Raw genomic sequence first — 72,089 nt, 5'->3', positions numbered from 1 at the left:
CCAACCCATCATCTTCACTTCATCAGATGTGAGGTCCTTCCACTGCAGTCAGTCTCCACTCCCCAGTTGCAAGCTTTCAAGTAGTCATTTTCAGTTTTCTCCTATCTGATCCTCATATTTGGGAAAAGCTTCCAGTAATCATACAGAAATCTACATAATTTCCCTTTCCCTTCCTCCTAACAGTCTACTACTTCTGCTTCAAAGCCAGTTGAAGAACTGGAATTCCTTATCTTGCTGTGTGCTGAGGCCAATACATATCACATTAACAGGTAAGGTGTCCTTATTTATCTTCTACAGATCTTTTTATACCTTTTCCTTGACTAGAAATGCCTTTTTGCTCCGTATATGCTGTGTCTAATGTCGTAAAGTCCTGGTCCAGGACCAGAATTTCATGCAACATATAAACAGAAATAAATAAAAATGTGTGAGCATGTGTGAGAGTGAGTGAGCACATTCTCCCACATTTCTTGAGTGTAGAACAGTAAAATATATCAATAGGGCAAAAGATAGTAATTTAAATTTAGTTGTTTTATTTTTGTCTGTCAGATAAAGAAAGTGTCTGGAGTTCAAATTTGTTCAATTTGCACAGTGTCTGTCAACAACAGAATAGAGGATGAAAGATTTTATTTTTCCTCTTTCAGGTGTAACAAATTTGCTCTCCAATAAGTAAGAATCCAGAAATTTAACTTAGTTTCTTCCCAAGAAGGCAGCTCATTAAGCTTCCTGACAGGAGAAAGCAGTCTGTTCAATGTTGCTCAACAGCATGCCAGAGCTTCAGAGAGATAATACTTTCTTTCTCAGAGGAGCCTTATTCTTAAAGTATGCACTCATAAAAAATGAGGATTTAACACAATGAACTCCTGTTGTTTAAGAATTAGTTGGAGCTAAAAATGTAAATAAATTCTATCTACTAGACTTTGCTATCAGTTAGATCAGTACACTCACCATTGAGAACATGTGTTTAAAGCTTCTTTTTCTTTATCAGGCTAACAACGACCAGATATACCTTCTGTGCCGATGCTAGACAGCAATAATCTCAAAATGGACTTCCTCTCATTTATCAAGTTCAAAGGAGAAAAAAAAAATAAACTCACATTGTGAACACAAAACATAAACTCCAGGTCGACTAATGAATGCATGCTCAGGAACCCATCTGTTAACAATATCAGCTTACAAAATCAACTGGTTTAATGCATGTGAAAACATGTAGGAGGGATCACACATCAGCAGAGCTATTTACATTAGAAAAACTTGTGGTTCAAGCTGAGAAGTTTTTGACCTATGACAAAAAAAAATATATATTTGCCATAGTATGACTTATTTTGTTATCAGGCCTCAGCTCAGCTGACACAGTGAAACATCTCTTAAACCTATTAGACACGGAACAAAACCAGATCCAAGCCCTAGTCCAAACTTTGGGAAACTTACTTTAAAGATACAGGTTTTGCAATTTCACCGTTTCTAGTTATTTGGTTTGCAGGTTTGGGCTTTAGTTTCTATTAACTGTAACAAGTAGTTCTAAATTCAGCAAAGTCCCCATCCAAGTCTATTAATCCTGTCCTTGAGTAGTGATTAAGGACCACTAAGCTAATTCATTCTGTCTTCTCTTTCAGCCTTCTGCTTGATCTCGTGCTCTCATTGAATTGTTTTCTTCACTTACTTTACTTTTGTTTTCTTTCTACCATAAGAAAAGCTTTATGGATGTCTTACAGAGCTATATTTCCCTGTTCAGTATAACCTTTGTACTGGCATCCTGAAGTTTCCCTCTAGGCACTGAATTCAGGTTTGAATCATTACGAACAATCTGAGGAGTCATCTGAACTCAGCCCTTCCTTTCTCTTTTTTTTTTTTTTTTTTCTGTCTATCAACTGAACAGTACAAATGACACCTAAAGAAGTCTAATAAATAATTCTTTTTTTTTTTTCTTTTTGTTTACTCTTTGCCAAATGTCAAGGTAAAACCTCGTCTCGTGCCTACCACAACAAGGATGTCCAAGTCATTTACCATACAAGAAGAAGAGAGTATTTTGAAGCAGACCTGCCAGAATTTTGTCAAATGATAAAGAAACAAAATGTCTGTAAACTACTCATACAGTCATGGGTTTGCCAAACATCTTTCTTTGGCCATACCTGTTTTGAAAGCTGAACAAAATGACACAGGTATTCAAATACGTGACTGCAATTGCAATTGCACCTCCCTGAGACTGAAATGGCTGAAACAGCTTTGACCACTGGAACTGCCATATGTAGTCCACCAGTGGGGTTGTGGTCAGTAAGTCATTTGACTTTCAGGAACACCATCCTAAATTTTAGCCAAGGTCAAACATAGAAATTTCTGGGAACTATAAGGGATATTGAGTAAAACTTCATCTTACTAAGGGACACCATGAGATACTATAGTGAAGCCAGGAGAAAAGTTATTTGAGTCATGCCTTTCCTTTAGATTAGACCTTTTATTTATTTTTTTTTCCATAACATTTTTAAGAACTATAGTTAGATTTGTAATGGCACACATAGTTGTTATTTTCTCTGAAGTTTGGGTAAAAACTTTCAGCAGGTTTCCATCACTGTGTCTTTAACATTATATTGTCTTCCCTGAACAAAATGTCAACTTAAATACTGGATGCTGCAGAACCTGACTAATTTTTCCCCTTTGGAATAGTAAGTAGTGTGTTAGTGGCAAACAAAAGGTGATGAAAGGTCTGTCTCCAGACGGCATTGTAAAAGCTATAAGCTTTGCCTTGTCAAAGACAAGCTCAGTTTTCCAAATCCACCAGCTGCACGTAATGAAGTATTGCTGTACCAGTTTTCCTGAACTCATGTCTTCCAACGTGGGAAAGATTTATTGATTTTTTTTTACTTTTTCAGTCTGTTTAGTACCGAGCTGATGAGAGCACGTGTGCTATTTTTTGTTAAAAGTATCAGAGACACAACACTTCTCTGAACCAGGGAAGCATCATGCACCTTTCTTCAGTGATATTTTGCCACATCACTCCTTCACATTACATCCATTTTGGAGACTGGTAAGTTCAGGATCCTTGAGGAGACACTGGAATACAGATCACAGTCAACTCTTTGATCTGTGATCGACACCACCTCTTCCTTGTGCAGATCATATCCAGTTTCATTGCTTGTGGTCCAAATTTGAGTAGGTTATTTTTGCTGAATCACATACGCAGAAGTTAAAGAAAATGAAACTCCTGTCATTGTTAAAAGAACAAAGAGGTTACCTGTTTCCCTGGACTATTTCCATATTCTCTGTCAGTATATCAGACTGGGGTACATTTTTTTTCTAAACATTTTTTTCTAAACCATGAGAAAATGGTTCTTTCCGATCCAAGCTCGATTTTAAATGAAATATTCTTGTATATCTCAATAGTAGTTGTCTGGTCTGTTCAGGTGGGGAATCTGGGAATCTTTAGGACAGAAACTTCAGAAAATAAGTCAAATAAATGTACAAAATAACAGTGATAATTTTTTTCTTTTTTATTTGGCAAATACATCTACAAGGCCTTCTTTTTTAAATTTCTTCTGTGTGCTTCTGTTCAATGAGATCTATCTCAGTCTACAATAGCTTCAGCTTCCCCTAGGACAATTACTGTGAAAGCACTAATGCAAGTACAGTCATCTTTTAGTAATATATGTGTAAAACTGCTTTGAGCAGCACATACTGTCCTACTGCTTAAAGGTAAAACCATCAAGTAAGTAATCAGTTCTACTGTGTCTTGACTCTTGTAGCAGGTCGTAAAGAAGAGGAGAGAGGAGGGAGGGAGCTGGGGCTGGTGTCTCCTTGGATGGTGCTGGTGTCTCCTTGGATGGGGATCCCACTGGTTTGTTTGCCAATGCTTTGAACCTGTCAGTTACACTACACCACAGGTGCATAAAATGACAGCCAGTATCTGGAGCCATTTCAGCATTACTGGATCCATTGCTAGACCCTTGGAAATATGAAGATGTCATTAAAACACATAAATATATGTCAATGGAAAATTATCTCTAATATCCATCCAACTCTGACAACAGAATTCGAAATGCTCTTTATATTAATGGTACATAATGGGTTGAACATACTCAATACAGACAGATGGAAAATTAATGAACAACAATGTGTTCATATTTTTAAGGTGGTCTTGGAGTCTCTCAAACATAAAAAAAAAACTTCCCAGGCAGGAACTCTTACTATTTCTCATTTGTGACTACCATACCCAGGCAATAAATAACACACAAATTTCACAGTATCACAGTAAGTTTGGGATTGGAAGGGACCTCAAAAGATCATCTAGTCCAATCCCCCTGCTGGAGCAGGAACACCTAGGTGAGGTCGCACAGGAACATGTCCAGGCGGGTTTTGAATGTCTCCAGAGAAGGAGACGCCACAACTTCCCTGGGCAGCCTGTTCCAGTGCTCTGTCACCCTTACTGATAAGAAGTTTCTTCTCAAATTTAAGTGGAACCTCTTGTGTTCCAGCTTGATCCCATTACTCCTTGTTCTATCATTGTTTGCCACCGAGAAGAGCCTGGCTCCATCCTCTTGGCACTCACCCTTTATATATTTATAAACATTAATAAGGTCCCCCCTTAGTCTCCTCTTCTCCAAACTAAAGAGACCCAGCTCCCTCAGCCTTTCTTCATAAGGGAGGTGCTCCACTCCCTTAATCATCTTCGTTGCCCTACACTGGACCCTCTCCAGCAGTTCCCTGTCCTTCTTGAACTGAGGGGCCCAGAACTGGACACAATATTCCAGATGTGGTCTCACCAGGGCGGAGTAGAGTGGAAGGAGGACTTCTCTCGATCTACTAACCACCCCTCTTCTAATACACCCCAGGATGTCATTGGCCTTCTTGGCCACAAGGGCACAGTGCTGGCTCATGGTCATCCTGTTGTCCACCAGGACCCCCAGGTCCCTTTCCCCTACACTGCTCTCTAATATGTAATCTCCCAACCTATACTGGAACCTGGGGTTGTTCCTGCCCAGGTGCAGGACTCTACACTTGCCCTTGTTAAATTTCATTAGGTTATTCCCCGCCCAACTCTCCAGCCTGTCCAGGTCCCGCTGGATGGCAGCACAGCCATCTGGCGTGTCAGCCACTCCTCCCAGCTTAGTGTCATCAGCAAACTTGCTGATAGTACACTCAATTCCCTCGTCCAAATCGTTAATGAATATATTGAATAATATTGGCCCCAGCATTGACCCCTGAGGCACTCCACTAGATACTGGCCTCCAACTAGACTCTGCACCATTGACTACCACTCTCTGGCTTCTCTCCCTAAGCCAGTTTGCAACCCACCTCACTACTCTATTGTCTAGACCACACCTCCTCAACTTAGCTGTGAGGATGCTGTGGGAGACTGTGTCAAAGGCTTTACTGAAGTCAAGGTAGACCACATCCACCGCTCTGCCATCATCCATCCACCTTGTTACATTCTCATAAAAGGCTATGAGGTTGGTCAAGCATGACCTACCCTTGGTAAAGCCATGCTGACTGCCCCTAATAACCCCCTTATCCTTGATATGCCTTGAGATGGCACCAAGGACAAGCTGTTCCATTACTTTCCCAGGGACAGAGGTGAGGCTGACCGGTCTATAATTACCCGGGTCCTCCTTCTTGCCCTTTTTGAAGACTGGAGTGACATTAGCTTTCCTCCAATCCTCGGGCACCTCTCCCGTTTCCCAAGACTTGGCAAAGATGATGGAGAGCGGTCCAGCAATGACTTCAGCCAGCTCCCTCAGCACCCGCGGATGCATCCCATCTGGACCCATAGATTTATGGATGTCCAGACTATTTAATTGCTCCCTAACCCAGTCCTCATCGACTAAAGCAAACTCCTCCATTGACCTGTCTTCATCCGGGGTCTCAGGGGTACAGGGCTCCCCAGGACAGCCTCCGGCAGAGTAGACAGAGACAAAGAAGGCATTCAGTAATTCTGCCTTCTCTGTATCTTCTGCCACCAGGGCACCCACCCCATTCATCAGTGGGCCTACATTGCCTCTGGTATTAGTTTTATCTGCTATGTATTTGAAAAAGTTCTTTTTGCTGTCCTTGACCCCTCTCGCCAGCTGTAATTCTAAGGAGGCCTTGGCTATCCTAGCTGCCTTCCTACATCCTCTAACAGCAGCCTTATATTCCTCCCAAGTGGCCAGCCCCTGCTTCCATGACCTGTAAACTCTCCTCTTCTGCTTGAGCATACCCAACAGATCCCTATTCAACCACGCAGGCCTCCTGGCTCCCTTCCTTGACTTCCTACGTGTGGGGATGCTCTGATCCTGAGCGTGGAAGAAGCAATCTCTGAATGCCACCCAGCTATCTTGGGCCCCTTTTCCTTCAAACAGTCTTGCCCATGGGATTTCCCCCAGCAATTGCTTGAAAAGGCCAAAGTTAGCCCTGCTAAAGTCCAGGGTTGCAATTCTACTTGCTATTCTGTTCCTGCCACACAAGATGCTGAACTACACCATCTCGTGGTCACTGCAACCCAGGCAGCCCTCAACCTTTACTGCTTCGACCAGACCCTCCTTGTTAGTGAGGATGAGGTCCAGCAGTGCACCTCTCCTAGTCGGCTCCTCCACCATCTGCATGAGGAAGTTATCATCAATGCACTGGAGGAATCTCCTGGACTGTGGCTGGCTGGCTGAATGGTCCTTCCAGCAAACATCAGGGAAGTTAAAATCACCCACAACAACCATGGCCTGTGATTGTGAGACCACTCTCAGCTGCCCATAGAAGGCCTCATCAACTTCCTCAGCCTGATCTGGTGGCCTGTAATAGATGCCCACAACAGTGTCAGGCCTGCCAGCCTGCCCCTTGATCCTGACCCAAACACTCTCAACTCGCTCGTCATCCGCTCCTGGGCAGAATTTAGTACATTGTAGTTGCTCTCTCACATAGAGAGCAACTCCACCACCACGCCTGGCTGGCCTGTCTTTCCTGAAAAGGGCATAGCCGTCCATGACCACATTCCAGTCATGTGAACTGTCCCACCATGTTTCTGTAATTGCCAACAGATCGTAATCTCCCGACCAAACATAGGATTCTAGCTCCTCCTGCTTATTCCCCATGCTGCGCGCATTGGTGTACAGGCATTTCAGGGAGCGAGCAGAGCACACCAGTTTCTCCCTAGGGGCATAGGAGGCCACCCGGTCCTCATCAGTTTTAGAATGCAGCCCCACTGGGACAAGCCCAGCTACAACCCCATCCCCCTTCGAGCCTAGTTTAAAGCTTTCCAAATGAGCCCAGCTAATTCCTGCCCCAGCATCCTTTTGCCCCTGCGAGATAAACCTTTCCCACGTGACAGTGTCCGGACTGGTGTCTTATAAAACCAACCATTATCAAAAAATCCAAAGCCCTGCCTGTAGCACCAGTCTTGGAGCCAACGATTTAGAGAGTGAATTTTCCTATTCCATCCCACATCATCACTTGAAGATGGAAGGAGTGAAGAGAAGATGACTTGAGCCCCTGAGTCTTTCACCATCCTTCCCAAGACCTTGAAATCATTCTTCATCCCCCTCAGACTACGGGAAGCAGCTTCCTCTCCATCTGTCTGGAAGACCAGCAGCGGGTAGTAGTCCGTCGGATGCACCAGTTTGGGGAGCTCTCTAGAGATATCCTTGATCCGGGCTCCAGGTAGACTACAAACTTCCCTAAGATGAGGGTCAACTCTGCATATTGGGCCCTCTGCTCCTTTCAGAAGGGAATTTCCTATTACAATCACCCTTCTTTCTTTCTTATCAGAGGCAGTCTTAAGTTGTGAAGTCGACTGCCTCTTCCTATGTGATCTTGTAGGCAGGCTTGGCACCACCTCCTCATGTACCTCTTCTTCAAGATCCAGGGCCTCAAACCTATTACGGAGGGGCACCTGGGGAGACAAAGCAGGCAGGGAGGGGGGCTGCCCGTGACGCCGAATAGGAATACGCTTCCAACCCTCGTCGTCTTTTCGGTCCCCTACCTCTGCCCGAGAGCAACAAGGGTGGGGCCGTCTCAGGACTTCTGCCTCTGTCCGAGAGGGCAGGAGGTCCATCTCCTTTTGGGGGGTACCTCCCTGGGACCTTTCCGACTGGCACGTCAGGGTGTTACTCCACCAGTCAATCTCCCTTTCACACTCCCTGATGGTCCTCAGCGTCTCAACCTCCTCCTTAAGTTTGACGACCATGTCGAGCAGATCTTGCACCTGCTCACACCTCACACAGGTGGAGTGCTGGCCTCCCTGCCCCAGCAGCAGCAGGCTCTGGCACTCCCTGCAGCCGGAGACCTGAACAGCCACCGTTCGGGACAGAGCCTCAGTCTGCGTAGCCACAGTCTGTTTGAGGCAAGCTCTCCTTCTGGAGGCGACCATGGTCGTCAGCAGTCTGGGACGCTCGCAACGAGTTAGAGGGGCTGACAAGCAACGAGTGCTCTCTGCACCCTGCTGCACAAGCTACCACACCCGCTGCTGCAGCACAGTGTGGGTGGGACTCATCCGCTACACAAGCTGGTTGCTCCTCCCTACACCTGGTGGGCAGCACTGGTCGCTGCCCTCCCAAAGGCTTTTTCAAGGCAAGGGGAGGGGGTGTGGTCGCCGTCACCGTGGGAACGCCCCCTGCCACGTCAGCCGCTCTCTCGCAATGGCTGCCGGGGCTTTGGCGATCGGGACCCGCGGGGAATCACGCTGTCCCCGTACGTTTCCCTCTGAGCTTCCTAATCTCGGCTGAACCTCGTGGTCGGCTGAACCCCGCCGGCTCCGGCTCTCGCTGGGCTGGCTCCGATCACTTCAGCAAACATAACATTTACTTGAGACCCTGCTTTCCGCAAGTCTTTTGATGGTCAGAACTTCAAACAATTCTGTCTTCAGCTAGTTTTGTTCATTTTTTTATCTTCTGAGTTTGGGGGCAACATTTCAGTGTTATAAATTTGGACCTAATTTCTATTTTATATTCTATAGATTAACTTCCAAAAATGGCTGCAGTGCAAAGGTATGACTCCTGTGTGAGCCAAATGTTTGTAAAACCTTTGAGCAAGAAAATCAAGATTACTGATCCAGGAGGAAATTTTGCTTTGAATGGTTTTCTTTCTCCTAAGGTTTTCCAGTAATAAGTCACTTCACAGAATGCAAGAAAACACAGTAAGTATAGAAAACATGTACTCTGTATAACAGTTTACACACAGAAAATTATTATCTAAGTTTAAAATATTCCTGAAAAGAGTAATTATTTTGGCTGTCCTAAACATCACATCTTCCACATCTCAAAAGGTGATTCTCATATTTAACTGAGTGACTGATTCACCTTTGACAGACACAGAAATTGAAACAAAAAAATATATTGCCTGGATTCAAGTGCTTTTCTCAGAAAAACATTCTGTATTTACTTTCCAATTGGAGGATCATGTCTTCTCCTCTAATTGAAAGAATATAACATCTTATTATGTCACACAATCTGCTTCAATTTCTGTGCACAAGGCATAGTCTTCATGGGGCAGTCAACATGGCTTCACCAAGGGGATGTCACGCTTCACCAACCTCATAGACTTTCATGAAGACATAACCAGGTGGATAGATGATGGCAAAGCACTGGATGTGGTCTACCTTGACTTCAGTAAAGCATTTGACACAGTCCCCCACAGCATTCTCGCAGCTAACCTGAGGAAGCGTGGTCTGGACAATCAGGTAGTGAGGTGGACTGTGAACTGGCTGAAGGAAAGAAGCCAGAGAGTCGTGGTCAATGGGGCAGAGTCCAGTTGGAGGCCTGTACCTAGTGGAGTCCCTCAAGGGTCGGTATTGGGACCAGTACTATTCAATATGTTCATCAATGACTTGTCAGCAAGTTTGCTGATGACACAAAGCTGGGAGGAGTGGCTGACATGCCAGAAGGCTGTGCTGCCATCCAGCAAGACCTGGACAGGCTGGAGAGCTGGGCAGGGAAAGATGTAATGAAATATAACAAGGGCAAGTGTAGAGTCTTACATCTGGGCAGGAACAACCCCAGGTTCCAGTATAAGTTGGGGAACAACCTGTTGGAGAACAGTGTAGGGGAAAGGGACCTGGGGGTGGACAGAAGGATGATACCATGAGCCAGCACTGGGCCCTGGTGGCTAAGAAGGCCAATGACATCCTGGGGTGTATTAGAAGGGGGTTGGTTAGTAGGTCAAGAGAAGTTCTCCTTCCCCTCTACTCTGCCCTGGTGAGACCACATCTGGAATATTGTGTCCAGTTCTGGGCCCCTCAGTTCAAGAAGGACAGGGAACTAGTGGAGAGAGTCCAGCACAGGGCAACAAAGATGATTAAGGGAGTGGAGCATCTCCCTTATGAGGAAAGGCTGAGGGAGCTTGGAGAAGAGGAGACTGAGGGGTCGCCTCATTAATGTTTCTAAATATGTAAAGGGTGAGTGTCACAAGGATGGAGCCAGGCTCTTCTTGGTGACAACCAATGATAGGACAAGGGGCAATGGATACAAACTGGAACACAGGAGGTTCCACTTAAATATGAGAAGAAACTTCTTCACAGTGAGGGTAACAGAGCACTGGAACAGGCTGCCCAGGGAGGTTGTGCGGTCTCCTTCTCTGAAGACATTCAAAACCCGCCTGGACACATTCCTGTGTAACCTCATCTAGGTGTTCCTACTACAGTGGAGGGATTCGACTAGATGATCTTATGAGGTCCCTTCCAATTCCTAACATTCTGTGATTCTGTAATTCTGTGATTCTTTGATTCTTCACATCATTCCAGGCCAAATGCAGCAGTTGCTCAGTGGTAAAACCACACAAATTAAACAAACCACAAGAAATGGATCGTGTTGTGGGGAGCACAGAACAGCGGAAAGGAAAGCAGGGTCTCAAGTAAATGTTATGTTTGCTAAAGTGAATCATCTAGAGGGAGGTGATGTCATGGATTTAACTTCAGGAAGAACAGGGGAAATAGAAGCCAAATCAAAAAATATCAACATTTGAGAGTTTCAAAGCAGCAATTTCTTAACTTTCTCCAAAGCAAATGGATTCATTTCACTGCAAATATACAGATCAGCTCCATGAATGGCTGGAAAGACCAAAGCACTACAGTAAGGATATTTTGGAGAACACTTAACTGGTGACTTTGCTTCCTGACTCTCTTGCTCCCTTTCCAATGCCACAGAATACTAATTCCATTGAGATATTAATTTCTGTCCTTTTCCTTTATTTTCTTAATTTTTTTCCTTAAACAAACTCAGTTGATTTTTCCATTCAGTGACATCTTATTTCCACAGCAACTTGCAGCAAGGACCCTTAGGTTAGTGAAGACAAAGTCTTTGCTCAGATAGCATGTGGTCCATGATATTTCCCAGTGCATCATATACACAAGACCATATGACTGGTCATGCCCCATGGAAGGATGGTCCTTCCAGTTACCTCTTCCATTACCCCAAGGTGGTGACAATTCAGGATGATTCATGTTGGCTTCAAGTTCTACTTTTCCCCCATCTCTCACTTCTGCCTAACCCCTCCCCAGTTTTGTGGTTGAAATTAATTTACATCTGTGATGATTAAGATTTATAGAAGGAGCTTTCATTCTTTCAATCAATAATTTTTCTCTAACCAAGAACAGAAGGTAAGGTTTAGTAACAATGGCTTAGACCTTCTTCTCAAGAGAGCAATTCTGGGCTTCTTTTCTGCTAGTCTCTAAATAACATCTCTAGAAATGGACACACAGGATTGGACTAGATGATCTTTCGAGGTCCCTTCCAATCCCTAACATTCTGTGATTCTGTGAGCATGGGAGTAGCTGGTAAAACAGACAATATGTAAGACTGATAGAAAACTAAAATATTTTCTTACTTTTTCAAAATTTATCAATTACACATGCTTAGGTATACATATTAGATTACTTGAAACTTCTGACTACAAAAATAACACAGTTACGCTGAAAGGGCTAATGAATCCAAATTATAAATAGAATGTTCTTTCAGTTGTAAGAAAGTTAAGACGTGTATCTTTTGTGGTTTAGAAGTGAAAGTCAATTTTGAAGAAGGAGTTGTTTGCAGCCAAAAAGGCTGAATATTCTTTAACTGTGATCCACTGTGGGAGGTTAGTAACTAGAGGGCCTGCCTGCAAGTACTTCTGTTTGGCTGAACTATTTCAACTTCATTTTAAGGTCTGGCACTAATGTGTCTCTGGCGATCTGTGGATGTTCCTACAGAAACTGATGCAAAACTAGTGGAGTTGAAGTGAATTCATTCTGGGGCAGCTGAAAAATATAATGTAGCCCTTGATGCCTGTGATCTGGGATGAAATGATGAAACAAAGCCACTCTGTCACTTTAGCCTTGAATGGTGGATTTAAAGCTGGTAGTACCATCTAGTGGGCAAAGAAAGAATTGAAGAGTACAAATACATATAGCCAGAATCCTGAAAATCTCAGTATTATATTGACATTTAGGAAATATAATGACAACGGATACTGCTTATAAGATCTATAAGATTTCACATTAACGTGAAAAACATATTTAAGTGAAGACATTCAGGAAAAATATAAAAGAATTCGGTACATTTTTTTCTTTACCAGTGAGATACTTTAGCTAAATCTGATTGTTCTATAGCTACTTTCTCATAATTGTTAAGCCCTATTTTCTAGTCCTTTAACTCTGTTGGTTTTGGACTGTTCAATAAATCTGCATAGACTCATTCCACTTTGATCTAGACTCCTTCTTCTCTTTCTTTTCCAAAATCGACATGATAGTTCTTACTGCCTCATTGTTATGTGAATGTAGCTCAAGAGGAAGCACAAGATTTCGGTTTTCTTTTCAAATTTATACAGGATATTTTGTGGTTTTGTTGTCTTCTTGCTTAGCTATTTTAGATTGCCTCACTTCTGGGACATTTCATAGCTCCTGCTTATGTATAATAGGTCAGTCTTAAGAACTACAGAATTCTTACAGTATTGACTACTCAGTACACTTGGTACAGTAAAAGGGAGGGTAAAATGCCATTCTTCATCTAACTTTCTGTGTCACTTTCAGTAATCCAATTTGTAGATTGTTGTTCCCTGTCTCTGAAAACTTATGGATCTTTTTGTCTCTTTTTAGAAATCAGAGTTAAATTTTGATAAAAATTCTTCATAAAATAGTTTCCATTTAAATTACTTCTGCTTTTCTTCTTTTGTAAAAGACATTTATGTTTATTTATGTTTATACTACATAAAAATAACATTCTTCAACAACTAGAGTGCTAGTAACTGATGACTAGTTTTTCGCTTGGGACAGTGTTTTGCAAGCAAGGATAACTGCAGTATTTCATGAAAATTCCTGTGTACCAGTCAATATTCTTCTCTGATCCTTCATTTCCATCTTGCTGATAATGACTCAGCAAATTACAGTTATCTCAAGAGCCCAATGCTACTCTGACAGGGTGATTTACAAGTGAACAGTATGAGCAAAACTCCCCTTGAGACCCCATCCCTGTTTGCAGTCAGGATGAGGAACCTGAGAGGACTCCGAGTTCCTGGATATCTTCAAGTAGCCAGTAGTGCCTGAGAATGCCTCAGAGAGGCAAAGTTTGTACAGGTTTATTTAAATGTCCTGCGGCAAATTCTTAGATCCTGTTAATTGTCATCTGTTCATCTCAGACAGAGCAAGGTCAATTCACATGCTCTATGTGTCTTCCTCTTCCTCGTTCTTCCCCCACACAGCTGAAGCAGTGAGTTGTTAATAACGAACATGTAGCATATGTTCCTGGGGTTTATGGGACTTTTCTTGACAGCAAAGAAACATAAGCTAGTTATGAGCAAAAGCCTAGAGTAGTGGCAAGAGTAAAAATTATTTGGAAGGATGCTACTGCAGAAGTTGATTAAACAACTGTGAACATCTTGGTTATTTCTGGTAGACAGTATTTGAATCTGGTGGCAATGACAAGGAGGTGGAAGACACAGCTTGTCCTATAAGGAGCTTACAAGCTATTCACCTCTTTTTACATAAATGAAGCTCAAGTTTAACTTACACAAAATGCAAAACTTTAATAAAACACAAAATCAGTAGGTGGTGGCTCCCTGTGTTGAATTGCAAATTTTGAGTTAGAGTAGGTTTTGCAGGCTGCAATTTTACAGTCCCACTTCTGGAGGGACTAGAAATAATTCAATAAACAGTTGTCTTGGCCTCAACTAATTATTCATTTAAAAGGTAATATAAGCCCTTATTAGCAGACTTTTTCATGTGTCACATATAAATTATTCTACAATATCTGTATTCTGGTCATAACCTGCCATTTACCACCTTGTAGTGTATCCAGGACTTTAAAACTACATTCTTGTCTTTTATTGCTGTGTGTTAGCTTCAGGGGAGAGCAAGGGTGACATCCAGTGGTGTATTAAGTTATCTGTACAAATGGACTAAGCCTTCAGTGAGGTGAGATCTCACTGAGGTCTTAGAGCCATAAAACAATACCTGTTAAAGCTTAGATCAAACTGAAACTGCATGTTTTCCCACGAGTCCCAAACTGCATACTGTTTAAATGGAAATAATTTCCATTTCTCCATATAATTTAATTCAGAATTGGGAAGCAGAGAGCATCAGTAAACAAGAGAAAGCTAAAGGAATATTCTGAAAACTGGCATTTGCTTACATGAAATAATAAAGTCCCCCCTGCAAATTCAGCAGCTTCCCTAGTGTGGTTGTTCTAAACAGAACTGTCACTGATCAATGGTATCTGTGGATGTGCCGTTTATATATACAGGGCTTCCCCTCCCTAGCTTTGCAACAGGGAAACAGTAAGAAAAACTCACTATTTATGTTCTTTCATTTTCCTGCTGGTTTTGTGTACTCTTTCAATATCAGGGCAAGTATTTAAGTATGAAGAAGACAGTATTATTTCAACTTAAATCACTTAAATTAATTCTTCCAAGAAATAGATGTAGAATACTACTTTCTCATAATTCCGTATTCACCAAGCTGCTAGAACTGGGGGCACTTTACAGGCAGGGGATATACAGTGAATATATTTCTGAAACTCATGGCAGCATGTGTTCAAGATTTAATTTTGGGAACAGAACTAAGCATAATGTTACAGCCCTGCATATGCCTCAGAGATAGCCTGCAGCATCCCTAAGGCTCTTCAGGCATATATTATGGCACAGACAAATGCCATACATGTGGGACCTTGTAGGCTCTTCAGGGCATCCTCCAGTTGTATGTCAGACTGTGTTTAGGATGTGCTCGCTCTAGGTCTTGATGATCCACAGAGAACAGACCTGACATAATACATGGGAGGCAAGTTCCTCAGTTGTAAGTAACTTTCAAAAATGTGACTTAGGCCAAAAATGTCGGGGTTATATGGAGCCTGCCTTTCACTGAAATATAATATACTCTCACCCAAACATTATAGCTACTAAAAGTATTCCTGTTACCCTCCCTTTGTGGGGGGGAAAAATTATTATTATTAATATTATTATTATTATTATTAATAATAATAATAAAAAGAGGCTGCTTCTAAATCTCAAACAGGCTTTGAAAACTTTACAGTGATGCCACAAGAGTTTTTTTTTTTTAAAAAAAAAAGCTAGTAGCTTTGCAAATTAATTATTTAATGGAGAAAAATGGGAGAAAATATTCTTATGATATATCTGTTCATGCTAGTATTTTAATTTATGTCCCCAGTTCTGTAATTTGAGGACAAGAATTTCTATGACGAGTCGATTGACTTCATCTCTTCTCAGCATGAGAGATCTTCATGAAGATTTGACAGCTGGTACATTTATTCACTGACTGCATTTACTTTATCAAAATGTCTTTTTGGTGATATGACATCATGATACAACTTCTGATGTCAGGGTTACTAAAAAGCAATTTTAATAAGGTCTATAAAACCAAACCTCCAATAAAAACATGATTTTGCATGCACTTTCATTTACCATTACTGTCTAATACTGGCAACTCCAAGAGTATTATGATCCAGATCAACAAAATTCCCTCTTTGTCCAAACTCCCTGATGGTACCCTGAGCCCTGATTTAGGCGGATATGACCCCAATAAAGTGAGGAGGGCTCAGAGGGTCAAATACCATCTTTTATTAGACCAGCTGATGCCATTAGAAGAAGTAGGTGAGCTTCTAAACTCCTGACTTCAGACTGAACTCAGTGTAAAGACTGAGGCATCCCAGGAACAGAAGCAGAAGAGAAATTCAGGTGCATTATTTGAGCTTCTCTGAAAGAAGGTGTTATTTGGGGCTCTCAGGAGGTGCCGGTGTCAAGATGATGATTTTGAGTGTTGACCTTGATCTCTGCCCATCACACGAGGGGAAGGAAGGGAGGAAAGGAGGAAGGGAAAGGAGGAGGAAGGGAGGAAGGGAGGAAGGGAGGGAGGGAGGGAGGGAGGGAGGAAGGAAGGCAGGAAGGAAGGCAGGAAGGAAGGCAGGAAGGCAGGAAGGCAGGAAGGCAGGAAGGCAGGAAGGAAGGAAGGAAGGAAGGAAGGAAGGAAGGAAGACGCCTCCTCCTTTTTCACGGCAATTCACTGGTTAGTTCTCCTGTCCATCAGAATGGAGACCTGGGCTACATTTCTCTCTGGCATCTGTGGAGACCTGAAGGTCCATCTCCAAGGTCCCAGCTGGATGCTTCAGCAAAAAGGATATTCTGAGTTACAGAGACAAGGCTCCTGCCTCCACTCCTACAAGTGTCCGAGTATTTTACATTGTGTTCAATAGAGCTTCTGCAGGAGTCAAGCCACCCCCATCCTTGTCCCCAGGCCACAGACTCATGCTTTCTCTGCCCTAATAATTACTTAATTACTGCTGCATGGAAAAGTTTCAACAGATGGACTGGAGCTGAATAAATTCTATTCCTGCAGGCCAAGGATTCAACAAAATTTGGACCTCACATCCCAGTGAGCCTCTAGCAGCTGAGCCTATGGAGCTGGCAACAAGCCCTGGGATTTTTAGCAGAGGATGTATTTTGTGGATGTTTTCTGTTAAGTGCCTATCAAGACCGTAGATAAAGGGGCACTGGGATCTGGGCAGCAGCTGAGAGAGCATTTCAGAGATATAAATTTTAGATGCACATACCAGTGAGGTAGCTCATAGGCACCTGTGTCCTTTATTGATCTCACTGGAAACAGCCAAGGCATGAACATATTTATAGCTTAAACTTAATTGATAATATTTAGGCTAATTGCTTTATATCAACGAATAAGAAAGGGTTGCCTCACGTCTGATCCTACCATTATCTTGTTTCCTCCCCATTCCCCCTTCCCCTCACCACAGTTTTGCCCGCTGTCGCTCATAGTCTTGCCGCTCCTACCCAGAGTCCTGGATTTACAGCAGGAATGATGCTATCCACCAAGATAATATTTCCTTTTATTTCCTTTTTTTTTTTTCCTTAACATTTTCATCTGAACAAAGCAGAGGAAGCTAATTAATAGATTTTAAACCAAGGGACCACTCTGATCAGTTGCTTTGACTAGTTGTATAAAGTACATCGAGGAACCTCACCTGGTGCTTTCCACGAAGAAATTCACGGGCCAGAGATGATCATGCCACATAGCACAGATTGGTCCTCAGCAGCAACACGGGGATAACTCAGGAGGATCCGACAGGGCAAACAAGGCTGTGGGAAGGCAGCTCAAGATGCCAGAATAATATAGTGTGGCAGCTCAAACCATAACATTTACTTCAGGACTGGCTTAAACATCATGGATATCCAAAAGCAATTTCCAAGGATGAAAATGAAATTTATCTTACATGCAATGATAGTAACCATAGGAAAAAAAGATTGAGGGTACATTGTGCAGTTTAAATTTGTTTAAATTGGGCTGTGATCTGAGGAATGACAAAAGAGGATTTAATACAAATTCTTGTTGGAAAAAATGATCAGCATATTCTGTCTCTATTGGTGTCATCAAAGTTACACAAGATACAAGTGAAATCAACTCAGCATCATATGGAAAACACCGTGTAACAGCCAGGGACTGAATTTATATAATACATCCAAGGGAAAAGCAGCTTATTTTTAGCTGACCACGTGTAGCAAACAGGCCTAAAACCTGAGACCGAAATATAACAAAACAGCATTATCCTGAAAAAGAGAAATGCAGTAACTACAAAAAAATCAATCAGTTAGATAGTGGGTAATGCAAATAAACTCAGGACTGACAACAGAGAGCAGGAAGCCTTGATTCATTCAAGATAAGAAGAGTTAAAAAGATAATAATTTATGAAAATAACCTTTGCATGCTGTGTTTCTGTTTTTACAGATCATTAAAGAGGCACTTACAGTGGCTTCACACTGTACTGCCATTAGATTTTCACCTCAAATAGGAATAACTTTTGTTTCTGTTGCAATCCATTTTATTTCTGACTCCTTAAGCATGCCCTCAACACCCAGCTGGGATGAAGGTCTGAGATTCTCTAAAATGGGTTCCACGCTCAGTGCTTGGGCTGACCAAGGACAATTCAATTCTGTGGCAGCTTAGAAAAGTATAGTGTGATTTTTCCCACTAATGTGTTGAAAACAAAACCTTTCAATCCATTACATGAAAATACAGTATTGAAATAAGTGTTAACTCTGCCTCTGTAGCAGGTGTGTACCTGGATCCCCAAGTGTACTTTCCTAAATGTATTCCCAGACCTGAAATACACACATGGCACTTCCACAAGGAGTGAGGAATGTCAGGCCCAGTGAAGGACAAACCCTTTGCTGCCATGGGCAGGAGAAGCAGCCATGGGTTCCTTATCCCAACCTGTGCCTGACAGATGTTGCCCAATGCTTCATTGCTTACCATTATTTGAAGTGCGATGTTTGGGGCTGCTCTATGGGTTGAAACAATGGCAGCTATCAGCACCTGCTTTGTCATGTGGAGTCTGGTCAGATGGTGGGGACCAGCCTGCGCCACCTCCTCCAAGGTCCCCACCACCTCAGCCCTGGCCTCCTGCAGAGACCCACTGATGACAAGGCTATCAGCCACAATGGGGCAGGAAGGACAGCATAAGGAAAACACATCTGCACTGAAAGGCCCACCCCTACCAAAAACCTTCTTCTGTGGGAGGAAATCAATGAAGGAAAAAGAAACAAAGCTTTCAGGGCCCATTATCAGTTCAATCACTTGTGTTAATCTCAGTTTTAGATGTTGTTGTTTCTGTGCAAAGTCCTTTTTCCAAATAAAAATGATCTAATGAAAGATAAACCATCCAGATGTGCTTGTATAACAAAATAAAACATGAAAGACACTTTGGACCAAATAAACCCTCTAACAATAACAACAACAAGAAGTTGACAGAAGAACTTAAGAATCGTCAAAAGTTTTCCAAAGGGAGAAAACAAATCTGGTAGGGTCAGCCCGAAATATTTAAAGTCTAATGCAATCATCTTTAATGTGCTTTTCATACCATAGATTTCACTGGCACACTTCCACATCCTGCTTAGAGCTACCTGCTTAAGTAATGCATGTATTAATTAGCTAGAGATACACAGGCAGTGATACATAAATGAATTTTATGTAAATTGTCTATAGAATACAGCTTGGCTCGTGTGTCTTTGATCTGTTGATAATCTCCAAGTGAGTGGATTTCAGTGGTCCAAATAATTTTTATCTCTGCTGGGAGTGCTTTTGGCAGGTTTTCCATCAGTAAGAAATGAGCTGGAAAACTCTTGTGAAACTTCAAAGCAACAGCTTAAGGTGATCTTTCATTTCATTCATTTCAGACTGTCTCTGCTCTTTAACAACTTACTGAGTTCTTTCTCCCTAATACACTTTTAAAAAAATGTGAATAGGGTGAATTTATGGAAATCGTAAATGAGATGTGAGAGATCCTGTCCCTTTGGAATAGACACTATTTTCCAAATTATAAGGATACTAAGGGAAGTATTAAAGCCTCAAATGCTCTTACTAGTGTACTCATTTGTACAAATAAATGGATATTAAAAACTTTTACACCTCAGAGTCATATTTGCTGGGGTGAGAGGTGCATTGTTCATGTGTCTGATTTCTGCTCTAATTTTTTTCCCCATTTTGTTATAAATATCCATTCTTCTCCATCCCACATTCTGTGATAGCAAATTTCTGGGCTCTAGTAATGCCCTTAGGTATGTCTCACACAGCTACAATAACTTAGGGACAACATGAAGCCTGCCATAATTCATACTAGGAAGGGACACAATCTAGCTAAAAATCCAAGGGCACAAAAACAATCTCTTTCAGGGCTTAAACTCTAAGGCAAGACACAAGTAGATGTAATTAGAGGGAGAATGAAAAAAAGTCTCAGTAGTCATCTCTTCAAAAATATCATAAAGGTCACCTGGACTCAGAGGTGAATGGTGTGCAGAGAGCATTTAATTGTACCTTGTCTTGGAGCAACTGATCCAGTTATTAATTGTCCAGACATTAACCGGGGTTGTGCAAACAGCTTCACAGGACAAGCAAGGTCAGGATATATTTGATTTCTTGAACATCATTTGTAATTACATTTCTCTCACTTTTAGTGCAATCATTATTCTTAAAACAGTCTGCTTCCTTTGCAGAAGTGTCACTTCACAGAAAAAATGCTACAGAAAGTCACAGCAGATTGCATTTACAGAATTATTCTTCCAATTCTTGGTTAAACACCTACAAAGAAACACGACAGGGTCTGAACTAATTGGTCGTCACAGAATATATAATGCATAATACCATCCCCAAGAGAAAGCAGAACCAAAAAGATCTTTAAAAGTGACCAGTTAGAAAAAGAAACTATATCAATATGAATGGTTTCAGTGTTTGTTTAATGATGGTAATCTTGAAGGAAAAGCAAGGAAATGATGTAGTCCTGGGAGAGCATTTATTTTTTTCAGAGTGCTAGAAGAACATGGGATTTATTGACCTGGAACAGCAGCGAGACCGAAAAACAAATCCAATGACAGTGCCTCTGGCAGCAGCTAAAAGCTGATGTTTTGGGGAAGGGGGAAGCCGGGAGCCAGTAAACACCCGTGAGCTTGCCAGAGCCACGGCACCGCCGGCCACAGGGACAGATTTGGGCTCCATCTCAGACGTTACCTTGCTGTACAGCTGCTTCTGCCGTATGGTACAGCACAATTTCTGCAACCCGCATGGGGTTGTGTGCTCTCCTTCTGCCTAAAGCCATCCGCAGACAGAGGAAGGGTACGGCCAGAGATGGCGATTAACTCCTCCTCAGTTCCTGAAAGGATGCACCAAAGCATTGAGGAAGCAGGGAGAGAGGCCAGGAAAGTTGACTACTATCTGGTTAATAGAAGTACTGACAAGAAAGAAAGAGACAAATCAGACCCTCAGAACAGAACCTGCTTCTTACACCCCCCAAAGCAAAGGAGAACAGAGCAAGTACCCCACAGATACTACCTCTGCAGGTATCTGTGTAACAAAAAAATTCTCCAAATCACTCAAAACAGCAACAGGCCCAAATGTTAAGCCTCAGGCCTAAAGGACCATTACAGATGGTCCGAACTGGCAGCAGCACCAAGGAAGCAAAGGGCTCCAGACACTGCTGGATGGAGAAATGGCCCTGGAATACGACCTCAAACCTGTGTCTAGGGGCGGTCAGTAACCCAGACCCGTTAACTTTGGTAAGAACTGACACTAAGGGCAGGTTAGTCAGCCCTTGGACATAAGTCATGGGTGGAAAATGACAGGATCAGTCCCCATCTTTCCATTGTTCCACTGCCATGATTGCATTGTACATGCTATTTAACTCATTCCCTGTCTTTAAGGCAGAGCACACTATGACACTCTCACAAATGGGAAGAATGCAAAGCTGACCAGATCTGTTGACTGTATCAGGGATGGGGACTCATCCTGGATCTCTGGATTTCCTCAGGGGGTGAGCCTTCCTCATCAAATAACTGCTTCTCAGAAGTGGTTAAGATGTAGCATAGAGTGGAGGAAATTAGCTTCTCTTTCTAGTACCAAAATAAACAGTCCCAAAAGATCAATCTCTTCCTTTGATAAATGCCTATCAGTCATGCTCCCACCATTTGAGGTCGTACATAGGTAGAAACATCATGCAAGACAATGCTGAAAATTTATCCAGTTTGATCAAAACCAAATTCAAATAGTAATCCACTCCTAAACCTGCACTAACAACTGCAAAAAAAAAAAAAGAGCCTGTATTCCCACTCTTCTTCCAAGGCCTCAGTTGTGATCACCAACAAGGTGGTCACATGGACTCAAGACTAGGAGCCATTTCCTCACCAGTTCACCTGGGACTCCATTAGAGAAAATGCTTTCACTACACTGATGTTTTAAATGCAAACCATTGTAGGTTTGTACAACAGATGTTGTCATTAAGGGTAGGCTAGGTTTACTCTTTTCTTATTAGTCAACCAGGAACACCAAATAGGTGAGTTTGTCTTTAGATGACTGAAACAATGCATTTTTGCCTGTGAAAAGAGTTGCTATGTTTCCATTGCAAAAATAAAATAATCGCAAATTGTCACATTATTTTAAAAATTTTATGACACATTAATGTTTCTTTGAACTGGAAGTCCTTTTAAAAGTAGCTTGGAGAAAAAAGAAAAGCAGCTTCCAGAGTGTTTTACTGGCACATTAAGTTATTCATTCTAAGTCCTGGAGGTGAAACATTTTTAGCGTTTATGTGAGCTCTGGGCTTCCAGTCCTTGTGCTGAGCCGGCTATTAATCCATGACAGAAAGCATCTGTGACCTACTGCTTGCAGGGTTCAAGCCCCAAAGCATCCAGAAAGCCTGTGCATAATTCTTCACTCACACGGCTGATTGACCGCACCATACATAAGTCAATGTGATGTATATGTTCTGATGTGACAGGTCCAAAATATAATGTACTCTACCAACAATTTGATCTTAATTAGAAGAACAAGGGTCTTTTACATGACAATTTTCTTTTAGAAAAAGGCATAGGGCATTGAGAGATATTCATGTCAGCATCAGTCATCACAAAACACAGAGACAAGGTCTACTTTAAGGCTTGTGGATATTAAGTAGACATTAAAAATGGGATTAAGCTACTGCTAATGGGCAGATGATTGCCATTCTAACCTCCCACTAAACCAGACTGTGGTGCCATTATGAACATAGTAGCTCTTTGCAGAGACAATAACAGCCTGGTCTTCTGTTGGAAAATGCCAGGCCCATTTCTTTGATGTCCAGGCTTCTGTTAGTCTCTGTGTGAGCGCACAGGCAAATACATCGGTGCAGAACCAGGGCCAAGCAGTTGGCATAAAGTCAGGCGGTAACAGACCTTTCTGAGTCAGACAGTCTTCGACAAATGAATGTTTCGGCTCTGTACTGTTTGCGCTTTTCTTGCTGGAGGACTGGATCAAAGCTGTCTAGCTGGAAAGACACTTCATTTGCTTCAGTCAGCATGGAAACGTGTGCTTTAAACAGGAATTTCAAGAAGCACACATTTTCAACACTTTGGTCTTCCTTGAGTAATATGATTGCTCTTTTTCACTTGTTGTGGCATTGGCACCTGCTATCTAGCCGCTTTTCCCTGTCAGTGCAGTTTCTGTAATGAAGATGTCAAGCTGATAAGCAGGGAAATGATCTAAGTGATGTCTATGGGAATTCTGACTGGATGAAAAAAAGGGGAAGAAAAAGGATGTTATGATAATACCTGGCAAAAATAAATATCTTACAAGTAAAAAAGTGTTGTCTCTCTCTTGCCAGCTTGTCTCAGGGCACTGCATGGGAGCACAGGCTGTGCTCTCCAGTGCTTTGCCCAAGGAAAGCTTCAGGAAAATCTGCAGTGCAGCCTGTGAAGCATCTCGTCACACTCCTGACACTGGGATACATCCCTGTGGTGCCTCTTGCATTTCTCGGACAGCTGCCTGCTTTGGTTGGCTGGGTGGGTTTTCTTCTGCAGGAAAGCTCTGTATTAGGGAGCTGTTATCACAAAACTGAGCCACTGAATAACTTCCCTTGCTCACCTCCCTGAAGTCACGGCATGGAAATGTGGATATGAGACCCCAATGATCTGGAGAATTTCTCAGGGATGGTCAGTCCTTGCACTTCATGGGCACTGACTCTGTGATTTTCCTAAATATAAGTAATACAGCTGCACAACTAGGGGGGACAGGGAGGGGGCAAACTCATGCACATACTTCCCTGAAAACAAGCATCTGATGTGCACAGCTGCCACGGGCTCAGTTAAGTACACTCCACACGCTGCAATGCCAATGGAGGGGGATACACTGCCATTCGCTCACCTAGAAAATCTGTGCCTGTTCTCACATGCTGGAAAAAAACAGTCTGAAACACAAGGCAGCATATCTGGGAACAGACCACAACAGTAATTTCTTTCACTGGCTAGATCAACAATCATGGGGAACAGGCATTCATATCCCAAGAGCTGTTGAGGATTCACAAGAGAACTGCAGTCAATTCTGTCATGTTTGGGCTAAATTCTCTGACGTGTAGCCATTTTAACTCATTTGATATGGAAGGAGCCCTTGATTTGACATAAAAACACAACACATTGTTTATATTATTTTCAGCAATTCCAGTTCATCTCAGTGCACAAGCAGAGCATTTGGGTGGGATTGATAGAAACAACACTAAAAAAGTCACTGATACAATTCAACATCTACTGGAATTAAAACAAGAAAACCTTATAATTTGGACTCAGAGTGATCAGAGTGATAACTGGGGTGCTGCCATCTGCGTGTTCACTATGGCCTCTGTGTGAGCCAGAGGCTGTGACATTTACAAAGAAAAATGCACATAAATTTCAAATAGTATGTTAGATCACATACATCTCCACAGCTATACATTGCAATGGGCTGCAACTTGTCCTGGTGACAAACCACAAGTCCAGTGCTTGTTCAGGTATTTTAGTCTTGCAAATGCATTTTCCTCCAAATGGGTTGCTCAGCAGTAATGATTATTCAGAGAAAAGTGCCAGACAGGGTCAGGCAGCAGCAGAATGAAAAGTGAAAACTTGAAAGATGCTGGCTGAATATTTATGCAGAGCAATCTTCACTCTCACATTACGGTGCATAATGGGATCAGCAAAGCTAACCGAATTCACGCTGCGTGAACTTCCTCTGTGAGAACTTAGTTTAATCTGCACATAAGACTGACAACCCGTGAACACAGAGAAAACGTTCAGTGGCATGTAAAAACTTCATTGAAATAATGTTTCTGACTATACCAATGTTCTTGCAATGACAGAATAAACAACATTTTTTTTTCCAAGCAGATTTGAAATCCACAGGCCCTTTTTTTTTGAAATGGCATCCAAACATTGTCACAGCAGACTTTGTTCTTTTGTTTCGCTGACAATTTGGTATGTTCTACTGGCAACTGAAAAGCATCCATGGGGATCAAGTAATGAGGCCAAGGATTTCAAAACAGCCTGACACTGACCATCACTTAAGGGTTGGTGATGATGAGGTGCAGTCGGGCAAATTTCTGCTCTGATACTGCAAGATTTGTCAGGGAACACTTTTCATTGCAAAATGAATGGCTGTTGGCTGACTTTGGAGTGTCTGTCTTATTTTGCAAGATTTTCTCCTCAAGGTGTCCAAAACTCTACCTCGATGTACACAAGTGGTGAAATCCATTCCTGTGCTGTAGGTTCAGCAGAGAACCTACAGAGTAGTTTACTGCCTTTGGGGCTGCAGATTCACTGTACAAGCAGATCTGCATTTCATCCACTCTTTGCATTTTTTTTGTGAGCAGGTCACTACAAAGCCCAAGAAGCTATTACAATCCATCGTTATGAACAAACCTCAAAACAATCGATCACCTGTGGCTAATATATTTAGACAGATATCTAAATTCTTTTATGTTTATACAAGAGTCTTAAAAACTTGCTTAGCAAGACCATTTTTTTCCTTGACATTTCCACAATATATTGACATTGTCACTGTTCTAAGTTTTGATTTAAATATTAAAAGGACAGTTTACCTTACTGTATTTTAGCATTTCCTTTTCTAAAATAGGGGCCCTGCTTCATCCCTGTACTTCACTGAATGCTTCCACATATGTCTAATATATCTAAATTCAAGGTTACATGAAAGCAGTCTGTTGAATCTGGACATCTGTGAGAAACTGGAAAATAATGCAACTCTGGTTACCTAAAATATCTGAACCCCCCAAATACTCAGTGTAAGTATTATCTAAGAATGTATGTCTTTTTTATCCAGAACTTACACAACTATCATTATTCAATAGTGACCAACAACTTATCAGAAGCACATCAGTTACAAAGATAACCAGCTACCTTATGCATGCCTTTAACATTAAATGAGAACAGAAAACAGAAACGTTAGACGATACAGAATATAGCCCACATTAGTAATGCGAACTTCCACTTCTGCTGCTAATATGTTCAAGAGGCCACATATGGTACAGTGATTTTGACTGGTCACATCAGCCATTTTGCAAGCAGAGAAGTTTGGAGAAGGGATGGAGTGGTTTGAAACAGCCATTGCAATTAAAGCACCTTTTTAACATCGCAGCTTTTTGTTTCAACGTTTGCTTTAGAAGGCATCGCTTGAAGCAGTGGGGATTTGGTTTTCTCCCCTCTCCCTCCACGGGAAGGTGCACAGCAGCCTGACTCTTACGCTGCTTTATAGCACCCCTGCGCTCGCTCAGGCAACGCAGCGCCAGCTCAGTGCCTGCGGTTTGCTTGCGTGAATGTGCGCGTGCGTCTGTCTGTCTGTCCGTCCATCCATCCGTCTCCGGGTGCGCTTGTTTGTGCACGCTAAAAATAGACGGCAGCGCCTGACAACTGCCTTCTGATTGGCTGCCGCTGAGGTGCCGCCAGCCTATGGGAGCGCGGGGAGCGGCGGGGCGCGGAGATCGCGGCCGCCTCGGCGGGGCCAGGGCCGGTGCTGGTGCCGGTGCTGGGGGCGGCGCGGCGGGTGCCCCTCGGGGGTGCCCGCCGGGCGTGCCCCTGAGCTCGCTGGCGGATGTGGGCAAACGGGGGAAGGAAGCCGGCAAGAAACGTGTGGCCGCCGCCGGGCTGGCGTGAGGCGCGCGAGCTCGGAGGAAGCGCCAGGCAAGACCGGTGGCGCTCGGGGGCCGGCCGGCGCTGCGGGACCGCGCCGTTTGCATTCCGGACAGGTGGTGCTTTCACCTGCATAAAGCTTAGAACCTCAGAATTAAGGAGGCCGGGGGTACCGCTTCTATCTCGGCCGCAAACACAGCCCGTATGCCGCCCCGGCCACCGAGAGCCACCGGCCGCAGTTAACGCTCGCCGCCCCCCCGCCGGCCTGTGGGGGGCGCTGCCCGCCCGCGCCCTCGCCGCATCTCGTCTCGTCCGCGCCGGCAGGGGGCGCTGGTGTCCGCGGCGGAGCTGCCGGCCGGGCCGGGTGCCCGCGATGGCGGCGGGGCGGTGTCGGGGGGTCGGGGCTCATGAGCCGCGGGAACGGTCCCTGTCTGCCCCGGGGGCTGCGGGCCCGAGGGCCCGAGGGCCTCCGCACACTTCTACAGCGCTTCCGCGGCGTCGGGCTGGCGGCGTCCGCAGTGCTAAGCGCGGTCTGGCAGGTTTTTGCAGCGTTTCTTTCCTGTGTCTTGAAGAAACAAAGGCAGTCCCGTGTAAATTTAACCTCCTTACAGGAATTTGTTACCAAGTTGGTTTTGTGTATTTTGTAGATTCTAAAGTAATTTCGTGGACTTCTCTTTATAAAGTAGTATCTGAGGTGACAAAGTCGTAAATTGTGGAAACAACAGGTAGCTGAAAGGACCAAAATGGAGTATAAATGTCTTCTTTTTTTTCTTGTGTCTTTTTTTTTTTTCATGGAATTATCAGGAATTAATTGCACTGGAGAATTGAGAGAACACCTCCAAATCCAATTTCAGATAAAATATATATTCAATAGACAAATAAATGTGTCAAATCAGTGGTTTCACTGGAAAGAAGTATCAGCCTTTTGTATAAATACAGTTGTATAGGCATACATTAAAAATAAAGTTTGATATCTGTGAGTGCTTTGTAGTTTTTATAGGGGTAACTTAGAAGGTGGCAGGAGCTGATGAGCAGGATGCTGTGTCTTAATTGATTCAAGCAGTGGGTAACACCTCTGGAGCTGTTAAAACATCTCACAGTCTCGAGGAGTTGTTTGACTCTCTCTTTTTCAGAACCTCTTTTCTCGTGGGTGCTGCATCACAGAGCTGTGAGTCCAAGTGTGGTGAAGGTGAGGACTGTAAAGGAGGGAAGTGAAAAAATCATTTCTTCTGAAGAAATTTGCTTCTGATTTTCACTGGGCCTGTGCCTTGGTTCACACCAATAGAAGGAAGCAAGCAGTTCTGTGTTGTGATCCACTCTTAAGTTAAATACTTTGAAACATACAAAAGAACCATTATTTTCTATTGCTTTTATATTGAGCACTGGTAACCTCCAGTGCCTGAGCATTATCTTGTCCATATGAGCTCTTGGTGTCAACTTGTAATTTACATACTAATTGCTTGCAATCTTTAGCAGTAGAAAAGTGAACTGTCCACAGTTCAAATGATTTCTTAATTATAAAACGAAAGTACCTCATGGCAAAGAGTGTAGCCAGTAATTATCTACTGCCAAGTGCCAAAACACGTGTGGATGAATGTTAACTGCTGGGAACAGAAGGAAGCTGATTTCTTTTGTGGCAGTTTGAGGCTTCTGGCATGAAACAGAAAATCATTCTTTACGTATTCTGTTAACTTCAAATGTAATGGTACTTTCTGTGTGGTGATGGCATTCAGGAGAAATAGCTTAATAACTCTGGCGCTGTTAATTCAGAGGTGGTGCAAGTTACATACAGAGGGACCATTCTCTATGTGGGTTCTGAGCGTTTCTGCGGGCTCGTGTCACCCCTTGCATCTGGTGAGACTTTTCCAGTGTGCACATGATCACCCTTCATCTTTCTGGGCAACAGCAGAAACACTGTGGTTTTTAAACAGTCTCTCTATCTGATCATAGCCTGATACTCTCCTGTGTCATCACCTCACGAAGCCAGAATGAAGGGGTTAAGGCTTTTTTAGCAGGGTAAATGTTCATGTTTCTCTTGGATTTAACTGAAAGATTTATCATGCAAGTCATAAATGTGAAACTTCTTTGGATTTGCCCTTTTACTGTCTAAGAGGGCCCAGCTGGTTTTGGTTTTGATGTGTGCAGCTGCAGATATTTCCAAAGTTTAGGAAAGTGTAATAGCTTGGAGATCTGTGTCTAAAGAAGTTTCTACTGACTTTTAAGATGACATATGCACACTTTCAGTCCCACTGCTTGAAGATTTATCACAACACAAGAGATAAATTTTTAGATTAGTCATTCGATGAGAACGTATTCAGCTTTTGTTATTTTTTATACATTGCTTAGTAAACTTTTAACTTTTATTTGCAGATTAATCTTACCTATATTTTTAATTTTCTTCTTAATCTTTGTAGTTTAATTTTCATTTTCAACACTATTTCTTGTAATGTCATGTATCGCTGCAGTCTCTTTTATAACTTCTGAATAGCTGATTTATGGTGATAGGTCTTGCTGCACATGCTCTGTTATGTAAATACGATATTTTATGTTGATTAAGGTATACAGTTCTTAAGGGCATCTGTTCAGGGATGCATGTATAATTTCTTTCCCTACAATGTTTTATTTAGTCCTTTTCTGAGACTCCTGTATTATATTTTCTTTAACTTTCTGCACAGCCAGTGCCTCTGGGCTGCGTTTCTGAGGCCTTTAATTATCCTGCTGTCTCTAAGACAATTACATAATTAAGTGAATTTCGTTTTTATTCTGAATTTGGTAATTATAACTAAAAGACTGAAAAGTGCATCAGCTGCAATATGAAGGAACTCAATCATTAAAAGAAAATGTATCTAGAAGAGAAACACGGTTGAGAAGATTTTACTAATAACCAATAAATGAAATGAAAAAATTAAAATAAATAAGAAGAATTGAGCTTACTGGATTCCTTCAGTCTGTTGCTTTAAATGAAAAACTTTTTTTTTAGCTTTGACAATCACAAAAATGTGATGTTCCAAGGAAAATTTGTAAATATAACTGTACTAGTTAAACATTTCCCCAAGTATTGAAGAAGAGAGTGCTGAAAGGACAGGTGTTATATTGTTTAATACATTTCCATGTTTGGTATTCTAAAAATAGATTCTTTGTTTGCTCTCCCTAGTTCTAGCACTACCTCAGTCACATGTGTGTTTATATACATATACATTTTTCATTTTTGACTGAAACAGATGGCATATCTCCTTGTCCAAGGCTCAGGCAAGGGGGGCATGGGAAATAAGATAGAATTTAAATTATTTTTAAGTAAGAAAACATCTTTCTCATACCCTATTTCCCGTACATACTGTCTTGCAAGCAAGCAGTGACAGTAAACACTCAGGGAGTGTGTTTTGCTTGTGGTGTTCTGAAAACCCTGCCCAGTTCTTTGGTATTTGGTTCCTATGACTACCTGGTTTTCAAAAACAGAAGCCTAAAAGTTAACAGCTGAGCTCCACTGAGCTCAACAGTAATTCTCCTACCAGCCACAAAAGGGAGCAGATTAAGCATTTGTTCCAGCTCTAATAGAAGACCTCTCCCCTAAATCCACCAAAGTCACCTGAGGCTCAGTGCTTTTGAAAATCAGGTCATTGCTTAAAGTGTATAAACATGAGTTCAGAAGCCTGATTTTCAGCAATTCGTTGTGAAAATATTAGGCAAGCTTAATTTCTGCACAAATACTACAAAGTCAGGTTTTCTAGAGTTTAAGATCTGTATATGTGCTCCGGGGAAGATTGGGAATGCTATGAGTAAAATGCATTTTTCTGGCCTCAGGAGTCTGTATATATCATACATATATGTATGAAACATCATCCCTGCGACCATGCAGTGCAAGACACGTGAGTGGAATGGTAGCGATGTCTCTAGAAATCCAGATGGAAAAATGGCTTGAAGCAGTTAGAGGTCCTGATTCAGTCAGAAGTTTCACATACAGCTCTGCTGCCAACATCAGTGGGTGTTTAAGCAAGCATTTATGCTCTTTGATGAATTTCCTGCAGGAATGTCTGTTCAAATGCACATTTGAGATACTTACATTTCTATCACAGTAGTGGCTGTGAATATTTTGATTTTTAATATTTATTTTAACACTTACTAAATGAATACAATTGTTACCTAAAATGTAGAATGCAATCTACTACTGGTAAAAGAGAATTCCCAGTGCACGGGAAGTTTCTGTATTTGTGTCGACATGCTTGTAGGTATAGTGTAGAACTCAATCATAGAGGAAATCTGGACAGCCAGTTGTTTAAAATTATCCTTTTTCCTCATGTGAACATTAGCTATAGAATTGAGACCTTAAGAACATGTTTTGAAATACATTTTAAGAATGTAGTAATTCTAAAGCTATAATTCTCATCCAGATTTATGATAATAAAAACGCAGACTGAAGAGCAAAGCCTGCAATTTAGTGTTTAAATCAATGTCTGAGTTACACTGGAAGTCAGGGTGGAACCTCTCCTGGTGGCCGTGAGTGCCTGGCTTCTTAAGTCTTCATGTTACTTGAGAAAGGATTAAGTGGGTCAGGGGTCTAATTTAGTAAAACAACTCCTGTTTTCCCACAGGTTTCCAGGGACCTTCTTGGTGAATACTGTGTTATTTTGAGATTAAAAAAAAAAAAAAAAAGAAATCTGAGCTGACAGAATGAAATGTGCACAGTCCAGAGCTGAGTATCTCTTAACTCTGCATCACATGGCTTTGATATGTGGCCCATACTTAATCTGTGATGTTCTGTTAAACAGCAAAATAAAATTGGTAATGTTTTCAGTTGTACGTTTGATGAGCAGGCTACATGGCAATCCTTGAGAAACTTGAGAAGATTGATGATTGTCCTTCGGCTCCAGAACCTGAGGAGTTGGTCTGAAGGACTAAGGTCTTGTTGTAATCTTTTAGGGCCCTAACCATGGTTGTGTCAGGCTACATTTCAGATCAGAAATGTAATAAACACAATCCAGTTCTGGTTTGGTTTGGTTTGTTTTCCCATAGCTACGTTTTACTGTTGTATCCTAGTTTTTCTGGTAAACCATACTCAAATATCATCTTTTTATTCAACTTTCACCAGCCCACATTTACCACTCAGCTTCCAGTGAGCAGCCGCTGCTGGCAGAGTGCCAAGAAGGTGTCGGTACTTATTCACATTTGAGAAGACAGAAGATCCCAGAGACATCTTAAGATTCATGATCGATCAGGACTTTGTCTCCGCAAGCTTGAGGTTATCATTTTCACTGGAGTCAGGAGCCATACTGCTTTGATGAGGAAGTAGCTTGGACCTCATCCAGCTATTGATATTTCTAAAGTGATGATCTGGCTCTAAATCTGGCCGCAGTGATGCATTGCTTCACCACACAGATCTTATTACATGTGCCTGTTGTTAGTAATGCCTCTGACTTTGACTTTTGAATGCCTTGAACGCCGGGCCTAGTGGTTTTAGTTTTAATGGGTTTTGTGTGTAAGGCTGTTCAGCATTTTACTCTTGTATAATGTTGCCAGTGCAGTGCTTACTATTCACAATCACATAAAAAAAGTTGCTGTATGTGCAAAATGTGCTGCTTAGGGTAATTGTGCAGTACTGGAATACTTTTATATGAAAACGTAATCTGCACTGGTTTTCACCACAAAGGTTCAGAATGTAATATTAAGGTCAAAATAACATGTCGTCTTCTTAAAAAGTTCTAGTTTTTCATATTCTTATATGTCTCTGTATGACTCACTCAGCAGTATTATGGGCTAGTAAGAATATTTACTGCAGCACAGATCATTCCAGGGAGGATGGTCCCAAGTTACTTTTTTCTTTGTTAAAGCTGGTATGAGTTGATGCAAGTGTCACTGAACTACAAAATGACTAATGAAACCTGGATTTGATCTGGTGCTTTGGGCTGGAAATGAATGTTCCTCCCTCAGCCCCCACTGCACGACAGCACCTGTGGGATCACCCATGTCCCAGCAGAGCTCCGGCAGAGCAACCGCCGCAAATCCCCTCGCACCTCCCGCACTGCGAGGCTGAAATGCAACCCAAGCACGGCTAAGGTGATGTTGGTTTGAGAATGGAGATTGACTGAAAGCCAGGGTGTTTTTCCCTTTGTTATGCACATGCGCCACTCCTGTGTGGTGGCTCTTGTCTGGCTGCTGAGTCAGCCCAGACAATCAGATGCCAGATGATGCTCCTTTCACACTGCTGGGCAGTATTTTCTTTAAAGTAAAAGCTTGAGTACTGTACTATATATGTTATCACTTCAGATGGGGTTATTTCCACCAAATTTTAGATATTTGCTTTACAGAGGTCTATTCTAGGTCACAGCCATCTCATTTTAGTATATACGTCTAAGTTGGACAATGTGTACTATTGTAGATGTTCGTATTAGTAGTTTGGATCCCATCTTCCAAACTAGTGCAAAATACTACTGCCTTCCTCTTTCTCTGCTCCTTTACCAGGACTGCTTTCCTTTTTTTTTTTACTTTTTTTTTTTTTTTATTCCTATGAATCTGTTTGTGAAGAACAAACCTGTTCAAGAGCTTGGTCTTCAAGCTCATTAGTGAAAAAGGAAGCATATGTAACTCATCAACTAATTCTGTCTTTACAGTTGTTCAACTTAACTGGCTTTACAAGGATCTTGTCAAAGCCTGATCTTGGAAGAAGACTTTTTGACACCATATTGATTCCAGTTGGGAGATACGTGATAAAAGGAAAGGGGTATTTATTAATATTTTGTGAATTAGGGTATACCCAGGGTTTCTGCTATATATTTGCAACTTCAAGATTTTTGTGTATTTATTTTTTTGTCTGCATGTTTTGGTGGTAATACTAGTGGCCTGGCATGCCCTTTGCCATTTGCCCGGTGCTCACATATACTTCATAAGTCATCTAGCAGAGTCATCACTGTAAATATAGTAATTTTTTCTTTTTTATTTTATTTAGCATGAGGACCAAAAGCCCCAAACATATTTCTAGCTTTATATGCCTTCTTAAGTGCATTTTTTATGGATTCAATAAACTCGTTGGGTTGGTTGAAAGGATATTCTTGTTTGTTTTTCTTTCCTTATTTTAAATGAAGGTAAATTAATCCAATTTAAAACTGTTCAGTAGAATATTTATTAATCATTATTTGGGTACATAATAGCAAGAGTCCCCCTTGCTTTGGCTTTATTTTTATTTAAAATTATTGAATTAGTCTTTAAATGAAACCTGAGCAAACTAAGTTATAGCAATGCTTTGCTTCCCTGAGTCTTGCACTTCACCCCCTGCAGAAATCAGAATATGGAAAAAATAAAAATCTAATAATGAGATAAAACTAGCACAATGCAAAAGAAGATAATTACATTGCTCTGCTGTCACAAGGCCAGCATAAAAAAAAATGAAGTGAGTCATCTTCCTTCACATGCACAGCTTATTCGAACATACATATATAATTATTTATTTGTATGGTTTTGATTCGTTAGCCAAATGTCACTACTTTATAATGTGGTGTAACCATTTAGGGATTATGTTCTATGTGCTCATTTCTAGTTTTATCATTAAACCACAAAAAAGTGTTCTAGGCTCCAATGTAATTATGTTGCATGCAAGTGTTGTATATCATTAAATCTTTGTATGAGTACATGAGTTCAAAGACAGCTCTTCTGCAATGATAAGATACAAAATGCAGTGAATAAAGGCTTCTTTCTAGTGAAGGCATATCCCTTACCAAACCAGTGTATCAAGCAAGAGTATGCTCAAACGTCAAGAAATCTTCACGTAACATTGTGATTTTTACTTCAGAGGTAAGTGGACAATTGACTTAGACCATTTCTTAAAAGAAAGGTACTGAGATATACAAGTCATAAGTGTTTTTGAGAGTTTTACCTTTGATCTTATGAACAAAGTATATAAAAATCTGCAATATTCAAAAGTGCTGGAAAGGAAGAACAGTGGTATAAAACCTTTGAATAATAATTGCCATTGATTTAAAAATGTTGACAAAATCTGATACTCCCATTAGATTGAGACTCTGAAATAAGGAAGAAGGATTTTCTGGATTAGAGGTGTAGATGTACTTTTGTAGACAGCAATCCTCAAGCTGGACACATGTAACAGTTTTGCCTCATGGAACTTAATGTAAAGGTTAATGCTGAGCAAATAGTATTCATGCCAATTTACCTTTTTGGTTTTGGGGTTTGTTTGTGTTTTGTTGGGGTTTTTTTTCATTCCTGGTTGTTGGGCGGTGTGTTAGTGGTTCATGTTTGCTGAAGTTACTTGGATGAATTTGAATTTTCAGCCAGTGACTTATTTACAAACTGTTTGCTTTGGCTGTTCACCCTGCTCTCTTAAATATTTGCTTTGGTTCATTCTATTGAATCTAATTAATCAGCAGCAATTTGAATATGTGCAAAAGCTACCAGCAGAAAAGAGAGGAACCCTTTTTCTTCTCTGACTGGCATCAGGAGGTGCTTTGGCAAATCATACTGCACTGATGCTTCAGCATCTTTCTCTTTGTTGAAACAAAAAATGAGGAAAAAACGTATACCTGGTACAAAAAGATCTTTTTGTGATGTTAGTAGTAAACCCAGAAAGCTACTGTTTAAATAGGAAACTTCCTGAGCTGTATGAAGGTCAAGTTATTCAAGACAGTAGGACTATAGAGTGAAAGCAACTGTAAATAAAAAACTTGCTGACTGGCATCATTTTCATGGGCAGGCATCATAAGTAGTGACCGGCTTCCTAGAACTGATTTTTCCCTTCTTTTATTTTTTACAAACCTTTTGAAAAAACAATTCAAAGGGAATAAAAAAGGTTAAATTGTGGTTGAACTTTCTGTAGTCTAATTTGACTGAGGAAGTGTGACTGTTTGGTCTGAGTTCCTGCCCCAATTAAAGAGGGAACATAAGCACAGTCAGAAATCAGTGCAGCCAGTGCAATAATAGGTCTGTATGGTAGGTCCTTTGAAGCTATAAATTTATTTCTGCAAACTAGAGATGCAAGAAAAGCTTACTTAGATATAAATCCTCAAGTTAAATGAGATTGAGCCGATGCTAAAAGAGATTGGGAAACTGGCCTGAGTTCAGCAGAGACCCACCAATACATTTGGGGGTGGGAGTTCCTGCCCTGTGGGCAGAGGCGGAGGGACCAGAGCTGGCTCAGTCTGGAGCAGGGGTGGCTTTGGGGGGCTTATGAGGCAGCCATCAAGAAGATGGAGCCAGGCTCTTCACAATGAGGCAACAACCACAGGCTGAAACAAGAGCAGCTGAGACCGAATATAAGGAAAAACTTTTCACTGTGAGAGTAGACAAGCAGTCCGTTCCAAGACAAATTGTGACCCTGTTCTACTGGAAGGTCTAACTATCCAGACCCAATTTGGAACTCTGTCCAGTTGTTGGATCTTCACTAGTGTCTTCTGTCTCATGAAGTCATTAAAATGTTAGAAAAAGGACATCATGTTGCTGCTGTAAAAAATTTTTAAGAGAGTGCACTGTTGGAATATACTCTATAGCATCCAGTCTATTTGGGAGCTGTTTACTGTAAGCTCATTTAATGTCATTCCAAAGGTGGGACATTACAATATTCCGTTGTTCTCTCTGGTATTGGTGTGTTTAAGATAACATTTGAACTATATCAAACAGATTTCACTGTGTGAGTTTTATGAGCCTTTTAATACAAATACTGAGCTTTTACCTGGTCTTTTTTTAGTCCCTGCACCTGTAGTACCATTATTCTCTTAAAGGCCAGCTGATGTAGCTCCTCGAATGTATGTATCTTGACATGTCTTGCTTTTCTCTACTTTTCTGTCTCCGAGAGTTCCCCTATTAATCTCTGCTTAGTATTGCTAAGGTAATGAGTTTACTACCATCCTGAAATAGATCACAAATAAATCAAATCTCTTCTGGCTTCTATGAACCATATCCCCCTCAAAAAATTCCTAATTCTTCATCCAAAATTCTTTGTTCCTCACAGTACAGAACTCATCCCATCATCACTAAAAATTCTAAGTCACTAGGCTAGATATGTTTCCGAAGACCTAAGCCCATCCACTAATGCTATTGTTTTTTTCCGGACTTTGTTAATTTTATCCTGTTGGTTATGAATAAAATGATATCTTTTTTTTATGGCTTCCCCTCGGTTTCTGTGTGAGAAACCTGGTATGTGCAGCTCAGCATACATAGATGGTAGTAACACAAACAAGCTGCAAGTGTCAGACTTCAAAAGGAGGGACACAAATGCACTCTGAACATTAAAATCAAAGTGACAGCTCAACTATGAGTACTCCATTCCCAGTTTTGAAGAGTGGAGAGTTTTCCAAGGAGAGATACAGTGCACTCTAACAGGATCAACTTCACATATTTACTGACAGATGAAGTAAGGCAGATACAGCCTGGGCAAAAAAAAAAGATCTAAAGGTTTAATTCCACCTTTCCTTTCACACACAGCACAGCTCATTTCTTGTTTCATGGGTGCTGGGAAGGCAGACTGAGGATGAGGAAGACCTTCTTTCTCCTTGCATTTTTTTTTTTTCAAAGAGGTGTGATGCCTGGGTTTCAGTACAAGGTAGTAGATGACTGATCACCATCTTGTGAACCTGGAGAGGTGAGACTGAGTCCTGGGTCTGTGCATAACCCTGTGTATTACACAGGGAAATTAGACATTTTACTTTTGCTGCTCTTCTGTTGCCCCTCTTACACTTTGCTTGTCTACTTTTATAGGAATTCATTCAGGAAAGAGGTGGAGTCTGGCTGTGCGTTTGTTGAGAACCTTCAAGGTTCTCTGAAATGTTTGAAAATCATATTCTGGCTATTTCAAAAAGCCAACTCAAGTCATAAAGACAGCTTGTGTTCTCCACAGCTTGGTGGATTTTACCAAAACTGGTTCTTGATTTGATTAACTTAGTTTCTAGTCAATGCAAATGTGTTCCTGTCACAAGCGACCTGTGCTAATTTCAGACTGAACAGAGACAAAACCCTTATGAAGAAAGGCTCCAAGGTGGTTAAAATACTTTTGCATGATGGCTGAAAGGCTGAGTTTTGTACAGTCTCCCTCCAGTCCCTTCACAGGAACTGATTGTGTTCACAGTGCCATTAGCAACCTTTATCTGGAACGGGACTCTTCTGAAAGTCACTTCTGTTAAATCTGCAGGCATTTGCTTTGCTTTGTGGAGAAGGCACAGAAAAAAGCATTTGGAATTGAAGGTGGAGATTGGTTACTCCATATCTGATACTGAAAGCAAATATAAACTCGAACCACACTTTCCCTTACCTTGTATATCCTCTTTATGTGTCTTGGTACTACTGCTACAGCTTTTATTTTGACCCATTTCATTAGCTTGTTTCACATTACTGCTATTACTGGGAGATAGCTGGGGCTTGCTGCAGCACCAGGGTGCAACTGCTGTTTCAGGAAAAAGCTCCTTCAATAAAGCGACCATGGAAAGGTGACTTCAAGCCTAAAGGAATACATCTGGTGGAGTGCTTGCTCCTGGATTAATATTTGGAGGGCATACTACAGACACTATCAGTGCCTTCAGGCTCAACGCCTGCTGCTTTCTTGCTCATTTGCAGGATTAGCATCTGAAGAGACTCTTTGGGACACGCGCTCCTTGACAAGTGTGATGAAGGTCAAAAATGTATCTCTGCTGTGCCTTCTCTCCATGATCCAGTGGAGGTTTTTCAACACTGCTCCAGTTGTGCAATGTTAGCAAGGAGAGGGGAGCGTTTCCAGTGTTTGCTGGTCTCCGCCATCCTCCAAAGACATGTCTGAACGCAGCATGGCTGGATGTGTCCTGTCACACACCTGGTTCCAGTCTCAGAGCTCTCCTTGGAGGTGATGTCCAAGGCAGCTGTAGTCTCTGAAGTCCTGTGGGGATCTCAGTGGGCAGAATGGTGGTGGTGGTTGGATATCAGAAGTAATCGGTGCTGGGGCTTTCTGTGAATCTTGACCCATAGCTGAGAGGGTGTAAGCCTTTACTTCTTGCAAAAAAAACCCCACTTCTCCGTCTCACAACAAAAGCGGAAAAAATACTTTGAGCTGAGATCCAGACCACATTTGTTTCACATGTGGCTTACTCATTTGCAGGAAAGGGCAGAGTCCACCATTATGGGTCTTGATTTTGAGAGGAATGAGGAATGCCTCTTGAGTGAACTGATGTACAAGATCTGGAAGAGTGATATAGAAGGTTGAGGGATAGGCTTAGAATTATAAATTAGAGCTCTCAGCTAAGACTGGAACTCAGATTTTAAGACTTAAAGAAAAATCAGATTTGTGTGTGTGTGTGTTTCTTACCGAAAGTGAATATTGGACTTGGTACTACTAGGCCTTGGAAGTTATATTTTTCAAAAAGAACTTTAAGAGAACATAGAAGTTTAAAAAATCAGATTGACAGAAATGCTTGCCATTTTCCATACACATTTCTAAAGTCCACCTGTAGCCAAGAATGGAAAAGGCATTCGATTTAGATAACAAAATCCCTTGTTGATAAGACTTTTTTGTGGTCTTTTAATGCCACCTCAGAGTTTTTATTATATTCCTTAAACCTTTTCAGTTCCCTTTCTGTCATGATGAATTTGGTGGCATGATATTGCCTTTACATCTCTTTTGTCCTTCAAATCTGTTATAATAACATGTGGTCTGAAGTTCAATTTAATGTCTATAGGGTTTCTGAAAAAAGATAAACAAATAGGGCGACAAGAAAAAACCCACTAAACTTTATTGGAAATAAGCAGGAGATTCACTATATGGAGCAAGACAAGTGCAAAATGAAATCTTGAAAGAAAGGGGAAGGATCTCAAGAAAGCAAAAAAAAAAGGGGGGTGAGTGTGTGATGTCTGTTTTTATTACATACGAGAGGTTTCCTAGTGTAACCAACACTCATTTTCCAGACAGCCAAGTGTTTCACATTACAAAATGCACTGTTCAGCACTTGGAATTACCCAGGCAAACTGAGTTTTCTTATGCTGGGTGTCTGCCACAAACTGAGGGTTTTCTTCTTTTCGTCACATGGTTTAGCTGTTTTTGTGAGAGTTGTTCATTTTGCCTTCTGTTTAAAAATCTATCCATAACTGACCATGCTATAAACCAGGCAAAATTGTCGACTTTTTCTGCTGAGCACGGACATTAAAACTAAGGTATGGGAGGGGTTGAACATATTTCTCATTCTCTCTTCTTCGTCCTGTAACCTATGCACATGGGAAGAAAGCCATTTGAGTTGGTGGCAGATGGCACAGAGATCTGATCTAAAGGAATTGGAGCGAATAATGTGAAATAAAGAAATTGAGACTAGACATTGTTGATTCTGCAAAGAAAGGCTGGTCTCGAAGGCTGACACTTGCCGAGAAGGGAAAGGCAGGCTGATAGGGAGGAAAGTAATATTGGGAATCAGCATTGAGGAGAAATGGATATTACACAGACCGGAAGTTGGTGGAAAAAGAAGGTGGACCTAGGCTTAAAACCGGTAAAGTAATCCCTGATCCCACCGAATTATATTTCCTTGATACTCATGAGTTTGAAGTTATGCTTTAACAGAAGCATCCCTTCTTTTTCCATTGTGCGGGTCTGCAGAAAGCTGGTAATACCTCCAAGAGTTTAATATAATTTAAAAAAATCTATAAAAAATTAAATCATCAGCAGTACAATTTGAAAAGACACCTAAATAATTTAAAAAGAAGGGGGGAAGAAATATCATAGCTGTCTTTTAATTAGCTCAAATAAAATACAATGACTAATAGAGATACAGATGTCATGAACTTTTCTGATGACAGAAATCCATAAGCAGCTCAGAAGATGTTGATGTAATGTGTTTGGTTCGTTCATGTTAATAAAGACCTCATTTGTTTTACTACTAGGATTTTTTTCATTGGCTCAAATATGCCATTTGTTTTGACTTTTTTTTCAGATTCTTTAATTGCCAAAGGGTAACTCAAATATTCCATTCTTCTAAAGGGAAGGAAAAGACTTTAGAAATATTCTCAGTTCTTTCAGTGGCAGTATTTGAAAAATCTGGGTACACTGGGATAGGAAAATTAACAACACAAGACCTCACTATGCTTCTTTTACCTGAATTCAGTCATCTGTCATATATGAGGAGGGAGTCCCGAATTCACAAAGTTAAAAAAAGGCGAATTTGAGAAGCTCTGGCTTACCGACCTCCTTTGGGATACACTTCTCAAAAATAGCTTTAATCCATTTGTTTAGTGCATTACCCTTGAAATAACGAGCTGAAGAATAAGTAATCAATTTCTTTTTTAAAAAAATACTTGATGGCTTTGCCTACATCACTGAATATCCCCTTCAGTCTGTAGATGGTCATTTTAGTGGACTTCTTCCCCAGCCTTCTCTGGCCCAAACCCAGTGATTCAAACTCAGGGCTGGCAAACTCTGCCTGGTTTCTGGTAACTGCCTCTCTGGTGTTTACTGTTTATGATTACATCACTGATAAAAGAATTTCCTCTTGTTTAAAACACATACAAGACCTTTTATGTAAAAGTAATGCACATTCTACACCTAGCTCTTCTGCAGAGATTTTTGGTGGAAGTATCAGGCAGGAGTCATCTACAGATCCCCATATACAGGTTCCTGCTCTGTCCTGGGCTTCCTGATGCCTCTCGATTGACCCTTGCTTAATAAAGCTGTTTAATACTCACTGTTTTATGTGGACAATGGAAAGGGTGACATAACTTTTCCCTTGTCTCTTGACTCTTTTGTCTTCTTTTGTTATATTGAGGGCTCTTTGTAGCAGACCTCACCTCTTGAAAACATCCCTGATTTTTAGCTCTGGTCTCTGTTGTGGTATTTACTGATTTAAGGCGAGAAATGTCATCTTTAGCTTTTCTGAATCAAAACATAATATGCTGAACTCGGAGGTGCTAGATATCATCAGTACCAAGAAAATGCTTGCAGATAGCAAATGGTTCAGTTACTGTGAGCTCAAAGTGTATTGTACAGCAACCCCATCCTTCTCTTTGAAGAAATCAATGTCTGTGCTTCCTGACCTAGTGACATTTTTTTTTTTTCTTTTTCATATTGAGCCTTGAGTATACGAAATATGAACAATATCTTTCTCAGCCTTCAAAGGTCTTTTAATACATCCAGGGACAAAAATCATATTATTCACAGCAGCCTTGGTGCTTGTTTGTGTGAGGAAAAAATCTGTGCAATTCCAGCTAGCAACACAACTGCAAGAAAATGGGAGAAAGGACATGTTGTGTATGAATCTTATTGAATTGCAAACTGCTTTCTCAGCAATCAGAGCTGTACGCTGATGCAAATCAGATGCTTACATAAAGCTGTTATGCAAGGAGGGTGACAAGAGCTGCAGTGATTAAGGTACTCTTTGTGTGTTCATACTGTGTTGTCCTTTCACTTAGAAAAAAACACTGACAAATTAACTGCTTGAAATGGACCATTCTAAAGTGACTCAGAGTCAAACACATCTCTGTACAGTGCTGACTTTTCACCTAATTCTGTGTTGGTTTGGTTTGGTTTGGTTTGGTTTGGTTTGGTTTTGTTTTCCTGGGGTGCTTCATGGTGCATCGCAAGAGGAACAGCCCCTTTTTCGTGCTGCGTCTTGGGGCAGCGCTCTCCTCTCAGATGCACATGCATGTGCTGTGCAGAGTGGCACATGGCTGAGATTAGGATGTGGTCTTTAGCTGATACGCTGATGAAAAGGCAGCTTCTAATTTAAGACGCGCTCTGCATCACTACACATCCTGACTAATACAAATTATAGTGTTTGTGTCTGCTCTTGTGGTAGCTGTTTTTCAGTGGTGCTGTGTCAGGAATCATATTAGAATCTAATCTTTATTCTTTTAGTTAGTATCAAAGTAAGCATGTATGTACTAAACACACCTAATACTGGTTTAAATGTCTAAAGAAGGTTTTTTTCCTCTTGTCTTCCTCTGCCCTTATCCCCTTGCAATGTTCTCTGGCAGATGAGTTGAAAAGCACATCAAATAGTAAAGACTTTTCTGAAAATCAATTTATTTAGAACTGATAAATGTGATCTCCTAATAGAAACTGTATTTGCCAAGATTTGTGTCTGTGTTCACCTGCAGTGTATAAATGCAGTATGAATTTTTTACATTTCAGATATTCAGTGGTATCAATGAACTGTTTGTACAGAGTCAACAGAGCAAGGATTGATGACAGAGATGGTAGAACTACTATAACCAACTAATTAGAGATATAAAGATATCTCCTAGTAGCTCTCTTTAATTTCCAGATGACATGCATAAGCATCAAAGCTAGCTCAAACAGCCTTAATCATTTTGAACTGATGATTTTCTCCATGTTTCTTAGATTAATCTTACCATAGTGTAAAATAAAGCAAGTAACATTTCATGCGCAAAGAATTCAGATAAAGTTAGTAGGGAATTGAAATAAAAGCCTATTTGCAGCTTTGTGATAATAGCAAGAACATAAAATGGAGTATATTGAGTTTGGGGAAAAAATGCTGAGAACATTCTTATGCTAAAAAGGATGTTTGTAAGGATGTTAATCTGTAGATATTTTTAAAGTTCCTTTAGCATACTTCTTTCCAATAAAATATTTTTACAGCAAAGTGCAAATAATATAGCTAAGGCCAAGTCACAAGGAAGGCAAAATATGAGATGCTAAAGAAGAAAAGATGTCAGTAATTTGGATTATCTCCTTTTCCCTCCTCCATGTTTCTCCTGGGGTCACAAAAAACAAGAGTGCAGAGTCCTTTTGCTGCAAAGAATGATGAATGAAGCACCGGTAGCTGCACCAAGCCAGGAAAGGAAACGGGAGGAAGAAGACAAAACAATGGTTGAAAGAGTACCAGATATATTTGTCCAGAAGTTTATACTATCCATATGGAAATTGTACAGTTTTCCTATTATTTGCATCATACCTGTAGGTTTCAGGTGACATCCTGCTGTGTCGCCTGTTATAGAAGCACATAGAAATGAAAATCTGTATCTAAAATATTCTGAGCATTTGAGACAAAGAGGTATCAAAAGAAAATCAGATGCCTAACATACCTTAGATTCTGGTTTTGATTGTAGTCCTGATCTGGTTTTGATTGTGGTCTGACTACTGGCCAGAAACAATATGTTTCAAATGTCTATTTATATATGAAATGGTTCACCCTATGTCAGAATTCAGAGCTATGGCAGAGCCAGGAATAGATCCAGGTCACCTGGGAAACTAGTTTATTTCCTTATCCTGAGATTAACTTATTAAATATGATGCAGTGATAAATTAGCTGAATGAAATCCTCTTCTATCTCCCGTCTTTGTAACTATTTGGTGACATTAACTGTATTTCCATATTATCAGACATTCCTTATTTTTCCAGTATATTAATACTCTTCCCAGAGAGTTTAATCTCTGCCCCACAGGACAGCCCTATGTAAAATATTAACAAAAACATTATCACGAAATGGTAAATAGAAGTAACTTGGTACCAGCTATCTGATCTTATGCCAAATGCATCCTCTAATTCATAATGCAATAAATAAAGAAAAAAATCACTGATGTGAATTACATTATGTCTTTCAAGCCTTCTACTATTATGAGTGAAAGCTGGGTAGAAGACACTCAGAAGAAGTAAAGACATTCCACCCTTCCCTGAGCTTCTACTGCAATCAGATCCAAGTGAATTGATGCACTTTAATGTAGCATTTGTCTCCTTTTCTATTTAATAAAGTATAAGAAATAAATTTGCTTTGTTATGATGTGAACTAGGCAACATGTTCAATAGTGGGGTGTATCTTAACATGAGGTACTACTGCGTGTAGCTGTTCTTTTGTTGTGCTATTGCCAGATATTGTAAAAAAATTCATGTCCAGAGTGTGGATGAAAACTCAGTCCCTGGCTACCTGGAATATATTGGAAAATGAGTGAGCACAGGGGCTGTCTGTGTACATTGTCTGGAAATAGGAGGTAATGAAGTAGCGAGGGCATGGCAAAAATGCTATTTCTGCGTTCCCTTTGCAAGGCTGTTTTCCTTCTGATGGGCAAAAGAGAGGTTTTCCTGAGAGGAGCCCTATAAGACCCAAGTGGAGCTCTGCTGTCTTACGGAGGCAGGTGAGCCAAATGCACAGCATGAGCTGCTTTGGGAACGAGAAAGGGTGTGTGGTTCACTGGTAGGCACCAAACTTAAGTCGTATTTGTAGTGGTTTACTCAAGTTGGGTGTCTCAGATGGAGCTGAGCTGTGGGCAGGAGAGGAGACCTCATGACTAAAGCTTTTGATACTTGGTTCTTAAGGATATTCCTGATTTTTTCCAGTCCTTCTTTTGCTTTCCATTTGGAAAATCAAGATGCAATATTTTGCTTGGGATTTCACATTGTCAAGTCAAATCAAACAGATAAAAAAGATTTTGCTTTCAATTCAGTCTGCTTCAGTATTTGGTCTTGTAAACCAGGGAGTTACCACACAAACTGGGTTTAAGGAGACATTTAGCAATGGGAACAATACTTCTGAGCTTGCAGACTAAACCCTTTCATGTATGCATTTTGTCGTGACACTGCCATCAGTGACATAACAATGATTGGCAAGAGGTTTTCCCTGTTTTTCAAGAAAATTTTCACCCTAAAAATTGATCATTTTTTTTCTCTAGTTCTTCACAACTTTAAGAATGTCATAAAATGAATTATATTTTTAATGTGCTTTCTTGTTACTCTCTCTGTCTGCAAAATGAGTCTGTAACAAGAGTTGCTGCCATTGTGGTGCTGCTATAACTCATTATTTAGTGACAGAATGAGAACTGACCATGACACGAGATTAATCCATTTCCATCCCAGCACCTCTAACTGTAATGGGAGCACATTTGCTTATTCAGGCTATGAGAAGAATGAGAAGTGGGACAAGGGCAGCTACGTTTCTTAGGGGTATGCTTTGAAATGTTTTGAGTCCAGAAAATCTCAAAAAACAGCTGGTTTACAGAGCTTTTTCTACTTGTCCATATTTTTAACCAAAATATTAACCAGAGAAAAAAATAAGTACACTTTTCACTAGGTCTTGTTCCTACAACAAACTGGCCAACTGCTTGTAAAAATAATGAAGGTGACAAAGACTCTACAGAAAAGACTCTCAGGCAGCAGAGTTATTCAGAAACCATCTGTAAAGCTTCCCCATGGTCTCGCCAATGTAACGTGGGGAAAGGAGTGTATTGGTCTTGTTCATGGTAAGAATACTCAAAGTTAGATTGAAAAAGAGCTTATTCTTGGTCCATTGTGTGAACACTATTGTTAGGATTTGTGTATATCTGCACCATACCCAGATCGTTAAGTTCCAGTTTGAAAATTTCCCTGAGACGCCGCACCTTTGGAACAAATTTGTGTTCCTAATTTATAATTGCTGCTGCTTCTGAAGTTGTTGACCTAGATTTTTTGTTCCTTGGCTATCATCATGGCATATGCCAATACTTGGTGACAGTTCTATCCACATACCTCAGCTCTCTTCCCTTCATACACTCTGTGTTTCTGTGCTGTGTTTTTCCAAAAGCATTACATAAAATGAGTCAATAAAAAGACATATGATAATAAGCATACATGCCTCAGGCTTCATGATTTAAAAATGTCATGCTTACACAGAGAGCATTGTTTATTAGAAGTCAGCAGTCTCAATAACCCATTATAGCTTTGTTTACGCAAGTGCACACAATAAGCTCTAATTTCAACTCCCAGCCAAATACTCCTTTGCTTAAACCCACAGCACCCCATCGTGCACTCAGGCTGCCATTCACCTCATGGGCATTGTTTCAGCACATATTTTCCATAATATCAAGCTGCACATCGTGCCAGCCCAAAACCAAAACCATTCTGTGAATGAAGGACACAATTTTGTGACTTTGGCCTTCAGCTAATTAGCCTCAAAGTAACATGTTGCTCTGGATGGAGAGAGCACAGTAAGTGCCAATAAGATGCTAAGAGTGACAGTGAGATGCTGGAATAGCCCATTTTCAGAACTGCGGAGACCATCCTTGCAACAACACGCACCGAAGGACAGGAGAACCTCAGAATTAGTTGGGAGGGGAGTGGATTCTGTGGAATAATTTTGGTAAAGGACTTGTGCACAGAAAGATATTCTTACATCTTGGGGGGGAAGGGGGGGAAGAAAAAGAAAAAAAAAGGAAAAACAGAAATCAAGCAATCAAGTTCATTTGTTTCCTCCCCTCTCCTATTTTTAGGATAAAATTCAGCAGCCAGCAGTAAAAAAACAGGTGAGAAAAAGTGTACTTTTGTGCCTTTTTATATTCCGTCTGTTCTAGTCCATGCATGGGATTGTTTCTCCCCTGCCTGTTCTGGTAAGTTCTTCAGTCAAGTCAGGCATCAGGTTGAATTTCAAAAGTTTTAGTGCAAACATGCATAAACAGAGCAAGAGGCATTGCCTGCCCAAGAAGCATACAGCAAAAGCTGTTGTACAAAACAGAAGAAACCCAGAAGGAGATAAACAAAAGAATTGTCTCACTCCATTGCAGAAAATAGCAGCATTTATCCCTTTATTTTTATACTTTCAGTTATTTCAATTTAATTTCTTTTAGTATCTTAAAGTGAGTTTGGAGTCTATGTCAGGGGATCCTGAACTGCAGGACAGAAACCACTAATGGCACTTAAAGATTATTCAGCTTTCTTCTGCAAAGCTGTGTTGCTGAGAACTGGTCTTTTGTTGCCACCAAGACCTGTTATATTAAATGGCATAGCTGAGCAAGGTATCAGTATCTGGTATAAAGCTTCTCCAGACTGGACAATCAAAAAGCTCAAATACTGTGTTTCCAAGCTACTGGAGAAGCTGTTCCACTTTTTAGATGAGGAAGTCCTACCAAGTATGACCAAAAGCCAAGGCAATGTGGTATCCTGACAGTGATGGGGTCCATAGCAGCTGCCTGCAGAACAAGGCAAGAGAGGACTTGCTTCCTGCTGTGGAATACTCTCCCAGCCCCCAGAGGTTTGCACTCCAGGAGCTTTCTATGTTTTTGTAATCCAATGGCATGCCACTGCCAACTAAATGGCCAGACATCAGTGCGTTGGATTTAGATAGAGAACATCAAGCTGAATTTAACTGCCCATGCTGTAGACCTGGGAGAAACATTCATGGGAACACTTGCTTTGGTGCAAAGATAGCCAGTGCAGGCAAACTTCTCAGTGACAGCTCTCCTGAGCATAAACCATGGCCCTCCGTATTGTGTCCTCTTCCCTTTCTGAGGGAAAGGCTTTTGGAAAGCAAACTCACTTCCAGTCACTTCCAGTCAGGCATACACAGGGAGCTGATCTGTGCAATATGTTTGAATACCCACTGTGTCCTGGAGCACACCTGTGGCAGGACTCTGCTCTTGGAAGCTGGTCACAGATAGTCCAGTGAGGTGAGTGAGCTGAGGACAGTGTGTCTCATCCCTCTGCCATCAGTAGGAGAGGAATGTGCTTGCTCCATTTAGGGGTGTCGGGTAACCTCGCAGTCTTTTCTTGAGCTAGGCTGTTTTATGAACATCATGGAACACTGACACGGTGCCTTTTACATCAGACTGAAAATAAGCACGAGTTGGGAGGGCATGCATTGAATGCATGCTGTGGTTCACCATCTTTTGAAAAGCTATTGCTTTGCTCATTCAATTGCTGGCAGATAGAATGTTAATCTGTCTATTTCAGGAAGAACACTGAAGGCAAAAAGGGGTTAAAAAAGATTAAATCAGCACAATGCTGGACTGATCTTGCATCTTTCCATAAAACATGAACCTGAGAGAGGGACCAAAGCTTGACTGTGTCACAGCTCACTGGGTGTGACATTCTGGAAAAAAAGCACCCGCTCCACTTCTGGCAATGATTTTCAAAAACAATTTGCACTTTGTGTCACCAAGAGATCACACATCAGCCAACACACTTGGGTACCAGGAGTGAATCAATGGCTGGCTTACCTCCCAAGGTCTGTCCCTTAGTTTTATTACTGCTGACAGGGGACCCAGTAGTCAAAAAGCAGCGCAAGATGACCAATTTGTAGATAACACTTAAGTTTTCCACACTAGCTGAGCCTACTGGGGCAGTTTCCTTTAGAGTGACGATAGTATTAAAGAACTTCCAGCATAAACTTGCAAAGAGGTTACCTGGTTTAGGCTGTCATTTGAATCCCCACAAATGTTTTCTTAAACAGCAGGATAAAAGACAGCAACAATAAGAATAGCAAAACCAATAGCTGTATATAAAATACAGCAAGAAGCAGTGTCTCAAAAAACTTTGCATTTTAGCAACTAGAAGGAAAAACCCAACGTAAACACATGAAGTGAGTAGAAAACATGTGGTACTGGGATATAGTACCACATTTTCCATCCTCTTTAGGGAAGGCCACACATATTGTCTGTGAATGGGAAGCAGCTGGGAAGTAATCTTTATCAGCCTGAAACGTATACTGACAATCCTCGGAGCAAGCTATATTTTGCAGATTACACTACTTGCACTGCCAAGTGGGAAGATGTTTAATGTGAAGAGTTCAATAATGAAAGGATTTTAAAATAAAAATAAAAGATCCATTCTTAGCTCATTTTTCTCTCATATGGGAACATAAATACTTGTTAAGGGTAGTTGAAGACTATCCCTACGCAAAAAAAAAAACTCTAGCTGAGTGTCCTTACGTGGTGCTATTGAAACCAGCAGTAAATCCACTGACTTCAGTTATTTTTCTGCATAGTCTTCCATCAGTTCATCTGAGTATAAAATTCTGTCAAAACATCTGAATATGAGTCAGAACCCATCCAGAAGCACAGCTTACTTGCCGTATTGATAGCCTTGGGCTTTTGCTGAGTTCTTACTACCCATTATACATAGCCACTTTTAAAGCACAGTGTGGCCTTAAACAAATATTGGATCTAAAATATAGGTCACCCTTCTTACTGAAGGACAGATAAGAGGTTTGCTTATTTCCTAGTAAGAACCCATTTTCACCGATTGACTCGATCATTTGAAAAGGAGAATAATTTAAAATAGCGGGGGTGTAGATAATTCTGTAGTTTGAGGGGTTTCTCAGCATCAGGCAGAGTACTGTTTAAATGCTAGGGATGACAATGATTACGGCGAATAATTGATACCTTCTTTAGAGTTCTGCATCTGTAGCCCAGCATTCTCCTAGGATACGGTCAGGTGCATAATAATGAGGAATTACTAATAGTGGTGGAGTTTTTGAGTGTATGGAAACTGTGAAGGCGGGACTAGGTGCAGAAAATAATCTTTTGAGGAGTCCATAACTTTTGAGGCATCAGACATGTTTGAATTTACCTAAACTCTCCTCTTAATAATTTTTCATCACTTTGGTGAATGATCAGATTTTCGGCCTTCTTTGTTTGATATTTGTGTAATGCTCAACCAGTTGTTTGTTACTTGGTACCCAATCTATACCCACAGGTACAGAAAAATAGACATACTTTTATATACATTTTTGTTCACATTAGGAATATATATAGGTATTTAAACTCTTTACCACACATGCTAATGTTATGAGATAGATTCACATAGAGGAAACTACTTTCTGAAATTTCTGGTTTTAAAGCTTTTTTTCAACAATGTGTCATCGCTATTGTTATGCATGTGTATAGGACTAACCCAATGGTAAGCAGGTCAGAAATTTCGAGGTAAATCTGTTGCTGGACAGCATCAACATCTTCCACCCTGAAACCATTAAAGAACACAGTAGGAGCTCCAAGAGGGTCAAAAAGTACAATTTTTTACAGCACTGAAAATGATGATGATGTTTCAAATACAAATTTCACTGTGCAAATATCAGTGCAACGTGCTCTTTTAGAACAGCATAATTGGAAAACAACCCCAAAGCTGTTTTAAATTCATTCCAAATACCTTCTGAATGCCCTTGAGAGTGAAAGAGCAGAAACTGGGTAGGAATTCACGTGTCATAGACACATACAAAAAATAAAAAAGAAAAACAAAACAAAAAAGGAAAGAAGGCATGGCCTAGTTGAAATTTCAGTCTGGCATATCAGAAACTGCCTTTAGTTCTCTGCATGCAGTCTTCTAGCATTCAGTTTTGTTGATGCCTATGAGAAACTGGGGTTCCATCTGTGCCCTCAGAATAGGCATCTCAAGAGGAAATTAGTAGCTGCTTTGCAGAGGCCACAAATGTAAACTTAACAAAATGTTCAGTGGGGTTCAATCTGGCCAACAGCCTATCAGAGGAAGAAATGTAAACAGCACTGAAAACATCTCAGGTTCTGAATTCACATTTTAATTATGTCTGCAGAACAGTAGTGACTCTAAAAAAGAATACTACTTTGTACTACCTCTTACAATGCCCTTGATAATTTTTTTAAAGGATACCATTTTATTGGTTGGATTAAAATTGACAGAAATGCCCAAAGCTTCCATAGATTCCCATCCCAGAAATGCGAAACCTGTGCTCAAAGCATTTGGAACAAAGAGCTTGATTCCACCATACCTGAACAACGTCTCAATGGCCATTAAAGTTAGAATCATCACACAGCCCTTCAAGGATATCTGTCAGAAGTCTAGAGTCCCTTTGTAGGTGAAGGAAACAAAAAGACATTTCTAGGACATCATTTCTCTCATGCCGAAGTAGATAGGTCAGATTAATCTTTCCTTAAGAATACCCATTTCTCTCAATTTTCTATAAATGGAGCTCAAAAAGGAGAAATCTGAATCATCAATATTGAAGTTTTTGTGAGGCTGGTCTTACCCAGGCTGTCTTGACATGTCACATAGCTTCAGGGATAACACTTGCGAACATATCCAAGGGGAGTTTCAGGACAACAGCACTGAACATAGCAATGTGCTGAGGTACCAAGTTAATAAAGTTATTAACAGCTCTATGAATACAAGTAATGAATGATTGGCTTGAAATTAATAGCCTGAATATATGTCTAATTCATGATATAACCTAAAAGTTATTAACTGAAAGGCCAGATTTCTATTTTCAATTATTCCTCAAATGGGAATACTTGGGTATGAGGAAAATTAACAGTATTTTTTAGTGTTGATGTTGATGAAATTGGAAACTGAAAAATGGAAAAGTGGATAAAATGGCAACTCAGCTTTTCTATTTTTTTCCCCGAGTTTGAATTCACTGTAGTGTTGTAAAAAAAGAGTTAAAAGTGTTAAGAAAACAGAAAGAGAAAAGATGAAAAGAGAAGACTTATCTTTGACTACAAAACTGAGGGGTTTTTTCCATTTATATCTGTAAGGTCTATTCTTTTGTATGAAGATGTGTCTGTTCTTTGGAGTTGCCTCTGTCCAAAGTGTGTGAATTTAGCCTGTAACTTTGACTGGAACCTTTCCAACCTTTTAAATTTTGATTCTTGGATCTGATATTTTGATTCTGAACCACCATATTGACAGAAACAGGCAAATCTAAGCCAAAAAATTAGGCCAGAATGCCTTTGCCCAAAGTGGTATTTTCACTAAACTACAGCAAAAGTGATACCTCCCCTCTCCCCCAAACAATCATGAATTACAGCCACAAGTGTGACTTTCCTGACTCAGCTTGGCTTGGTTTTGAATATGTCATATTTCCTTAAGCTTTTCATAGTTTGATTTCCTTTCTATTGCCAAGAAAAAAAAGAATCATGTTTCCACATAGATTCTTCTCTGAGTATGTAATGTGAGAATTGTTTAATAAATTACATAAATAGATACTCAAAGAGTACCTTTTCCACACATTTTTGGCCTGAACCAGTGACAATACTGTTGTTTCTTGATCTTTCTGCCTGAAAAAATGTTGAATTTTAGATTCCACAGATCTTCATGTATCCAATAACTGCCGTAGTAACAGAGTATGGTTTATTTTTTTGTTGTGGGACCTCAAGATTTCACTGTGACTCCCAGTTCTGGGAGGACCTAAGCTATGTCTTGCCCTTTGTGGCATGCCTAACCTGCTGCTATGCCACCCCTTGGGCAAGAAGCAAGCCCAGGGCACAATCCATGAGGGAGTTGCCTGCACAGGCACTGCTTTCCAGCTGGGAGTTTGGTCTGGCCGGTCCTGGGATCATGAGCTGTGGTGCAGAGCACATCTCACCATAGTCTAGACATTGTCTAATCCAGCTGGATCTTTTCACTTAGGCACGTAGGTGGTGTTTTGGATCGCACTGTAGATCTCTGCATAGAGGATGCAGGGTCACAGAAGATGCGGCTTCATGGAATGAGATGGTGGTTGCCCAAGGCTGTATTTCAGCCGTGCATTGTGAACAGATATCAGGCTATGATGAATTTCATGTCTCTCAGAGATTTTTCAGTTGTAAAATGGTATCTCAGACACTAGCTAGTAAAATTAGTAGACTATAAATCCCACAGTATAAGTCACTTGTGGTAAGTGTTAAAAGACATAGTTGGAAACAACAGTAATTCATCTGAGGTAATTGAATTAGTTCATAAATAAAAGAAAGATGTGTGACCCTTATTGAATTTTTTTTTCTCTTTGAATACAGTGGCTGCTGAAGGAGAGGAGAGGAGAGGAGAGGAGAGGAGAGGAGAGGAGAGGAGAGGAGAGGAGAGGAGAGGAGAGGAGAGGAGAGGAGAGGAGAGGAGAGGAGAGGAGAGGAGAGGAGAGGAGAGGAGAGGAGAGGAGAGGAGAGGAGAGGAGAGGAGAGGAGAGGAGAGGAGAGGAGAGGAGAGGAGAGGAGAGGAGAGGAGAGGAGAGGAGAGGAGGAAAAGCTTTTTTTTGCAACGTGGGAGAACTGCACAAGGACAGCAACAAGAAAAAAGATACTGGTGACGTAAATATAATCTAGGCTGTTTTAGAATTTGCACAAAAGCTTGCTCTGCTGAATGTTTAACAAAGCAGTCCCAACTTAAAGCCACAGCTCTTTGTTTTCAGTTAATCGGCACTAGTGAATTCGGCCTGTTTTAATTACAACATACTTAGTTAACTCTCACTGGTAGTGTCTGTGCTGCAAAGTCAGTGCAATTTGAGCTGTGCCATGTAGTTCTGTTTGCTGATTTTGAAGCTTCTTGGAGCATACCAAAGCACCATGAGCATCCACATTTCCTGCTAGAGGACACTGGGATGCACAGGGATGTACTGAAGCCAGAATTCACATAGGGAATCATAGAGACCCACATGTTGCTCTGTGGTATAAGCACAGCTACTGTATCATGTGGAATATGAAAAGGAAGTCTCTCCATTCGGCATCTGGAATTTGGAGAAACGTCCATGTTTCTGTATGTATGACAAACTATCCTGATGGAAATAGTCTGTAATCTGTATTACCTCTTGTTGAAAGAAAGGACAGACAATTTAATTGATTTCTGTAATGGAAGGACTTCTTTGACTAGCAGGCTGAATTTGAGTGGCAGATTCCAGATTTTTCCTACTAATAGATATTCTTCTTTATTGCAATTATTGAACTAATGAAAACTTAGATTAGTAAAAAAATGCAGTCTCTGACACTGATTTGATAAGGGTTACACAATGTGCTGATTAATTGTAAATTGTATTTTAAAAACCCCTTTATCTTGCTCTTCTTTCTTGTCATTCCTGTTTGTTACATTCATAATTTAAACACTGCCTTTTCAGATAGCATTCACCGATCTTTAGCCATCTCGAAGTTAATAACCTAGTCTAAGTGGGAGTCAATGGAGAGTGGCAGGAACTTCTTGAGGGTGATTGAGTTTATCCTAAAAAAGGTAAACGTATACAGAATTAACTCTGAAAGTGGGCTACCCACTTACCTGTTAGAGGGAATACAGCTGTCTGTCTTGGAGTAGGTGCCAGACTGCTCTATAAGTAAAGGTAGCTGAATGCTATCTTTAGAGTGGAAGCTGTTTGGGGAAAAAAATTGAGGTCATGATTTAGTATTTCCAAATGTTCCTGTAGGTACCTGTGAGATTTAAAAGCAAACAAACATAAAAAACTTGACCATTCCAAAATAACAACAATAAAACTCCTAAACTCATACAGAAATCTTTGCCTTCTACCAATAATTTTCTGTTGGCATCTTCCTGAGCTATCTTGGAAATCTTAGAGAAGCTGGCCCTTTATGTCTAGGTGCCTGAATAAGGCCTGAGACATGCTGGAACTACTGGGAAGTTCCAGCAATGTTACTGTACAGTCCTTGTGGGCTAGAGCTCTTCTTAGGTTCACCCGCAGGAGTCAATGGTGTGAACACCCAATTTTTAAAATTTATCATTATTTTTGTGCAAAATTAGAGACATTGCATCATATTTACTTTTTTTGTCACTTCAAGTGGCTTCTTCTTAAAGGAAATTTTTTTTTCATTAAAAAAAAAAAAATCCAAGAATCTCTTCTTCCTCTCTTTGTCCTATACATAAGAGTTTTTAAATTTGGTTGTTTGAAGAATAAGGATTTTCAAATAGTACCTTGAATTTGTTGGGGTTTTTGTTTGTTTGTTTTTCTTTGTTTGTTTGGGGTTTTTTACCAGCAAGCTTTCTGACCACATGTTCATCAGCTGTAGTAGCAGAACTGCTTAAGCCATCATGGGCCAAACGCTTTGACTTCACTAATTATCTAGCAACATGGAGTTTCTTTCTGGAATTGATTTTCTCCACTGGCTGTGTTTAGGCAGAACACAGCCAGTTCTCACTGCCTCAGAGACTGAAACAGTCAGAGAGAAACCAGGAATCTGCTTCTAAAACATAATGTCTACAAGAATAATAGTGAAAATTGTGGTTTATCTCTGACTTTTTCAGAGGAATGCATTTTTACTCCAGAGTTATGAAGATGCTGTTCTGCAGTATTGTTATAACTGATGTTTACTAATTATTCTTACAGGACTGCTTCCTTCTAGGTTCTGCAAATGCGAATTAGTAATTAACAAACAGTTCATCTTCCCTTAAAATGATCCTGATTTTGTGCATTGAAGCATTTGCTTTGAAACAATTTTTTTGATCCCCAAAATTAAAAGACACATTGCTTAGCAACTTCTTCTTCATTTTGTTGAGAACATCATTTAATCCTTCCTTAAACAGAAACCTCTATTGGAGCAAGAAACACCTACCAAAGCCTAGAGCAGATGATAATAAACATGTTTATGTCAGTCATGACAATATACTAGAATCCTACTTGTAGGCAGTCAGGGTCTGTGCGTGGTGGGTCTCTGGCCCAGCGCTGCCCAGGACCTGCAGGCAGGGCTGGCTGCAGGAGCACCGTCACCCCTCTGCCAAGGGCTGGGGAGAACATCTGGGATGGGCCTTTGCTCTGCCCCAGCACTTCTGTCCCAACGTGCTGTGTCTTCCAAACCTGAGATCTTTTTAAAAGACTTCATTGAGCCTCTTAAACACCAAAATCAGATTTGAATATTACAGCCCCAGATCCCTTAATTCGTTTTTTTCTACTTCTGCAGGTGCCTCTTGGGCTTCTAAGGTTCCCTGGCAGCTGAAATTCTGTTTCTACAGGATCGTGAGTGTTACGGTTGAATGTTTCGGCATCTATCTTCCATTCAAACTTGAAGGGAATCCAGCAACGTGGCACTTCTCAATGTGAATCCCCTCAAGGGAGTAATCTGCTAGCTATCCTCATGACATGTCCAAAGTAAATCAACAAGATGTGACTTCATAAAAGGTAGTTGCAACAACTTATCACTACAAATTATTTCTAAAGCTAGAGCTTAGTGGCAAGGGCACTTTCCCAGGGTGTGTAGGGTTCCTGGTTCAAAGGCAGAGTTCTTGTTTCTGAAATGGTGGCCTTTACCATCAGCTTACCTGCACTTTTGGATAGGGCAAACTCTCCGCTTCTTCTTCTGAAGACATTACAGCCAAGACTTCAGAAGACGATAATCAAACAATGCAGAGATGTTAAATCTGCATCTTGGATATTGGGCTGCTTGTGCTTAACTGAGACAGCTTCCGTTGTGTTCCTCACATTTTAAAGTCAACAGCCATTAATTAAGCAAAACAAACAAACAAAAAAATCCAGGGACCAAAACCTAATACCTGGTCAGAACCATATACATTAATCAGGCCAATTTACCACATAAGCTTTTATTCTATCCCTTTCTATCCCTCTATCCCTTCCAGACCTGGGACCTTAGAGACCAAATTTAAAAATGTGGTGGATTTCTCTTGGAGTTTTCTACATGAATGACACCTTTTTCACAATGCACTTTTAAAATGTTTCTTTCTGTAATTACAGTGGAAAAGTGTTTAAGGAAAGGAAAAAGAATAACATCTTTAGACTGCAGAAAACATTTGAGGAAATTTGAATGTTGTAGAAATAGGAACCCAGCTTGACTGCAAGCAAATTAAGTGGCTGAAGCCAGGAGGTTGAAAAGCTGTGTTCCTCATCACACCTTTGCCATGAAGGTCCTGACAGAAGACAAAGTTGAAAGCTACAGTTTGTTAGAGCTGAAGCTGCCTGCAGAGAGCAGCTCTGTTGTTTTCTGTATGTAAGAATTGTATGTTTCGGTTTGGGCTTTTTAAAATCTAAAAGTTACTGATAGTCTCATACAAATTTGCACAAATGATAACTTGACACTAAAAAAATATTTATCCTGAACAATAGATCTACACTCATTATACTGGACCATTCCTTGGCCTTAATTCTGTATTCACTCACTGCATAATTGATTGATTTACATAGGAAATCTGTCATTCATTCCCCCTGAACCCAGAAAAAAATTATGCATGTTGTAATGTACGTACATTAATCCCTTAGATGAACTAATGATCCCATTTATTTTCAGACACATCAGTATTACTAGTACTTTTGAGCAGATTTTGTACTTTTGAGGTTGAGGGTGATTGGGGCAGCTTCTAAAATGACATCATTCCAACTCTGATGGGCCAGCGGAGACTGACATTTTAAAGTAATACCGTTTAAAAGAAGAGCAGTAAAATGAAAAGAGCATTTGCCAGGTTAAAGGTTTATAAAATTAAGTAGAGTGCTCTTCAGATATGAGTCACTGGAAAATATATGAAGAATATAAGAAATCACGATTTGCAAGTATTTGTCATCATTTATCGAGTTTGTGCTGAAAATCATAAAATTATTTGCTTTTTCTAACCCTGTGGTATACTGAAAGCATTTTGCCTATTGTCACAAATGTCGTGTTTTATAGAATCTCTCCTCTGCAGAATGTCCCCTGTCCTCTTTCCCACCACCATATTTGTTTGTGCTCAATTTTCCACACAGAAGCATCTCCCCTCCTTCTTTCATACATTGAAACACAAAATACCATAAACAGCCTTCTCACACAGGCTGAGACACAAACACATGCTGTCAATTGAGGGATTTTTATACTATGTAACCCCTAAAACTAATTTTTTCCTTTAGCTAATGCTAAATGGGTGACCTTAGCCATGCAGACCCTCTAGTTTAATTTCCCAAAGCAGTTATAGGCTTGAGCTTGTAGATATATTTTTCATATACCAAAGCAGCTGTGTATACTCTTGTAGAGTGGCACAAAGGTTAATCTAAATAAATTTGTGAGGCTTTTGATGGAGACTTGATTTTGATTGAATTGCTAGAATCTGCTGTTAAACAAGACCTCCCATTTTAACAGCTAGCTAGAATACTCTCAGGTGTAATCCTTCAAGAATCCCATAGCTTATACTTAATAAGATTTAATTATTTTACAATTTATCTCTTTCACATTAGTGCTCCCCTTGCATTTGCCACATTGAAAGGGGTGATCCAAGTGTTGAATTATGAAAAATAATTCCAGTGTAGAAATATGGGTAATAGACACAAGGTCAAAAAACAGGCAAGAGTAATTTGCAACAACTAAATTGCTTGATGTAATACTTTGGCTTGATAGTCTTTAAGAGGAGGCTTTACATAAGTCAAAGGTCTTTGGAGTAATATGCAAATCAAAATCCTACCACTCTCCTAAATCCTTTTAATCCAGTCGTTAATCTCAATAATGACCTAGTTTTTGGAACCTTTACTGTGTTCAGCCACTTAATCACATTACCTAGTTTGCCCTTTGCAAACTTTTAGAGGAGAAATACGTGCACATAAATAACATCCTACTAAAATGTAACAGAAGCCCTCCTGAACAAGTGCAGTTTTATAGAATAAAATCTCCTAGCACCTGCTAAAATCTTGTGTATGCTCTCTCTTCACCATAACACTACCATTTTTATCAGGTAGTAGAGCTTTGCATAATACAAAGGAAGAAAGAAGTAGATACCAAATTCTTATACTTTGCTGATGATTGTTAGAGAAACATCAAAGTGAAGAATGAGCAGCCATTACATAGTTTGGATTTTATTCTGAATATAAGTTGCTGTCTATTGTATGATCACTGATGCCTGTTTTTCTGGAAAAAAAAAAAAAAAGTGGAGAAAATAATTGGATACACGTGAGTTTTCAAATTGTAAAGGAAGAAAATTATCAGCCATGAAGACACACACAGTAAGTTTTTTCACGATTCTCTCACAGAGGGTAAGAACAGGTTTAGATTTAGTGGAAGACATTCCATCAGTGTCAGAATTCTGCAACAATGGAAGACACAGACCAGGTAAACCACAGCATGTACTGCACTAAAATCCTCTCCAGTACCAACCAAAGGTGCACATTAAAGCCTTAAGTTCACTTACAGTGATTGCTTGTCTGGCAGTTAAGCTCTGTGCTTCATGTCCAGGGAAGCATATCAGAAGAGTTTTACACAATAGAATGATGCACTTACAGAGTAATTCCACCAATGCGATAATCACATACCTGCCTGATTGTCAAAAATCTCAAAAATGTTAAGCACATTTTCAGGTGAACTGGTAGAACAGTTCGTTGTTTTGTTTTGGTTTATTTTGTTTTGGTTTATTTTGTTTTGGTTTATTTTATTTTATTTTATTTTATTTTATTTTATTTTATTTTATTTTATTTTATTTTATTTTATTTTATTTTATTTTATTTTATTTTATTTTATTTTATAATTTTATTTAATTTTATTTTACTTTACTTTTGAAATAAAGTTCTTAAACCAATCATATTAAAAAAAAACCCTTCTATCTCTGATCATAGCCATCCTGCACTAGAATTGAAGTTAAATAGTGTTTTTAGCTGTTTTGCCTCAGAGAGAATACCAGAGAGTAAAAAGAACTGCACCTCCATGAAGTAGGTATAAAAACAGACAGTAATGTATGCACTCTTCAAAACAGTCACAAGCTAAAAGCATTTGTTAGTGCTCTGAGGCCTAAAAGACCATGACAGGCACAATGCATGCTCTAGTAACTAGACACAACAACTTTGAATTGAGCATATCATTATTGGGAGATTCTTTTTTTTATTATTCAGGGAAAGTAAAAGAAATCAAAAAATATTAATGTTCACACTACTTTGGAGGATCTGAATGATGTGAGGAAGCCAAGAGTCTTCTATAAAGAAGTAGTATGGCTCTATGAAAATGTATACAAAAAACCTTTCAGATTTAATAGAAAATAAAAATCTTTGTCTAGATTTTCTGAAGTATCCACAGAATTCTGTGGAAATTATATAATTTTCCATTATATTGGATAGCCTGGTGCAAAAACGTTTCAAAAGGTTAACTTTTTCTATCACATTAATGTATTTTCCAGAACTTTTTTCTAAAGAATGGTTTCTTCAGCTCATAAATTCCCTTCTCGCTTTATGTCTTTTTAGCCTTTATATTAATCTCAAAAGAATTATCCATATGTAATGAGTTATTGCATTTAATCACTTGAATGAATAGTTATGAAGTTTTGTATGTCCTTGCTTTACCTTTCTTTTTAGGACTATATATGTCTTTTTTTTAAGAAGAGTTAGTCTGTTGTACAGGACTGTTCAGAAATTCAGAGAGAAATCCCACTGTTCAATGAGCATGTCCCAAAATGATCTTCTGTAATTATTTAAAGTAGCTAACTTACACCTTTTTTACATAATTTCTATATAATATTGCCTGGATTCATGACTATGCCAACCATTGTTCTTGGATATTTGTGAAATAACAGATAATCAGAGAATGATTGATGTTGTCAGGGACCTCTGGAGATCATCTACTGAGACCCACCTGGTCAAAGCAGGATCAACTTGAGCAGATTACTCATCCCTGTGTCCAGCTGGGTTTTGACTGTCTTCAAGGATGGAGACTCCACAAACTCACTGGGCAACTTGGTTCAGCGTTTGATCAGTCTCACAGTAAAGAATATGTCTTGTGTTAAAGTTGAATTTCCAATATTTGAATTTGCACCCATTGCCTGTCATCATAGGACTTTGTGCTGCTGTTCACAACCTGTTGAGCTTGGCAGCTCAGCCAGTACATTGTCGTCTTCTCTGGCCTGTACTGAAGCTGAAAAATAGTATCAATTACTCTGTCTTGCCATTCTTTTGAAGAAAAGATGAGTATGTACTAAGGGTTAAGTTAGACACAGATATGTGGATGTATTTTTATGAGAAGAGCATGTGCAGTCTCTTACAGTTATCATTTACAAAATTACATGCATTGGTCTCCATATAGCTGAAAATATCATTTCTACTGAATTATGTAGCTAAGTAAATTTGATTTCATCCTGCAAGGTTCTGCAGATTTTATCAGAGGCTGAATGGATATTTATCACACCTGGTAAAAAATTTATGTAACATTTAACATAAATAATACACCTTTGACCATTTGAAGTACAGCAATAAATACCATTTTCATGGAGTGTAATGTAGGAGAGCACAATACTAGTATAAGAAAATTACATCAAGGTAACATTTCAGTCAGTGTAATGACAAACAGAAAGGAGAATAACAATTTTCAAGGTTGCATTTGCCAGTTCTAGTTACTCATCTTTGAGGCAGTCTCTGAACATCAACAGATATTGGAATGTGTAAACCAATACCCTTTCCTATTCAAAAATTACAAGCCACTTCTGATGCACCAAAAATAATGTCCTTTTTTTTGTTCAGTCATTTTCAAGATGTTTTCTTGATAAGCATATAAAAAGATCATAGGGTTTTTTATTTCTGAACCAGTGGCAACTACAGTCTCGGTGGAAGCCAGACAGAAATCAGAGAAATAAAGGACTATAGCAACATGCAAATGTAGCAAGTGAAATTGGAGTTGGCAAAAATAAAATTTAAAAACTCTTGAAGTGTTTATGGAAAGGGGAAAAGTAGGATAGGGAAAAGAGTATATATGTATATATGTATATATGTATATATGTATATATGTATATATGTATATATGTATATATGTATATATGTGTGCATGTATCTGTTCTAGGAATATGCTTAGTAAAAGAATAAAACACTCTGAACGAGACCAGTGACCAAGTACACATCTAAATATATCCACAATCAGTGCTATTGTAAAAAGAGGAAGATTTAGGATGAGGGATAGAGACAGAGTACCTAAGCTAAGAGGACAGAAAACCATAGGAAGATGGAGGCTGGGTTTTAGTTGGAGGTGTAGTCAGGCCACATGCTCAAAGCAGTGCTAACTTCAAAACACGTTGGATTTGCTCAGGGCCTCACCCACAGCTTCCCTGACCAGTCTGTCGCAGTGCTCAAGCACCCTTATCCTGAAGAGGTTTTGTTCTGCAACCTGACCTCGTGTATGTCCTGAATTATCCCTGGGGAATACGAGCAGCTCTAGCAGGAAATCCAGGACAAGTGAGTTGAAGCTGCCCTCTTGCATTTCCAATCTTTCTCCATGCAAGGAGGTTCAGGTGACTGTTCTTTTAAGGTTGGCACTTCACTGCACTATGTGGATCTGTCTTCACTACTGCTCTTTCTCAGAAGGAGAAATAAGTGAACTACATGTAGGAATTCTGTTGCTTGCTATATCTTATATACTAAATTTCTTAAACTGTGTATTTGAAAGAGTCTTAGTCATCCATCTGTACCTGTTGTATCTGTACTGCTTTATGTTAGTTTATATCTTAAGAGTCTCTTTTTTTTCTCAGCCATGTTTCATAACTACCTGATTAGAATACTACAAAATTGACTCTCTGCTGCAAGTTTTCCAGGCTTCAAAAAACTGCAGTTCTGCATACATTCCTGTCTTAAAATGTTGGCACTCGTGGATGACCCCTGTAAAATAACAACATAAGAAAAAACATTACTCTGCTAACTAACATAACATGCTGCTGGTAAATCAATACCACATACTACAGTGTGCTGCACGCACACCCCCACCAGGAGAATCCATCAAAGGCATTTGCATTTCCACGCATGATGTGGTGAGTCACCTTCAGATTCGACTAACAAAAAGGCACTTTAAAGTGAGGTTGAGTGCTGCCATGTTTAATTCTTTTTGTGAACCAAGCCTAGCAGTCATGGCCAAGTTTACCCATATTTAATCTCATTTAAAGAGATCATTTAAAGAGATCTCTTCTTATTGGAGAAGGAAAGTCTCCAGGGAAACTTTATTGCAGCCTTTCAGTACTTAAAAGGGGCCTATAAGAAAGATGTGGGCAGACTTTTCAGCAGAGTCTGTTTCAATGGGACAAGGAGTAATTGTTTTAAACTAAAGGAGATTCAGACTAGAGATAAGGAAGACATTTTTACCATTAGGCACAGGTTGCCCAGAGAGGTGGTAGATGCCCCATCCCTGGAAACATTCAAGGCCAGGCTGGACAGGGCTCTGAGCAACCTGATCTAGTTGAAGATGTCCCTGCTTATCTTAGGGGGGATGAACTAGCTGGCATTTGAAGGTCCCTTCCAACCCAAACCATTCTATGATTCTATGATTCTAAATCATTACACTTGTATCAGTAATCATAGAGCACTTGCTTTTCCTGCTAGTTGATCATAGAACCAAAGGCTTGAAAAAGACCTCAGGGTCACTTAGTTTTTGCCAACATGCAGCTCCTGTCGAAAGAGGCTCAAAAATTTCTGTCAGTTCTGATGGGCACCAAAGAGAGAGCAGTGTTGGTCCTTTTGCTAATACCCACTCAAACAATGGCAGTGCAGCTTTCTCCACAGTGCAGCAGGTTCTGTATCTCCACATAGGTATTTCTGAATGGAGATGTCTCTGGCAGGCGAATAAACATCTGTTTAACAGCAGAGTCAGTCTGCCACTGATCAATAACCTGAAGCCCATTGCTACTTGATTCTAATGCAATCTGCCAGGGCAAGAAATCTGTGCTGGCTCATAATTCAAACAGATATGATTCAGACATGTGGAAAAAAAAAAAATGGGGGAAGAGAAGATCAATATTGGGAAATCTCATCTATAGCTGCCATCTGAAAGCTCCAATGATTGAGCTTTCTGTAACATAAAATGTTAATCTTGATGATGTGCAGAGGTTGGGAAGATGAAAAGGGAACACTAGGTAACGACAAAACCTCTTAACAATTTTATTAGGGGCAGCTTTCACTGTCACTCACATAAAAGTTGAAAGGGCAAGCATAAAGATCTGCAGCCTTTCAATACATAAGGCCTTCAAAATATGCGTATATTGTCTAAAAAAGTTATTTTACTTGGTCAGTGAAGCCACAAGTTAAAAACAGCTATCAGTAACATCCTTCTGTAAAGCCTAATATGAAGATACTGATCATTCTATCACCATCAAGAAAATGCACACAACAGTAATTTAAAGCTGCTTTTTTTTTTTTTTTTGTGAGCGCACACTTCACATACAAACAAAAAAAATGTGGTAAGTTTTTGTGCTCATTGGAATTCAGCACAGAATGAGCCTTAATAAGGCAGCTATTTATACAAAGAGTGGAGAGAGCCATCGTGGTTTAAGACAGAGGCAAGATTAATATATTCAAAATATCAAACTAAGTTAAGGCGTAAAAGGGCAGCAGATCTAAATTTGTAATCATCTCAAACCCTTTCTAGGTTGAAAGTCATTCGCTCAATGGAAGGAAAAAAAATAGATGTTGGCTAATTTAAATTGTCATTAGTTTGATTCAATTTTGATTGCATCAGAATTGTCTGGTTTTTATGTGCAAAATTTTCCTCTTTTGATTACTGTTCCTCTGTCCTCTGGATATCAGCTATAAATCACAGAATAATCATGACAAGGTTTGGTTTTGCTTAAATGCCTATTATAATTCCATTTTGTCTCATTTATACCCTAATCAAATAAATCCCACTGGAAGCTATCCAAGGGACAGAGCTAAAGCAAATGATAGTAAATCAAGAACTGATTTTCCTGACATTCAAAGTTTCAGTCTTTGTAAGACAAGTGTTTAGTCTGTAATGAAGAAGAAATGCAGCAAAAGAGAAAGCTAAGATTATCTGAAGAGCTTTGAGACTGAAAGCACCTCCTCTACTGCCTTCAGAGTCAAGTATCAGCCCTGGACATAGAATCATAGAATAGTTTGGGTTGGAAGGGACCCTCAAAAGTCATCTAGTCCAACCCCCTGCAATGAGCAGGGACATCTTCAACTAGATCAGGTTGCTCAGAGCCCCGTCCAGCCTGGCCTGGAATGTTTCCAGGGATGGGGCATCTATTGCCTCTCTAGGCAACCTGTTCCAGACATCGTCTTACACATTCTAAATAAGAAAGGGCACAGCTCATTAGGACTTACAGACCGTATGTTTTCATGGGAGTGAAATGAATATTTGTGTGATTGTGTACAGGTTCCATTCCTCAGTTCTGACAAGCGTGCCACTGGAGCTATAAAGTTACAAACCAAGTATAAAGGTATAAACACTGAGTATGTGCCTTGAGGTTCCCACAAGAAACACAAACTTGTCCTCTAGTTTGTGAATGCAGCACAGACCTGTAGCCATGAATACGCAGGTCCATGGGGGATCATCTCATGTGCCTAAGTGCCCATGAGCAAGGAAGCAAGTGATAGTAGGTTGCATGTCCCCAAGGAAGACTTAAAGTACCCAGTTCAAAATTTACCATCATAAATTAAACTACAGGTTAATATGATCTTTAAGGTTTTTTTTGGGTCAAAAAATTGTGTGAACCACAGAAGTCAATGTATCAATGCTGAAATATCACTGAGCATTAAAGCTGGGTGATGCTGCCAGCAGAAGTATCCTTATCACTGAGATAAGGATGTTTTCACAGAATCTGTGGGAGGTAGATTTTGCACGATACGAGCAAAGTCTTGAAGCAGTCTCCATTGTGCCAGACTCCATGCAAGCGTACACAAAAATACATGCCTAAAGTAAGTTTCCATGTGAAAAGCCCTGTTGACTCCATGTCCCAGAAGAGATGGAAGTGCAAAAGGAGGTTTGCGATGAGGTTTATTTCATCTGACTTCAGACATCTACGGTGCAAATCCTGTGTTTTAGTCACCCAGGGTTCCCCTCATGCAACAGTACAGAATTAGACATTTTATGGCAGGATTCATCTGGCCTGTTTTGGATGTCTGCTTTAGGAGGAGAAAACTTGCTCTCCAGCAATGCCTGTTTTCTTTCCACCAATCTGTTGAACAGCCTACATGGCAACTGTGCTGTAGGTATCTACACTTGGTCAGATGAATTCTCAGCCTTGTTGCTTTCTCCTCCCCTCATGTACACAAGCTGAGGCAAATACAATCTGCTGTTAGGGTTGGCTTCCAAATTTCTGTTTGGGGAGTCTACAGAAGACTGTCACCCAATCTGTGTAGCTAAAAAAGAAACCACCAAAAAACCCCAATGACAAACGAACAACAAAACAAAAAACAAAAAATAACAAGCATAGATTAAATGTTTTTAATTATTTCTTGAGCAGCAAGGCATCTCGTGGTGTTTCTTATGGGCCAGCAACAGCCTATTGACACCATGTTCTTTCCTTTCTTGAAATAACTCACTACACATAGGGTACCGAAGCAAAGATACCTCCACATAATCACTTAAAATGCCCCTGGTAATTTTTTTTAATTATATACAGCATATTAAAAAAAAATAGATTTTAAAAATGAGCATTTACCAGTATGTAAGAAACTGGTTAGTAGTATTGTAATACTCAGGCAGTTGTATGTATATACTAACATGTTTTTGTGAACAGAGTTGTTTTTGTTTTGGGTGTTTTTGTTTTGTTTTGTTTTATCTAGCCACAAGGATGAAGAGACATGCAAGCTGAAATAAATCTAGTTTAAAAATGTTTGTGTTGTATACAACTTATTATGTAATTGAGCATATATGTGCCTCACTTTAGTTGTAACATGAGAAGAGGTGACCCATGTGAACATAATAGGATGCTGGGCCAAATTGTATATTCCTCAAGGACAGAACAGAACAGCAGCTGTGCATCAGTGCCACTCTGAGCCTGACAACAATACAGCAAGAGCTGGAGAAATGTTTCCAATCATGAGGTTATTCAATAGAAAAAAGAGTTTCAGGACATTTAAATTAATTAATTGTTTTGGTCTTGAGCTGACTGAGGAAAAAAATGCTGTTAATTTTTTTTTAAGAAATCAGTAGATTCACTCAGATGTTCTGTACATAAAATGTTTCAATTTCTTAAGACACAATTCCAAAATAAAATTTTAGTTAAATGCAGATTTTCACATTCTACCAAATTTTCTTATTTTTTTCTGCTTTTCAGTTTCTTCATTAAAACAATGAGTAGTTCTCACAGCTGTGTTCCTGTGCTGCCGTGTGCTATCACAAACATGTTTCTTTGGAAATTTTAAAACAGCCCAGGCTTGCTTACCACTATCAGGCTCAATTCCAAAATGTAGGGGGAAAAAAATATCAAATATAGAACAAAATGACCAGTACTACAGACTGGTATTTCTCAGTGTGCCAGTGTTTTCTTTGACCTTTCTGATGATGTTATGATGTCACTGCTCTGCAGCTTTGGCCTATTTTCTGTATAGCCTGCACTGGGCTAGATTTGATGGAAATAAACATCTTACATAACAGTCCGGCTGTGCACTCAGCTTTTTTTCTTGTCTACTCTTTTTTTTTTTCTTTTTCTGAAGGAGATTTTCCCAGCATAAATTCTGCCTGTACAATTAACATTTGCCAAATTTCATCTTCAAAATCTGTTATTTGTAAGAAGATTAGAGACAGAGCTGATGTGCTTCATCACCCTTTCCCTGTAATCACACAGCTTTGCACTAGGAAAGAGATCGAGAGGCAGGCTAAAACTGCAGTAATTCCCTTGAAAGGAGAAATAAAATAGAAAACCATGAATGTGAGACTTTATACTACTGGGATTATTTAAACCAAACCCTTTCAGGAAAAGAGCAGAGATCAGATACAAACTACACTTACAGACATAAAAAATACCCTGACCTGATAGCTTTTGCTGTTATGCTAACAGCAAAGATTAGAATGAACAGTATTATACAACACAATCTTTAACAATTTATTTTCTTGTTTCCTGTATTTGTTCTGACTGAATATGTAGCACGTATGTATACGAACAAAGACCAGACAGGAAAACTTCCTAAAGAATAAAGGATGAAAAACACATACAGAAATATTTTTAACCAAAGTGAATACAGAAATAGGTGCATATGTACCAAGGGAAAAAAATGCCAGAATATGTACAATGAATTGGCATTACTCAAGTTCCATACGTAGGTTTTTAAAATTCGTAAAATTTGCAGAGAAAATTTTGCAAAAGTTCAGACTTGTTTACTTTCGCAATTGAAGTCACAGGAGATGCCATCAACCTCAGCTTTCAAAATCACTGAACAGTTTAAAAATAATGACAAATAAAACGCAGTATTTTTGGTTTTCTTGTAGTTTGTCTTCTGTTTTTCCAGCCTCATTGCTTTAGGTCACCACATTTTACTCCACAAAACACAAGCAAGAGAAAGAGGTTACTTAAAAAAAAATGAGGAAGCTGAAATTGATGGTAGTCATCAGACACTTAAGCTAGGGATTTTTTTTTAATTTATGGTACCAGCTCTTCTCTCTCTTTCACTGATTCAGCCTCCATATCTCTATGGGCATTAGCGGGATGAACTGATCAGATAAACAACATAATAAATGATCAGGCCTACGATTTAGAAATCAGAAGTGTTAAATCCTCTGTATTAGAAAACAAATAATTGACATGTGACAGTGGAAATGAAGTAGCTCATTTTTATTTTTAATAACTAAATGCTATTTAAACTTATGTCCTTTAACTAATCGAATCACTTGTGTGTTTGCAATAACAGCCTGTACTGCCACAGAACTGTGTCAGCAGAAGCCCCTCAGCAAACTCACATGCCCTCACAAGTTTGAGAAGACCCTGTTTCCAACTGCAAACTACAGGATAAACACAGGCTGACTTCCTCCCCTGGCCAATCCACTGCATAAACAACTAAGCCATCAATTTACAGCACACCAGACAGGTTTTTCCAAGCATTGTTGAACTCACTAACTCTATCAGGAGGTGATGTTATTATTTTTAATAGACCATTTAAATATTTACTTCTTTTTTTAATGGAAATAACACCTCTTCAACTCAACATTCTGTTTAAAAGTTATGGGATTTTAGGAATAATTCTTTAACTCATATCCTTCCTACCTTAGGAAAAGCTATGCAAGGTACTATTTAACCTACAGTCCTGACTATATCAGATCATGTAAATATTTCAGAGACAAAAATCCTCTAGTTCCTGCATTATTTTGATCTTTCTTTTTCACTGTAAATTATATTATTACATTGGAAACATTGGGAATGATACTGCAAAGGGAATCCTTGCCCATCTTCTACATGACCTCCCAGTTTTTGAGGTGAATCAAGCCGAAGAATTGGAAATGCAAATATAATTTAACAATTACATTGTCTAACTTGCCTTCAAGTTATGTACATTTTTATGCCCATAAAATATGAAACCAAAAATTTAAAAGTTTGGTTAATGGATGTTGGTTAAACATAATTTATCCCATGGGTCTAATACCTATAAAGCAAGAACACTGTTGATTGATTCTTAAGATAACACATTTATTGCATTGAATATAAGCCACTCTGCAAATCCTAATGCAGCAAGAAAATGGTAAACTGCACACCAGGATGTCACATCAATTGAGCATGTATCACTGAACTTCAGGGCTGGCAGAATCATTTACTTCTTAATTCATGTTTAATTTCAAAGGAACAACATTTAGTGAAGGAACCCCAAACCAAGGAAAATTAAATTAAATCTAGGCAAGTAAAAGAGCATTCACTGTCTATCAAAATACACTTCTTCCATGCACCAGAACCTTCCCAGACTATCTGTATTGCCTTGTTAAAACGGTTAAAAATGTTAATTGCTATTTAAAAAACTGAATTTGATATGGCAAGGAGAATATATACTAGCAATCTAAAGGCTGTGTGTTGCTAGCATTTGGTTGTAATAAATGCTGTTGGTGGAGTGTCCCAGCCAAGTAATACCAAAGCCAGTCCACAAAGGAACCACTTTTAAGAAGGCTTGATTTCCTGATGCGAGGGAATTCAAATGAAGAAATTGAGGAAAAGTATGCAGGTAGGCTTGACAAGTCCATGCTGTGGAGAAATTGATCTCACAATTTCTCTCCTGTCTGAGCTGAGGAGAGAAAAGCTTTCAATTCTCTGCTGCTTCTGCATGTCCTTGATCATAGACTGGCTTTGGTTTCTCAGAAAATCCTTCTGAAAGACAATTAGCTGAAACAGAAGCTGCTTCTGAGTCTGCAAATTAAGAATAAGGGAAAAAAAAACACCTGCTAGTGGTCTTTATTGAATCACATCTGCCTATTCAGTCATATTCCCTTGCTTGCAAACCCTGATTTTGCTTCCACCTGTGAGCCTGACTTCTGCAAATAAATTCCCCCTTTGGCTTGCATTATTTTAAGAGTCATAAATAAAAAGTGACAAAGTGTCATGACCTGAGGTCAGGACAATAATTCTGGAAATACTAGTTTAGGAAGAACAAGCACAGCAGCTCAGTAAAAGGCAATCATCATCCCAGACTGCAACTGAAAAACACAGCTACTTCTTAAAGCAGGAAGTCAACCTCCACCCATATGATGTATGTTAGAGCTAAAAAAGCATAGGTTACAGAACTTAAGAGGTAAAAAACATGGGCATGCAATACTTTCTGTGTGAAATGGAAGTGGAAGCTCTTAATGAAATAATTTCTGTAAATTTTTCATACATGAATGGAAATATTTGGAAATATTTGCAGTTTTATGAGGCTTCAACCAAATAGATATAAATTCCCCTTGCAAAACCAGGTACAAGAGATCCAAGTACCAGATCACTCTACTGCATATATTTGAAGAGCTCTGAAAACATGAAGGAACTGTAACAGTTAATTTTCTTTTGAAGAGGTAGGGTGATATTTTTTGAAGTTCATGGGTAAGCAAGAAAAGTATTATTCACCTAATGGAAATAATAAAAAGTGAAATCTTAAATGTCTTCATGCAACAGACAAATTTAACATGATTAGAAGTCCAAAATTTGTATTGCATGAGCCCCAAATGTATTATCAGACACGTTTTGTTTGAAATCATAGCACTATTATATGATTTTTAATGAAAATACTTTAAATTGATCCTTCACACACACAAAAAATATTTGATATAACTTTATGAAAATGCTTTGATTTTCTTTCCTGATGTTTTTTATAAGGAAAATGTTGACTTCTTAAAAATTTCAATAATGACCATTTTTCCATCAAATATGCATTAAACATTACACATGCCTTTCTGTAGGCTGATATAATATTTTGTTAGTGTTGATTGAAATCAGCTCTCCTTCTATAAAAGAAATGTCCCATTCCTCCAGAAACAACAAGAATATCAGTTCCATCTCAGAAATTATGGTCAGCCTCAATCTGTGGGTAAAACCCTTCCTGATGTGATAGAACTGTTACGTCAAAGATATTATATTGGGAGAAGATGTCTTTTATCCCATACTCACCTTTAAGAGATCTCTACTGTTTTGATTCCTGAGCAGGTTACTTTAATATTCTTAGTCACTGAAGTTTTCTAAGAGTTGCCTAAGAGATGAGAAAAGTTATGTGAAAATAACAAAAGGACAAAGACATAACTTTGGTGCACAAAATTGCAAGTTAATACCATAATTATGCTGGAAATCAGTGGCATACAGAGTGTTTCTGCAGCTTTCAGATTCAAACTTCGGTAGCTAATTCAGGAAAGTAAATCTTCCCCTTCATCCCATCTATGTGCAGCAATATTGTCTTCTTTATATTATCAAAGATAAAGAAAAAATCTGTCAGGTTTAGTGATACTGAGTTTCTAACAAAATGAATAAACAGTTGCAATTCATTACCTCTTTATGCTAAATCAGGTTTTAAAGTTTAGTCTGAGGCTTAGTCAAAGTTACAGAAAAATTGAAGTGGAAACTGTATGCCCACAGTATTACAAGCCAGGTTTCTAGGAGAATTTATGAGCTGCGAGGAATTCATAAACCTTGGACATCCATGCCTTTTCCTTTTGAAACTGATACATACTGTGTATGATTTATGACCAATGCTGGTTAAAAATTGGATGCCAAATTGAATCTGTTCCTTAAACCAATTTTATGTACATCTATAAAAATGACAGATACAAGATACAAT

This window comes from Streptopelia decaocto (genome assembly GCF_964273445.1).
Source record: "Streptopelia decaocto genome assembly, chromosome: 1".
Taxonomy (NCBI): Eukaryota; Metazoa; Chordata; class Aves; order Columbiformes; family Columbidae; genus Streptopelia; species Streptopelia decaocto.
This window is presented reverse-complemented; position numbering follows the sequence as displayed.